The 72089-nt window shown below is 43.5% G+C and overlaps 3 protein-coding genes across 4 annotated transcripts; 1 reads left to right on the top strand and 2 right to left on the bottom strand.

Annotated features, from left to right (window-relative positions):
- Window positions 1-2434: 2434 nt before the first annotated feature.
- LOC135531930 (E3 ubiquitin-protein ligase RNF128-like) lies at window positions 2435-4478 on the bottom strand. The gene has a single exon (XM_064959623.1). The coding sequence runs from the start codon at window positions 4269-4271 to the stop codon at window positions 3117-3119; it is 1155 nt and encodes a 384-aa protein (XP_064815695.1). The 5' UTR covers window positions 4272-4478; the 3' UTR covers window positions 2435-3116.
- Window positions 4479-16632: 12154 nt separating this feature from the next.
- On the top strand, window positions 16633-34500 carry slc24a5 (solute carrier family 24 member 5). Of its 2 annotated transcripts, XM_064959625.1 has the most exons (9): window positions 16643-16918; window positions 17245-17424; window positions 17595-17678; window positions 17823-17926; window positions 21136-21236; window positions 22151-22422; window positions 23424-23630; window positions 32224-32325; window positions 33797-34500. In XM_064959625.1, exons 1-9 carry the CDS (start codon window positions 16759-16761, stop codon window positions 34117-34119), a joined length of 1533 nt encoding a protein of 510 aa, XP_064815697.1. In that variant the 5' UTR covers window positions 16643-16758; the 3' UTR covers window positions 34120-34500. The 2 variants fall into 2 exon arrangements, with proteins under 2 accessions (XP_064815698.1, XP_064815697.1); XM_064959626.1 differs by lacking the exons at window positions 32224-32325; window positions 33797-34500 and adding an exon at window positions 31868-32188 and having other exon boundaries at window positions 16633-16918.
- Window positions 34501-36075: 1575 nt separating this feature from the next.
- Window positions 36076-49648, bottom strand: myef2 (myelin expression factor 2). Its single transcript, XM_064959627.1, has 17 exons — window positions 49481-49648; window positions 47780-48180; window positions 46914-46966; window positions 45949-45956; window positions 42349-42442; window positions 41840-42037; window positions 41346-41499; window positions 40169-40218; window positions 39771-39831; window positions 39536-39637; window positions 38856-38900; window positions 38689-38748; window positions 37651-37755; window positions 37260-37319; window positions 36912-37060; window positions 36617-36668; window positions 36076-36457 (listed from the first exon to the last, which is right to left on the bottom strand). Exons 1-17 carry the CDS (start codon window positions 49564-49566, stop codon window positions 36294-36296), a joined length of 1842 nt encoding a protein of 613 aa, XP_064815699.1. The 5' UTR covers window positions 49567-49648; the 3' UTR covers window positions 36076-36293.
- Window positions 49649-72089: the final 22441 nt, after the last annotated feature.

Genomic DNA, 72089 nt, shown 5'->3' on the forward strand with positions numbered 1-72089 from the left:
AAAATTACAGGCCTCTTTCATTTTTTTAAGTGGAAGAACTTGCACAATTGGTGGCTGACTAAATACCTTTTTGCCCCACTGTATATAGAACAATCTAGAACAGGATGATCTATTTTGGATGCAATTTGAATGGAGTTGATGGATAGAGAGAAAGACAGAGTGCTCCTTCGTGATATTCGAGTGACAGGCTGTTTTAAAACTCTGTAGCTGCGATAAAATAAAATAAAACATCTTTACAATATAAAAAAAATAAGATGACCCAGATGGAGCCAGATGGAGATGGTAAATTACATGCACATTCATTCTTTATATTTATATTACTGTATCATAGACTATGCTGCAGAAAATGTAGGAATACCCTGCATTATGAACTGTGTTCCATACTGAGATGGGCTGTCTGTCCCCACCCTGAGATGGGCTGTCTGTCCCCACCCTGAGATGGGCTGTCTGGCCCAACCCTGAGATGGGCTGTCTGTCCCCACCCTGAGATGGGCTGTCTGTCCCCACCCTGAGATGGGCTGTCTGTCCCCACCCTGAGATGGGCTGTCTGTCCCCACCCTGAGATGGGCTGTCTGGCCCAACCCTGAGATGGGCTGTCTGTCCCCACCCTGAGATGGGCTGTCTGTCCCCACCCTGAGATGGGCTGTCTGGCCCAACCCTGAGATGGACTGTCTGGCCCCACCCTGAGATGGGCTGTCTGGCCCCACCCTGAGATGGGCTGTCTGGCCCCACCCTGAGATGGGTTCTCTGTCCCCACCCTGAGATGGGCTGTCTGTCCCCACCCTGAGATGGGCTCTCTGTCCCCACCCCTGTCTGTCCCCACCCTGAGATGGGCTGTCTGTCCCCACCCTGAGATGGGCTGTCTGTCCCCACCCTGAGATGGGCTGTCCCCAACCCTGACCCCCCACCCTGAGATGGGCTCTCTGTCCCCACCCTGAGATGGGCTGTCTGTCCCCACCCTGAAATGGGCTGTCTGTCCCCACCCTGAGATGGGCCCCCCCACCCTGAGATGGGCTGTCTGTCCCCACCCTGAGATGGGCTCTCTGTCCCCACCCTGAGATGGACTGTCTGTCCCCACCCTGAGATGGACTGTCTGTCCCCACCCTGAGATGGGCTGTCTGTCCCCACCCTGAGATGGGCTCTCTATCCCCACCCTGAGATGGGCTGTCTGTCCCCACCCTGAGATGGGCTCTCTGTCCCCACCCTGAGATGGGCTGTCTGTCCCCACCCTGAGATGGGCTGTCTGTCCCCACCCTGAGATGGGCTGTCTGTCCCCACCCTGAGATGGGCTGTCTGTCCCCACCCTGAGTGTTGATGTTTCATTATGCAGAGGCCGTAGAGAAGACAGATTTAGACATCACATATAATTTACCATTTCCATTCCACGCCTTGCTGTTCATATAAATAATTTATTATCATGTACTGGTTTCTCTCTGTTATTTATTCTGGGTAAAGGGAGTGGTTTGGCCAGTAAATCGCTGTAGTTCTCGGTAACCGGGTTCCCACCATTCAACCCCAGGCAGAAGAGGGCAGCAGTCATTCAGCTGGGTTTAATGACCAAGTCCTATTAGCCACATCCTGGGGAGCTTCTACACACACACACACACACACACACACACACACACACACACACACACACACACACACACACACACACACACACACACACACACACACACACACACACACACACACACACACACACACACACTACAGGCCTCTGAGTGGGAGGGAGGTGATTATGGCTGATCAGTAGGTGTGAGGTGAGTGGAGTCCTGCTGCTAGGAGGTAATTATAGACTTTCTCATCCTCTCTTATCCTCTGCTCCCCTCTCCTTCTCCTCCTCTCACCCTTCCCTCTTCTCTCCTCCTCCTCTCACCCTTCCCTCTTCTCCTCTCACCCTCCCCTCCCCTCTCCTCCTCCTCTCCTCCTTTCACCCTTCCCTCTTCTCTCCTCCTCCTCCTCCTCTCACCCTTCCATCTTCTCCTCTCATCCTCCCCTCCCCTCTCATCCTCTCCTCCTCACCCTTCCCTCTTCTCCACTCATTCTCCCCCCTCCTCCTCCCCCTCTTCTCCTCTCATCCTCCCCTCCCTCCTCTCCTCCTCTCACCCTTCCCTCTTCTCCTCTCATCCTCCCCTCCCCTCTCCTACTCTCCTCCTCTCACCCTTCCCTCTTCTCCACTCATTCTCCCCCCCTCCTCCTCCTCTTCTCCTCTCTCCCTTCCCTCTTCTCCACTCATTCTCCCCCCTCCTCCTCCTCTTCTCCTCTCTCCCTTCCCTCTTCTCCTCTCATCCTCCCCTCCCCTCTCCTGGTCTCAGACTGGCAGGGCTCTCATCATTAGGCCCAGGCGTCCCTTCTCACCACATGACCAGTCCAGGTTAAGAAAACTCAACATGGCTTCCATTGTCACTTCAGGATATTCATTGAAATTGCATTCAAAAGTGCCATTTGTTTTTAATGAAGATTTGATCAACTTATGAATTGAATTCACTTTCTGAATTGACTGATTTGAACTGGAATTGACACAAACCCTGCCACAGACACATGTACAGTACATCTCTAGCGATACTAAACCAGGTTAGTGCATAAGTTAGTACATATTCTGTTTTGTTGGTTAATCATTTCATTTCATATGTGAACCATTACAGTATACTGTAGTTCGATTCCTTCTTAAATACTGATTTTTGTTTTACTCTCAGAATATCTACATTTAAAAATACAGCAGAGATATCAATTTCATAGAAAAATATATTCAGCCTTATCATCATACAAGTGATCGTTTGTTCATTTAAGAAATGATAAAGAAGTAACTTTGATCTCAAAGAGAAGTTAAAAGAGAAGCGTGCACACCTGCAGCTTCCTGGACCAGGGTTTAGGCTCCAGCTCTCTATGCAGATAAGCAGAGGTAGAATCTACTGCCATGATAGTTATTTGATCATCAGTAAACCGTGTTTGAATCCAGGGAGATATTTTCCTAGCAGTACAGTAAATATGGTTTAGCTAACAGTGACAGTACAGTACATCACAAGCCACTGCTGTAGCTGTGTGAAGCTGTCTAGGGGTTGTTGTTCGTGCTCCAGGTAGAAATGACCATTATCCAGTGTTGTTGTTGTCGTCTATCCTCTGGTGGCCACGTTCCCCTGAGGGTGTGTCTCTCCCTCGAAGACTATATTGTCATAGTGATGTGGTTGCCAGGCCTCGGTGGGGGGTTGAGGAGTCAGGGTGGGGGTCGGAAGGTGTTTGTCATTGAGAGGGACCCCATACAGCAGCTCTCTACCTGATCCTCCAGACACTGTGACGATGGGGACATCTGGTGGTGGGACAGAGGAACTGCTGCTCTCCTCCTCCCCGGGCCCCTCCACTCCTAAGGCCTTCAGGATGTCAGCCTTACACATGGGGCAGGTCCTCTTGTCCAGCAGCCAGGGCTCGATACAGGCCTGGTGGAACAGATGACCACAGGTCAGGACGGTCACTACATCTCCTGGGCGGTATGACTCGATACACACGGCACAGGTGTGGCTGTCCGGCTTCGTCTCCTCGTCCCCGCGCTTCAGAGTACGCACCTCCAGCCGGCCAATCGCTTTCTTGGCCTCATTCCTCAGCCGCCTATCGGTGAGATGGATAACCCTGAGACTATGCAGTCGGTGGGCGGAGATGAATCCGAAGTAGACAATGGAGGCGCCCGTCACAATGAAGAAGGCGATAGACAGGAAGTAGAGCCAATAGGTGTCCATCCAGGGCCCATGGGCTTTGCCCACCTCGATCACCATGGAGACGGCCACACCACTCCGCACAATGTTGGCGATCTCAACCCCCTGGAGGTTACCGATCATGATGGCCACGGTGCCAGAGGTGTCACTGTGAGCCATGTAATCTGAGCTGTTACCAGTTCCATCCAAGTTATAGACCACTACGGCCGCCGCCCCCCTGGCCCACGCTGCCCTGATCTTCTCACTGAAGGTACAGTTTCCCCTCTTGACCAGAGCGATCCAGGACCCCTGGGTGGTGGTGTTGTCGTTGGAGGGGTAGGGGTCCAGGCTGCAGCCCTGGGGGTCTGAGGCAGGGAGGACCACCATCCCGGCAGCGCTCTCCAGAGGGGAGGAACGCCCGTACACCCCACACTCACAGAACCTGGTCTCTGTCTGGTTAGTGCTGCTGTCGTAGAAATGTACCCCCACGTACGCTGTCCAGAATATCATCGCTGTCGTAGACTGGACCAGCCCGGACAGACAGACGAAGAACAGGACAAACATGTCTGTCTGTTTAGACATGGTCGCTCACTAACACTACCACTAGGACCAGTCTCTCTTTGTTAGGACTTCTTCAGTCTTCTGTTTGTCTGCTGTTCTGTTCAGTTCCACAGTTGTTAGTTAGTTAGTTGTTGTTCTCACTGCGTTCAGCGTCTCTCTACCTGTCTGCCTCTCTCTCACTCTCTAGCTGTGTTTGTGACCTGTGTGTTGATAGTAATCAGATAGCAGCCTGCTGTAACCCTGCCTCGCTCTGCGTCAGCTCTTCAGACTTATTATCTAAATGGACATTGGACTGTTGGGTAGAGACCAGCTATACAGCCAGGCAGAAGGGCTTGTGGTCTACATAGTACAGGTCTAAGGCCACAGGTTCCAGGTACCGGCTACGGTAAGGAACAGCACAGCACACAGCCATAAGGACATAAGCAAACACAGAGATAACAACGCCATTAAGGAGCATTCCAAGGGAACTGTGACAAAGGGCGGTTGTGAAACTGTTAGTTTTAGATGTGTCATGCTGCTGAGAGGATACGCCCACAGTTATAACAGAGGTTTTAATAACTAACTGTGGCACTTTATCCTCTTACTTCTCAGAAGATATTATGTTGTTTCCATGAGTCACACAAACCAGGTGACAATACACTGAGTGTACAAATCATGCTCTAACATGACAGACTGACCAGGTGAATCCAAGTGAATTCTATGATCTCTTATTGATGTCACTTGTTAAATCCACTTCAATCAGTATAGATGAAGAGGAGGAGACGGGTTAAAGAAGGATTTTTAAGCCTTGAGACAATTCAGACATGGATTGTGTAAGTGTGCCATTGAGAGGGTGAATGGAAAAGATTTAAGTACCTTTGAACAGGGTATGGTAGTAGGTGCCAGGCGCACCGGTTTGTGTCAAAAACTGCAATGCTGCTGGGTTTTTCACACTCAACAGTTTCCCGTGTGTATCAAGAATGGTCCACCACCCAAAGGACATCCAGCCAACTGTGGGAAGCATCGGCGTCAACATGGGCCCGCATCCATGTGGAACGCTTACGACACCTTGCAGAGTCCATGCCCCGAAGAATTAAGTCTGTTCTGAGGGGAAAAGGGGGGGGTGCAACTCATTATTAGGAAGGTGTTCCTAATGTTTGGTAAACTCAGTGTATATGGTCAGGTTTGTTTCTGTTTTTATCTCCCACAGTGTCACACACACACACACACACACACACACACACACACACACACACACACACACGCACACACACACACACACACACACACACACACACACACACACACACACACACACACACACACACACACACACACACACACACACACACACACACACACACACACACACACACACCAGGGCTCAATGGAGGTTTACCCTATTACTTCTCAGAACCCAAGATTTGTTTACACACACAAGCACACACACAGACACACACACACACAGGCATGAAGACTGTTTTGAATGCAGTTTCCATGAGTCAAACAACAACGTAAGCGATAATAATAAATATGGTATGTTTTAAAACATGCTCATTGGGTGACATGTCTGGTGAGTATGCAGGCCATGGAAGAACTGGGACATTTTCAGCTTCCAGGAGTTGTGTACAGATCCTTGCGACATGGGGCCGTGCATTATCATGCTGAAACATGAGATGATGGTGGTGGATGAATGGCATGACAATTGGGCCTCAGGATCTCGTTACAGTATCTCTATGCATTCAAATTGCCATTGATAAAACGCAATTGTGTTTGTTGTCCATAGCTTATGTCTGCCCGTACCATAACCCCACCACCTCCATGGGGCACTCTGTTCAAAACGTTGATATCAGCAAACTGCTCGCCCACACGATGCCATCTGCCCAGTACAGATGAAACCGGGATTCATCGTGAAGAGCACACTTCTTCAGCTTGTCAGTGGCCATCGAAGGTGAGCACCGCCGAACTGCAGTCAGGTCAAGACCCTGGTGAGGATGACGAGCACGCAGATGAGCTTCCCTGAGACAGTTTGTGCAGAAATTCTTTGGTTGTGCAAACCCACAGTTTCATCAGCTGTCCAGGTGGCTGGTCTCAGACGATCCCGCAGGTGAAGAAGCCAGATATGGAGGTCCTGGGCTGATGTGGTTACATGTGGTCTGAGGTTGTGAGGCCGGTTGGAAAACTGCGAAATTCTAAAATAACATTGGAGGCGGCTTATGGTAGAGAAATTAACATTACATTCTCCGGGCACCAGCTCTGATGGACATTCCTGCAGTCAGCATGCCAACTGCACACTCCCTCAAAACTTGAGACATCTGTGGCATTGTGTTGTGTGACACAACTGCACATTTTAGAGTGGACTTTAATTGTCCCCAGCACAAGGTGCACCTGTGTAATGATCATACTGTTTAATCAGCTTCTTGATATGCCACACCTGTCAGGTGGATGAATTATCTTGGCAAAGGAGAAATAATATTTTTTGTGCGTATGGAACATTTCTGGGATGTTATATTTCTATCAGGACTCAGGATATGACCCAGACGCAGACCCAGGAGGCAGATGGTTCAGTACTCAGATCATTTATTATAACACGGGGAGCAGGCAAAGGGCAGGTCGAGGACAGGCAGAGGTTCGTAACCAGATCAGAGTTCGACAGGTACTGGACGGCAGACAGGCTCAGGGTCACGGGCAGGCAGAAAGGTCAGAACCAGAAAAGCTAGAAACAAAAAACTAGAGAGCAGGGAAAACCAGGGAAAACGCTGGGATGACCTGACAATACAAGACGAACTGGCAACAGACAAACAGAAAACGAAGGTATAAATACACAGGGGATAATGGGGAAAATGGGAGACACCTGGTGGGGGGTGGAGACAAGCACAAGAAGGGTGAAACAGATCAGGGCGTGACAATTTCAGCTCATGAAACATGGGAACAACACTTTTTTGTTCAGTTTAAAATATTTTTCTCCCAGAATTGGACACTATGAAACACACGCACAAACACACGCACACACAGAGGCATATAAGTGGAGTATCTGTCTGTAGTAGATGAAACCTTTAGAGCTAAAAAGGTCTGAGGAACTGCCTGCATTCACACAAGCACCCTCTGTCTCAGTCACTTTGCTTGTGTGTGTGTGTGTGTGTGTGTGTGTGTGTGTGTGTGTGTGTGTGTGTGTGTGTGTGTGTGTGTGTGTGTGTGTGTGTGTGTGTGTGTGTGTGTGTGTGTGTGTGTGTGTGTGTGTGTGTGTGTGTGTGTGTGTGTGTGTGTGTGTGTGTGTGTGTGTGTGTGTGTGTGTGTGTGCGTGCTTGGCTTTAAATCTACTGATCATCAAAAAAGGCTATAGGATTATACAGCTCCCTACATCCATTAAGAGGCTGGATCGTTAGACACATGACTTAGTAAAACCTCATTCCATCTAGAGGCCTGAGATAGATGACCAGCTCATAGAGATGTCCATAGTGTCAGAATAAAACACTGTTCTGCATCTATCTATCTATCTATCCCTCCCTCTCCCTCTCTCCCGCCCTCCATCCCTCCATCTATCCCTCATCTATCCCTCCCTCCATCTATCATTCCTCTATCCTTCTATCCATCCCTCCATCTATCCCTCCCCCTCCATCCCTCCATCCCTCTATCTATCTATCTATCTATCTATCCCTCCCTCCCTCCCTCCGTCCCTCCTTCTATCCATCCTTGATAGTCATACTGGCTCCTGTTGTCTCTAACTCTAATGAATAACATATTAGCTTAATTGCGGTGAGCTAAAAGGGCTGGAGAGAGTGGAGGGGAAGAGGGGCTGGAAAAGGGCAGAAAGGAAAAGGGCAGGGGCTAGAGGAGTGGAGGGGAAGAGAGAAAAGGGCAGGGAATGGAGAGAGTGGAGGGGAAGAGGGAAAAGGGGGGGGCTAGAGAGAGTGGAGGGGAAGAGAGGAAAGGGGCAAGAGAGGGAGGGGAAGAGAGGGGGGGCTAGAGAGAGTGGAGGGGAAGAGAGGAAAGGGGCTGGAGAGAGTGGAGGGGAGAGAGGAAAAGGGCAGGGGGCTGGAGAGAGAGTGGAGGGGAAGAAAGGAAAAGGGCAGGGGGCTAGAGGAGTGGAAGAGAGGAAAAGGGCAGGGGAATGGAGAGAGTGGAGGGGAAGAGAGAAAAGGGAAAAGGGGAAGGGGGCTGGAGAGAGTGGAGGGGAAGAGAGGAAAAGGGAAGGGGGCTAGAGAGAGGCAGGGGGCTGGAGGTGGAGGGGAAGAGAGGAAAGGGGCAGGGGGCTGGAGAGAGTGGAGGGGAGAGAGGAAAAGGGAAGGGGGCTAGAGAGAGTGGAGGGGAAGAGAGGAAAAGGGAAGGGGGCTAGAGAGAGTGGAGGGGAAGAGAGGAAAAGGGCAGGGGCTGGAGAGAGTGGAGGGGAAGAGAGGAAAAGGGCAGGGGGCTGGAGAGAGTGGAGGGGAAGAGAGGAAAAGGGAAGGGGCTAGGAGAGTGGAGGGGAAGAGGAAAAGGGAAGGGGCTAGAGAGTGGAGGGGAAGAGAGGAAAAGGGCAGGAGTGGAGGGGAAGAGAGGAAAAGGGAAGGGGGCTAGAGAGAGTGGAGGGGAAGAGAGGAAAGGGGCAGGGGGCTGGAGAGAGTGGAGGGGAAGAGAGGAAAGGGGCAGGGGGCTGGAGAGAGTGGAGGGGGAGAGAGGAAAAGGGAAGGGGGCTAGAGAGTGGAGGGGAAGAGAGGAAAAGGGAAGGGGGCTAGAGAGAGTGGAGGGAAGAGAGGAAAAGGGCAGGGGCTGGAGAGAGTGGAGGGGAAGGAAAAGGGCAGGGGGCTGAGAGAGAGGAGGGAAGAGAGGAAAGGGGCAGGGGGCTGGAGGAAGAGAGGAAAGGGCAGGGGGCTGGAGAGAGTGGAGGGGAAGAGAGGAAAAGGGCAGGGGGCTAGAGGAGTGGAGGGGAAGAGAGGAAAAGAGCAGGAGCTGGAGAGAGTGGAGGGGAAGAGAGGAAAGGGCAGGGGGCTAGAGGAGTGGAGGGGAAGAGAGGAAAAGGGCAGGGGGCTGGAGAGAGTGGAGGGGAAGAGAGGAAAGGGGCAGGGGGCTGGAGAGAGTGGAGGGGAAGAGAGGAAAGGGGCAGGGGGCTGGAGAGAGTGGAGGGGAAGAGAGGAAAGGGCAGGGGGCTGGAGAGCGTGGAGGGGAAGAGAGGAAAATGGCAGGGGGCTGGAGAGAGTGGAAGGGAAGAGGGAAAAGGGCAAGAGAGGGGAAGAGAAAAGGGAAGGGGGCTAGAGAGAGTGGAGGGGAGGGCAGGGGGCTGGAGAGAGTGGAGGGGAAGAGAGGAAAAGGGCAAGGGGCTGGAGAGAGTGGAGGGGAAGAGAGGAAAAGGGCAGGGGGCTAGAGGAGTGGAGGGAGAGAGGAGGGAAGGGGGCTGGAGAGAGTGGAGGGGAAGTGAGGAAAGGGGCAGGGGGCTGGAGAGAGTGGAGGGGAAGAGAGGAAAGGGGCAGGGGCTGGAGAGAGTGGAGGGGGAGAGAGGAAAAGGGCAGGGGGCTGGAGAGAGTGGAGGGGAAGAGAGGAAAAGGGCAGGGGGCTGGAGAGAGTGGAGGGGAAGAGAGGAAAAGGGCAGGGGGCTAGAGGAGTGGAGGGGAAGAGAGGAAAAGGGAAGGGGGCTGGAGAGAGTGGAGGGGAAGAGAGGAAAGGGCAGGGGGCTGGATGGAGTGGAGGGGGAGAGAGGAGGAAGCCAGGGGGATGGACAGACTGGAGGGGGAGAGAGGAGGAAGACAGGGGGCTGGAGAGAGTTAAGGAAGTTGGAGTGACTACATAAGTTGGTGTGAAGAGAGGTTATGGTTGGGATAAGGTATCAGAAATAGATGTAACTCTGGTATGTTTCTGTGATTATGTATGACCCTTCAGTAGGATCAGCTGATAAACTGAACCAATAAAATACAAGAATGTAATTCTCCTGGCCAACTCTACTGCATTCAGATACTACATTCTATATGAAGCAGATGTTTGCAGTGTCATTTCCATCCAAGGACCTTCCTCAAACTATACTTTGATGATCAACTTACATAGGCCTTTAATTATGTTGCTATCATATTGTGCAAAACTATACATTACAGAATAAACTAGTTCAACAGCTGTTTGAAATCATTCTCTTCTTAAAACGGTATGGTCTGAGTGTGAAATGAGGCACACTACAAGGGTGATTAGAACAGGTTTAACTAATAGATATTATTCCACATGAACCAAGTTTGTCCTGTAGTGGCCTTTGAGAGCTCCAGTCCGTTATGTTACTGTGACAGTGGAGGCCAAGAACAGAAAAGGGTTTCTTTCTGAAACCATCACATGGGGGCGCCGCAACCCAAGATGGTGATGACCTACCACAGCCGTAGAACCATTGTGTACAACTGTTAGTCACCTGCAACAGGTATGTCTGCCTGAAGTCATGTTCCACCTAATTCTAATGTCATAATGTAGGCCTACGGACCCAGAGCGGTCCCGCATTAAAGGGCGTGCAGCTTATAAACACGTCATAAAGCCTTAATAAATACTACATAAATGTGTTACAAATCATCTAGAACCGTATGTCATGCTTTATAAAGGGTTCATAAATGAGGCATGACTGTGTGACATCACCCACAATGTCAAATATGATATAAACATGTGCTTTGTAAAGGGTGGCATAAGCACTGCTTAATAAAGGCCTTATAAATCATATTAAATTGAGGCTTCACAATGCATTTATAACCCTGTCGTGCATCTTGGTAGAGCATTTAAACACTCATACGTAAAAATGCATTTTTGGATCTGACCTCAACTTCCCCACAATGCTGTGCTGGAGGATGACCCACACTCTAAAGTGCAGTCATGCACAGCAAAAAAACGTTGGTAGGGCATTTTAAAATCAGTTTCTGATATTTTATCTTCTGATATTTTCCCAAATTCCATTATCTTGGTTTTGTTATTGCAGGTTTCCCAATTTTTTCTGGTTTATCCCAGTTTTTTCACACTTTTTTATTAGAAAAGCAATCAAATTAAAATGAGATTTTCTGTGTTCACAACAATGTCTAAACCACATCAGGGGATGACTTTTGAGCTCTGGCAAAAATCTAAGAAACGTACATTTGTGTGTGTAGTTGTCCTTCAGTGGGCATGTCCTGCACTGTTGTTTAGTTAGCAGGTTATCTGTAGTGCAGTAATCACAAGTGATGTGACTCGGCCACCAATGGAGTGGGTGGAGTGAAGGGTCAGCAACCCTGTATTATTCAGAGCCCCATGAAATGACACCAGATATACATTGTACAGATCCTACTGAGTATTCCCATCAATACATTTACTGCACCACCAGAATACATCGTGCTCTAAACCACTATGTATTGGCTTAGAGCAAGTGATTCGCATTGGGGGCAATTATCTGACCTTGCAACATGTTTTAAAAGCCTATTTAATGCAAATGTCACTAAAATATGAACAAATATGAATCATTGTTAATGTTTAGACAATTATTTTGTTACATATAATGAATTATTATTTTTGATTATAATATTTATTGAAACTTATCTATTATTACTTGGGGACTTTTAGTTTGACATGGTTCGAAATTTAGTTTGTGGCCAAGAAAATAATATAAACATTGCAAAGGCCTGTTGTTCAACATGTGAACTTACAAGTTATCCACAGAAAATGTAGTTTTTAGACGTTTACAACTACAGAGGCCTATATAAATCATTTTAAGCCTGCGCTATTAGCCTGTAACAGAGGCCGATATAAAAGGTTTTTATAAATGGGTATGTTATTGTTCTGCCAACCACATGACTACTTTGATTTGAGTAGAGCTCCCGCTTTATTCACAGGTAGGCAAATCTGTCAATTACATCAACACTGAAATGAAACAAAATGCCATCTCCATCTTACCATTTTAACGCCACTTCTCTCTGGTGTGCGCGGCGTTCGTTCTTTCATCGAGCTCACAATGCTCACACAGGCTTTGCATCACATGGACCGAAAGCGCGCACAGATGATAAACATTACGGTCTCCAGAGAAAGTAGACATCACTTTTTGGAACATGCCCCAACATATCCCCAGACCCCCGCCCCCCTGTTGTCTGCTAGCTGGGCTGGTCTGTTCACATAGACTAGCCTACATGTCACTGTCCTGCAGTGCACGTACAGCTTCACCTCCAAATATGCACATAGTGGTATAAAGGTGCGATGAGAACATCACTCAATTCATTTGTTTGATCAAATCTGATCAGAGAGATGTTGAATGAAACCTATGGCTTAATGTAGCCTATGGATTAATGGACAATGTTCAATGTCATTTTTTGAATTATGTAGCCTATCAATCAACCAATGAAATGTATTTATTAAGCCCCTTTTACATCAGCAGATGTCACAAAGTGCTTATACAAAAACCCAGCCTTAAACCCCAAAGAGCAAGCAATGTAGGTGGTGGCTAGGAAAAACTCACTAGAAAGGCAGGAACCAAGAGAGGAACCAGGCTCTGAGAGGTGGCCAGTCTTCTTCTGGCTGTGCCAGTGAAGATTATAAGAGTACATGGCCATTAATTCCAGATTGTTCTTCAAGATGTCCAGCAGGGTCAAGTAATAATCACAGAGAGTGCAACATCAAGAAAGCAGATGCGGTAGAGAGAGAGAGAGAGGCATTATTTATTCCTAAAATAATGGCTTACTGTCTCATAGTCACATTCTCTATAGGTCTACTCGAGACTTTTTTCTCAACAATTTGGATTTAGGCTACTCTACACTTCATCTATGTAGTCCATATGGAAAAACAATATATTGACATAAATATTTTAACATATATTTACATGTATTTAAGCCTTATATATACATATATTTAAATAGGCTATATGTACAAAAATATATGGACATACAGTGCATTCGGAAAGAATTCAGACCCCTTGACTTTTTCCACATTTTGTTATGTTAAAACCTTATTCTAAAATGGATTAAATAAATAAAAATCCTCACCAATCTACACACAATACCCCATAATGACAAAGCAAAACAAGTTTTAGAAATGCTTGCAAAGGTATTACAAATAAAAACTTAAATACCTTATAAGTATTCAGACCCTTTGCTATGAGACTTGAAATTGAGCTCAGGTGCACCCTGTTTCCATTGATCATCCTTGAGATGTTTCTTGGAGTCCACCTGTGGAAAATTCAATTGATTGGACATGATTTTGGACAGGCACACACCTGTCTATATAAGATCCCAGAGTTGACAGTGCATGTCACAGCAAGAATCAAGCCATGGAGTTGAAGGAATTGTCCTTAGACCTCTGAGACAGGAGTGTGTCGAGGCACAGATCTGGGGAAGGGTACCAAAACATTTCTGCAGTATTGAAGGTCCCCAAGAACACAGCGGCCTCCATCATTCTTAAATGGTGAAGTTTGGAATCACTAAAACTCTTCCTAGAGCTGGCCACCTGGCCAAACTGATCAATCAGGGAGAAGGGCCATGGTCAGGGAGGTGACCAAGAACCCGATGGTCACTCTGCCAGAGCTCTAGAGTTCTTCTGTTGAGATGGGAGAATCTTCCAGAAGGACAACCATCTCTGCAGCACTCCACCAATCAGGCCTTTATGGTAGAGTGGCCAGACGGAAGCCACTCCGCCAAAAGGCACCTAAAGACTCTAAAGATTCTCTGGTCTGACAAAACCAAGATTGAGCTCTTTGGCCTGAATGCCAAGCGTCACATCTGGAGGAAACCTGGCACCATCTCTATGGTGAAGCACGGTGGTGGCAGCATCAAGCTGTGGGGATGTTTTTCAGCGGCAGGGACTGGGAGACTAGTCAGGATCGAGGCAAAGATGAACAGAGCAAAGTACAGAGAGATCCTTGATGAAAACCTGCTCCCGAATGCTCAGGACCTCAGACTGGGGCAAAGATTCACCTTCCAACAGGACAACGACCCTAAGCACACAGCCAAAACAATGCAGGAATGGCTTCGGGACAAGTCTCTGAATGTCCTTGAGTGGCCCAGCCAAAGCCCAGACTTGAACCCGATCGAACATCTCTGGAAAGACCTGAAAATAGCTGTGCAACATCACTCCCCACCCAACCTGACAGAGCTTGAGAGGATCTGCAGAGAAGAATGGGAGAAACTCCCCAAATACAGGTGTGCCAAGCTTGTAGCGCCATACGCCTAGAAGACCTGAGGCTGTAATCGCTGCCAAAGGTGCTTCAACAAAGTACTGAGTAAAGGGTCTGAATACTTACGTAAATATGATATTTAATTTTTATATTTTTTTATACATTTGTAAAAATTCTAAAAAACAGTTTTTGCTTTGTCATTATGGTGTATTGTGTGTAGTTTGATGAGGCAACAAAAACAGTTGAATCCATTTTAGAATAAGGCTGTAACGTAACAAATTGTGGAAAGTCAATGGGTCTGAATACTTTCCAAATGCACTGATTTACAAAATTGTCCGTTTTCATATATTTCTACATATATGTTTATATATTTAAATATATGGTGTGGAAATTCCTTTTAACAATATGCTGTGGTAGCTAGTAAAACATGTTCCAAAATATACTTGATAAATATATGTTACCATGTATTTTAATGAATGGTAAATGTTGCTTTTTACTTTAGATACTGTAGCTAGGCTACATTAAAATGCAATGCATAAAACTGCAAAGTTCAGCTCTAAATCACAATAGCATGCTTGTGGTATACTTTGACAAGTTTGAATGGATGACAACTAAGTGTTATCAATCATCTTTATTTTGTTCTCAAATAAATTGTGGCATCGGAGTCACTGGAAGGTCGCATCTGAAACACAAAATATAATGTATAAATTACATCTGTGACCTTAACATCTGTTTTTGAAAATCATGTCTTTGAACATCATATGTATACTGACAATGCAGATTCCTTCACCTCCAGTTCACAAGATAACCGTTATCATGTGGATAATGCAAAGACAGAGAGTTAGTGAAACAATTCCACACAAGATGATTAATAAATAAGGGGTAAATGTTCATGAAGACGTTTAAATTCAATTGGGAACTAGCTAGCTAAATGATACTAAAGACTACTTCCATTGGCTGGGGTCTGTCCATAGGCAGCTAAGACTCAAGACCAGAAGGATCCACTGCAGCAGGGAAATATATATATATATTTGCTAGAAAATACCTATTTATATCAGAGACACCCAACCCTCACTAAAGCTAGCTAAATTAGCTAGCCAACAAGCAACACTTAACTTAGCTAGCCAAGAACATTTAACAATAGCTTTGGAAATTAAATTATATCTAATACATACATGACATTAACTCTACTGAACTTAATTTTTCAAAATTCTTACCTTGGTCAGTCACACTACAGGTTGTTGGCAAGCTAAAGGAGCTAACATTAGCTAGCTAGCTGTGTTAGCAAGCTAGCTGTGTTAGCAAGCTTGATGAAAACCCTTGTTGTTGGCAAGCTAAAGAAGTTAACGTTAGCAAGCTCGATGAAAACCCTTGTTGTTGGCAAGCTAAAGAAGTTAACGTTAGCAAGCTCGATGAAAACCCTTGTTGTTGGCATGCTAAAGAAGCTAACGTTAGCAAGCTCGATGAAAACCCTTGCTTGCAGTTGAAGAAATTATCACCCACCAGGTTAAAAACGTATTTAATTCAATGTTGTGAATGTAGAAATAAAATAAAATGCCAACATCCACCAGAAAGCTCTATGGCGGTGACAGAAAACGTTTGACCTCTGTCATTGTCAACAAAGGGTATATAACAAAGTATTGAGATAAACTTTTGTTATTGACCAAATACTTATTTTCCACCATAATTTGCAAATCAATTAATTAAAAATCCTACAATGTGATTTTCTGGAAAAAAAATTCTCATTTTGTCTGTCATATTTGAAGTGTACCTATGATGAATATTACAGGCCTCTCTCGTCTTTTTAAGTGGGATAACTTGCACAATTGGTGGCTGACTAAATACTTCTTTGCCCCACTGTATATAAAAAATATATATTTACATATATTTTATTTATTTATATATTGGATGAATACATGATAAAAACATTCCCCCAATATATTTAAATTTGATTGAAAAACAATCCAATATATAATTGTTTCGTATGGGAGCCTAGGCCTATATGGGCACCATGAGTCCTTTCTAATAATATTAAATGAGTGTAAATGTTTATTTCCCGGAAATATCTTTCCTATTCTGAGACTTTTCTATGGTGGTCAAATTGAATGGGGGGAGGAGGGAGCGAGTTACAAGGGGCTGGGGTGCCTTCAGCTAGAATAACTTCATCCCGTGATCTCTCTCTCTCTCTCTCTCTCTCTCTCACTCTCTCTCTCTCTCTCTCTCTCTCTCTCTCTCTCTGTCTGTCTCTCTCTCTCTCTTTTTTCTCTCTGTCTCTGAACACAGGCCTTAAAATATGCTTTTCTCCCCCATGATCTCTCTTCAGCCCTAATAGAGCAGGGCAGTGGTAGTAGTGGTATTTGTGAGTTAGGTTAGTTAGTAAGAGGCTTGTTGTATGTTTACTGGCTTATGAGTGAACTCATGACGCACTGCAGCAGCAGTTAATGAAACAGTAGTTATTGTAAAACCATGTATAGAGACGGAGTGCTGCACAAGAAGAACAGAAAAGACTTTCTACCTTATTTTCTAGGACTAGTTTTAGTTTTCTATTGCACGGTTCATCTTGTGTCTTTCACTGCAGCAGCAGCTCAGGAGGACTCCCATTCCAACAGAGTGCGCCGGGCGCTGGGTGAGTGTTTCTATCTCCCCAACAAGCCTGATAATCAATTAGATCCAGACAATAAACGGTGACAATGTTTTTGCAGCTAATGGCGGTGACTAATTGAGAACGAATCCCCATAACGTTCCTCAGAAGAATAGACACAATGTTGCACTGTGGTCATTCAGTAATGTTACAGACATTTATTCAAAAAGCCTATAACTATGTTATTGTAGACTGTTACTTTCTTTTTTCACTTCAAATGTTTATTTTTATTGTTTAAGTTTCTTACATTTTACTGAGTTTGTAGACTGTTACTTTCTGTAACTTAGACAACTCTGTGTGTGTTGTTTCAGAGAATGAGACAGAGTGTATTACAACGCAGTCGTCTGAGTTTCCAGAGGGGTTCTTCACACTACAGGAGAGGAAGGATGGAGGACTCCTCATACACTTTATGATCATATTTTACATGCTGCTGGCCGTTGCTATAGTCTGTGACGACTACTTCCTACCTTCTCTAGAACTTATCAGTGACCGTAAGTCACTCTTTCTCACCGTGTGTGTGTGTGTGTGTGTGTGTGTGTGTGTGTGTGTGTGTGTGTGTGTGTGTGTGTGTGTGTGTGTGTGTGTGTGTGTGTGTGTGTGTGTGTGTGTGTGTGTGAGAGAGAGAGAGATAAATGGCAACATCTCTTGGTCTCCGTTCCAGGTCTGGGTCTATCTCAGGACGTAGCAGGGGCCACCTTTATGGCAGCAGGCAGCTCTGCCCCTGAAATGGTCACTGCCTTTCTGGGTACGCAAGGCATCTGAAACATATGCACAACATATAATTACTATGGTTTGCTGAGTATAACTGCACCTCACTAAAATCATCATCATCATCGTGTGTTAACAATTGTATGTGTGTGTGTGTGTGTGTGTGTGTGTGCCTACCCAGGTGTGTTTGTGACAAAGGGAGACATCGGTGTGAGCACCATCGTAGGATCAGCTGTCTACAACCTCCTGGGGATCTGTGCTGCTTGTGGACTCCTGACTAAAGTGGTATGTGTACACTACACACATTATGGGAAGCATTACCTGACCATAAAGAGCTCAGTGGTAGAATAATCACCCATTTCAGCCAGGGCAGCTTTAGTAGGTAAAGGAGGGGAGATGATTGTGTAAACTGTTATGGTGTGTGTGTGTGTGTGTGTGTGTGTGTGTGTGTGTGTGTGTGTGTGTGTGTGTGTGTGTGTGTGTGTGTGTGTGTGTGTGTGTGTGTGTGTGTGTGTGTGTGTGTGTGTGTGTGTGTGTGTGTGTGTGTGGCCGGTCCTGGCCGTTCTGAATGGAAGTTGAAAAGATGCAATTTCTAGACGTCTATGTTTGGGCCATATCAAGGCATATCACAACCTGCCATCACACCTCAAATCACTAACCACAGAGAGCTCAGAGCAGCAGGGTCGAGTGGGTTAATGGATCCTGGATGAGGCCCCCATTATGTTACGCCTCTGTGAAGAGGGAACGCGACACCCTGCTGCAACTCAACTCTCCCTGAAGTGAAAGAGGTATGGACTGTAGGTGCGAGTAAGGATGACAAAAGGCAGAATTTTTACCGTTTACTAAGAATTTATTCCTTCACACGGTAATATGGGGAAAAGGGGCTGGACGGAACCAAAGCAAAGAAAGTAAATCTCAAAGCCCCCCTCTCCTATCTTACCTGCCTACCCACTACTTACCTAATTTAGCACCACCTGGTGCCCTAACCAAAATACATTGGGTGGTCCGCCCAGGTCTTACCTAGTGTGCCTAGACAGTGAATATACTACGGGTATATGTATGCCCACGGGCCTCTTGCCTAAGCACTCCCTAGGTGCCTTCCCCTTCCCCCTGAGGAACAAATGAAACAAAATTTTAAACAATTTCAAACAAACAAACTAAGAAACAAAAGGACATAAAATAAGCTCTATCTGATAATGCAACAAACTAACAGAGTACATACCAACTGCCTGTATCACTCTCAGAAACAACAAACATAATATGAACCTCAGCCTCCTCTCTAAGCCATGATCTCTCTAAATCACAATCTTTCTGCAATCAATCTTTCTGCAATCAATCTTTCTGCAATCTATATCTCTGCAATCTATATCTCTGCAATCTATATCTCTGCAATGACCTCCCAAAATTGATCTCTCTTCTGAACAGAACACTGGCTTTTATATAGCTTCAGAAGGAATGGGTAAATGGAGACAGCTGCGTATTGACGAGGGGGCGGGGTCAGCTCTCCAATTGGCCATGGAGTCGACCAATCAGCTGCTTGGGGAGAATTCAGGAAGCCATCTCCTGAAACACACACTCAAATACACAAGCTATAACACTGAAACTGGGGAACGGAACACATACCGGACCAAATCTGAACCAAGCATAAACATCTAGGATTGGTTAAGATTTGGTCCCGGCCGGACGGTCCGGACTGTCACGCCTTGGTCTTAGTATTTTGTATTTTAGTTAATTAGTTGGTCAGGCCAGGGTGTGACATGGGTTTATTGTTTGTTGTATTCTTAGTGGGGTTCTTTAGTTATTGGGATTGTAGCTGATTAGGGGTGTGTGTTGCATAGGTTTGGCTGCCTGAGGTGGTTCTCAATCAGAGTCAGGTGATTCTCGTTGTCTCTGATTGGGAACCGTATTTAGGTAGCCTGGGTTTCGCGTTGTATTTCGTGGGTGATTGTTCCTGTCTCTGTGTAGTGTTCACCAGATAGGCTGTAATAGGTTTCACGTTCCGTTTTGTTGTTTTGTATTTATTAGTTATTTCATGTATAGTTCCGTTGTTTGTTTCACTAATAAACATGAGTAACCAACACGCTGCATTTCGGTCCGACTTTCTTGTGACAAACGAAGAACGACATTACACGGACAAATGTCCATGGTGGAAATCAAGGCCAAAAGGCGTTGGCGTCAGTCCGTGGTTACTGAGGCCTAGAGTGTCACCTGAAATAAACTGTTCTGAATGCCCATCCATGGTTTAGGCCCACCAATTGTAAAACATGCCGTTGCATTGGCTGTCCTAATTCCTGTGATTTGGCTATTTAAGATGAATATCAGCTACCCAACTTTATCAGGAGGAGTCATCTCTATTTGCAATGTGTTTATAAAGCTGGAAATGCACAAGTATTTTCTTCTTTGCTATGATCAGCTCATCAAAATGTCTGGATACAGACCTGAAACCACTGATGATGACAGTTTGGCCCACGGGATGAATCTCCTGGACAGCAGTTGTGGGCAGCCTGATTGTCCAGACCATATTGTCCCTTTTACTTTGATCTGTCTTGTTTTTAGGATGTGTTGTTTGTTAACATGTCAGCGCAATTTTTATTTGATTGGGCACCATTTAGGTTAAACTATTTGATTGGGCACCATTTAGGTTAAACTATTTGATTGGGCACCATTTAGGTTAAACTATTTGATTGGGCACCATTTAGGTTAAACTATTTGATTGGGCACCATTTAGGTTAAACTATTTGATTGGGCACCATTTAGGTTTAAACTATTTGATTGGGCACCATTTAGGTTAAACTATTTGATTGTGCACCATTTAGGTTAAACTATTTGATTGGGCACCATTTAGGTTAAACTATTTGATTGGAACAACCTGCATGATGTAAGAAGTTTCTGTCTATTTACATTGTCATACATTGTCACATTTTATCTCCAGCCTGTACGCTACAGGCAGGTAGCCAAGTAGTTAGAGCGTTGGGCCCTTTCCCCCTTTCCCTCACAGAAAATGCCACATAATCTTTCTACCATATCCTATATGTGCTGGATGATTTGTCGGACAGAATGTTAGTAGAGCACTCCAGAAATGCATCTCTCCATCAGCACCCTGCAAAGGCACGCTGGCAATGGACAAGATAAATATTCTGCGTCCCTGCCTTTTACAAAGTAGACACTGATTATCACAGGGGGGCATCAGCTCTGACCTAAAAAGGCCATATTCAACTTTTTGAGAGAAATTGACATTGTTTTTGGGCAGAATTATGTGAGGTTTAATTTGTTGCTGGAGGTGCATCTAGTCAATCTGCAGCCATAGGCGGTCGCCTAATGAGCTGGCGGGCCGTGTGTGTGTGTGTGTGTGTGTGTGTGTGTGTGTGTGTGTGTGTGTGTGTGTGTGTGTGTGTGTGTGTGTGTGTGTGTGTGTGTGTGTGTGTGTGTGTGTGTGTGTGTGTGTGTGTGTGTGTGTGTACTATAAGCTGTAAACAGTGTGTATTCTGTCCTAGGTGGGTCGTCTGACCTGTTGGCCTCTGTTCAGGGACTGTCTAGCTTACGCCATCTCTATCTCTGCTGTTATAGCCATCATTTCAGACAACAAAGTCTACTGGTAAGTGTGTGTGTGTGTGTGTGTGTGTGTGTGTGTGTGTGTGTGTGTGTGTGTGTGTGTGTGTGTGTGTGTGTGTGTGTGTGTGTGCGTGCGTGCGTGCGTGCGTGCGTGCGTGCGTGCGAGTGTGCGTGTGTGTTCGGAGCTTGGGTTAGTTTTAGGGTTAGGAGCTAGGATTAAGGTAGAGGTTAGGTGTTGAGGTTAAGGTTAAGGTTAGTGTGTGTGTGTGTGTGTGTGTGTGTGTGTGTGTGTGTGTGTGTGCGTGCGTGCGTGCGTGCGTGTGTGCGAGTGTGCGTGTGTGTTCGGAGCTTGGGTTAGTTTTAGGGTTAGGAGCTAGGATTAAGGTAGAGGTTAGGTGTTGAGGTCAAGGTTAAGGTTAGTGTGTGTGTGTGTGTGTGTGTGTGTGTGTGTGTGTGTGTGTGTGTGTGTGTGTGTGTGTGTGTGTGTGTGTGTGTGTGTGTGTGTGTGTGTGTGTGTGTGTGTGTGTGTGTGCGGTGTTGCTAGTGCCTTCTGTGTGTGTTTGCAACAGTATAACTTTTCCAGGACAGTGGAAGTTTTACATGTCATTGAGAATTTATTGTCAATAAAGTTAAAGTGCCCTGTGTGTACTGGTAAGTATCTGTGTTCAACTCCACTTCCTCAATCACAGCATGCAGTAACACTTTACAGCCCAGCGCTGTGATACTAATTATCAACAATCCTCCTGGGTACACAATCTTCCTATTTTATTACTGCCGGTTACACAGTCATAAACCAAACAGTTCTAATATACAGTACATGTACAAGTGATTGTATTCGTTTTAGCATTTAACTCTCCTCTTCCCTCCTCTCTTCTCTTTTCCTGAAATCCCTTCCCCTCCCCTCCTCTCCTCCCATCCCCTCCTCCCCTCCCGTCTCCTCTCCTCCCCTCTCCCCAGGTATGATGCAGCCTGTCTGTTGCTGGTCTATGGGGTGTACATCGTAGTGTTGTGTTTTGACCTGAGGATCAGTGAATGTGTTCTGAGGAGGTTCAGCCCCTGCTGTACTTGCCTGGGGAAAGGTTCCGGGGATCACAGCGAGACACAGCCATTGGTTGACACCACTCTGAGGGTCCACAGACGTTCTAGAAGCGACAGCGGAATCTTCCAGGATGATTCAGGATACTCACACATTTCCCTCAGTCTGCACGGCCTGAATGAGATACCAGAGGGTAGCTGACTCTATCTGTCACGTAAAACTTTTAAAGTATTTGGTTTGAAATATACTTAAGTAATCAAAAGTAAATGTAATTGCGAAAATATACTTTTAAAAATTACTTATATTAAGCAAACCAGACGGCATAATGTTCTTGTTTTTTAGATTTAGGGATAACCAGAGGCACGCTCCAACACTCAAACATAATTTACAAATGAAGCATGTGTTTAGTGAGTCCACCAGATCAGAGGCAGTAGGGATGACCAGGGATGTTCTCTTAATAAGTGTGTGAATTAGACCATTTCTTGTCTTGCTAATCATACAGAATGTAACGAGTACTTTAGGGTTTCAGGGAAAATGTATGGAGTAAAAAGTATATCATTTTAAATAAGTAAAAGCAAAAGTTCTCAAAAATAAAAATTGTAAAGTAAAGTACAGATACCCCAAAAAACTACTTAAGTAGTACTTTCAAGTATTGTTACTTATGTACTCTACACTACTGCACACACACACAACACACACACACACTTACACACACACACACCGCTCTGGTATATGACACATTGATGCCATTCAGACTGAGGAAGGTGTGTGTGTGTGTGTGTGTGTGTGTGTGTGTGTGTGTGTGTGTGTGTGTGTGTGTGTGTGTGTGTGTGTGTGTGTGTGTGTGTGTGTGTGTGTGTGTGTGTGTGTGTGTGTGTGTGTGTGTGTGTGTGTGTGTGTGTGTGCGTGCATGCGATTTACTCCAGTGGGGAGTTTGCGGGGACAGAGGAGAACAAATTGCAACATTTTTCCTGCCAAGCAACAACAACACAGCACGAGGTGCCACTAATCAAAACACAGATCTGAGAATCACACACACATATTTTCTCTTGAACGCTTTCTCTGGCTTCTACATAAAATTTCACAATTTTGTGTGAGAACTTATTCAAGTAAATCACACCTGTGTGTTTCATATGAGAACAGGGATTGACACCACTTGTGTTATCTCTCTCTCTGTGTGTATGTGTGTTCCAGACCACAAGAGTGTGTTCTCAATGCCAGAGAACGACCTGAAGCGAATCCTGTGGGTACTGTCCCTCCCGGCCATCGTGATTCTCTACCTGACGATTCCAGACTGCAGGAGACGGTTCTGGAAAAAATGGTTCATGTTCACCTTCTTTATGTCCGCTGTCTGGATCTCAGCCTTCACATACGTACTGGTCTGGATGGTCACTATCGTAGGTAAATATATATATATATATATACTGTATACTACCGTTCAAAAGTTTGGGGTCACTTAGAAATGTCCTTGTTTTTGAAAGAAAAGCTCATTTTCGGTCCATTGAAATAACATCAAATTGATCAGAAATACGGTGTAGACATTGTTAATGTTGTAAATGATTATTGTAGCTGGAAACGGCAGATTTTATATACATAGGTGTACAGAGGCCCATTATCAACAACCATCACTCCTGTGTTCCAATGGCACGTTGTGTTAGCTAATCTAATTTTAAAAGGCTAATTGATCATTAGAAACATCTTTTGCAATTATGTTAGCACAGCTGAAAACTGTTCTAATTAAAGAAGCAATACAACTGGCCTTCTTTAGACTAGTTGAGTATCAGGAGCATCAGTATTTGTGGGTTTGATTACAGCCTCAAAATGGCCAGAAACAAATAACTTTCTTCTGAAACTCGTCAGTCTATTCAGAAAGAAATTAAGGTTATTCCATGTGAAAAAATTGCCAAGAAACTGAAGATCTCGTACAACGCTGTGTACTACTCCCTTCACAGAACAGTGCAAACTGGCTCTAAGTTCCTCTGTCCAGTGTCTGTGTTCTTTTGCCCATCTTAATCTTTTATTTTTATTGGCCAGTCTGAGATATGGCTTTTTCTTTGCAACTCTGCCTAGAAGGCCAGCATCCATCAAGTCGCCTCTTTACTGTTAACATTGAGACTGATGTTTTGTGGGTACTATTAAACGAAGCTGCCATTTTGTTGTTACAGGCTTATTCTAAAATGTATAACATTTTTGTTTAATCCTCAGCAATCTACACACAATACCCCATAATGACAAATTTATAAAAAAATAAAAGCAGAAATACCTTATTTACATAAGGTATAAGACTCGAAATTGAGCTCAGGTGCATCCTGTTTCCATTGATCACAGTGGTAAATTCAATTGATTGGACATGATTTGGAAAGACAAACACCTGTCTATATAAGGTCCCACAGTTGACAGTGCATGTCAGAGCAAAAAACAAGCCATGAGGTCAAAGGAATTGTCCGTAGACCTCCGAGACAGGAGTGTGTCGAGGCACAGATCTGGGGAAGGGTACCAAAACATTTCTGCAGCATTGAAGGTCCTCAAGAACACAGTGGCCTCCATCATTTTTAAATGAAAGAAGTTTGGAACCATCAAGACTCTTCCTTGAGCTGGCTGCCCGGCCAAAATGAGCAATCGGGGAGAAGGGCCTTGGTCTGTGAGGTGACCAAGAACCAGAGCTCCAGAGTTCCTCTGTGGAATGGGAGAACCTTCCAGAAGGATAACCATCTCTGCAGCACTCCACCAATCAGGCCTTTATGCTAGAGTGGTCAGACGGAAGCCACTCCTCAGTAAAAGGCACATGACAGCCCACTTGGAGTTTGCCAAAAGGCACCTAAAGAATCTCAGACCATGAGAAACAAGATTCTGTGCTCTGATGAAATCAAGATTGAACTCTTTGGCCTGAATGCCAAGCATCACGTCTGGAGGAAACCTGGTACCATCCTTACGGTGAAGCATGGTGGTGGCAGCATCATGCTGTGGGGGTGTTTTTCAGTGGCAGAGACTGAGAGACTAGTCAGGAGTGTGGCAAAGATAAATGGAGCAAAGTACAGAGAGATCCTTGATGAAAACCTGCTCCAGAGCACTCAGGACCTCAGACTGGGGTGAAGATTCATCTTCCAACAGGACAACAACCCTAAGCACACAGCTAAGACAACACAGGAGTGACTTTGGGACAAGTCTCTAAATGTCCTTGAGTGGCCTTGCCAGAGCCCGGATTTGAACTTGATCGAACCATTCTTGGAGAGACTTGAAAATAGCTGTGCTACAACGCTCCCTGTCCAACCTGACACAGCTTGAGAGGATCTGCAGAGAAGAATGGGAGAAACTCCCCTAATACAGGTGTGTCAAGCTTGTAGCTTCATACCCAAGAAGACTCAAGACTATAATCGCTTCCAAAGGCGCTTCAACAACGTACTGAGTAAAGGATCTGAATACTTATGTAAATATGATATTTCAGTTTTTATTTTTTATAAATTAGCAAAATTTTCTAAAAACCTGTTTTTACTTTGTCATTACGGGCTATTGTGTGTAGATTGATAAGGGTGGGAAAATGATTCCATACATTTTTTAATAATGCTGTAACCTAACAAAATGTTGAAGGAGTTAAGGGGTCTGAATACTTTCCCAAGGCACTGTATATACTGTATATATACACTGCTCAAAAAAATGAAGGGAACACTTAAACAACACAATGTAACTCCAAGTCAATCACACTTCTGTGAAATCAAACTGTCCACTTAGGAAGCAACACTGATTGACAATACATTTCACATGCTGTTGTGCAAATGGAATAGACAACCGGTGGAAATTATAGGCATTTAGCAAGACACCCCCAATAAAGGAGTGGTTCTGCAGGTGGGGACCACAGACCACTTCTCAGTTCCTATGCTTCCTGGCTGATGTTTTGGTCACTTTTGAATGCTGGCGGTGCTTTGACTCTAGTGGTAGCATGAGACGGAGTCTACAACCCACACAAGTGGCTCAGGTAGTGCAGCTCATCCAGGATGGCGCATCAATGCGAGCTGTGACAAGAAGGTTTGCTGTGTCTGTCAGCGTAGTGTCCAGAGCATGGAGGCGCTACCAGGAGACAGGCCAGTACATCAGGAGACGTGGAGGAGGCCGTAGGAGGGCAACAACCCAGCAGCAGGACCGCTACCTCCGCCTTTGTGCAAGGAGGAGCAGGAGGAGCACTGCCAGAGCCCTGCAAAATGACCTCCAGCAGGCCACAAATGTGCATCTGTCTCTGTCTGCTCAAACGGTCAGAAACAGACTCCATGATGGTGATATGAGGGCCCGACGTCCACATGTGGGGGTTGTGCTTACAGCCCAACACCGAGCAGGACGTTTGGCATTTGCCAGAGAACACCAAGATTGGCAAATTCGCCACTGGTGCCCTGTGCTCTTCACATATGAAAGCAGGTTCACACTGAGCACATGTGACAGACGTGACAGTCTGGAGACGCCGTGGAGAACGTTCTGCTGCCTGCAACATCCTCCAGCATGACCGGTTTGGCGGTGCGTCAGTCATGGTGTGGGGTGGCATTTCTTTGGGGGGGCCGCACAGCCCTCCATGTGCTCGCCAGAGGTAGCCTGACTGCCATTAGGTACCGAGATGAGATCCTCAGACCCCTTGTGAGACCATATGCTGGTGCGGTTGGCCCTGGGTTTCTCCTAATGGAAGACAATGCTAGACCTCATGTGGCTGGAGTGTGTCAGCAGTTCCTGCAAGAGGAAGGCATTGATGCTATGGACTGACCCGCCTGAATCCAATTGAGCACATCTGGGACATCATGTCTTGCACCATCCACCAACACCACATTGCACCACAGACTGTCCAGGAGTTGGCGGATGCTTTAGTCCAGGTCTGGGAGGAGATCCCTCAGGAGACCATCCGCCACCTCATCAGGAGCATGCCCAGGCGTTGTAGGGAGGTCATACAGGCACGTGGAGGCCACACACACTACTGAGCCTCATTTTGACTTGTTTTAAGGACATTACATCAAAGTTGGATCAGCCTGTAGTGTGGTTTTCCACTTTAATTTTGAGTGTGACTCCAAATCCAGACCTCCATGGGTTGATAAATTTGATTTCCATTGATAATTTTTGTGTGATTTTGTTGTCAGCACATTCAACTATGTAAAGAAAAAAGTATTTAATAAGAATATTTCATTCATTCAGATCTAGGATGAGTTCTTTTAGTGTTACATTTATTTTTTTGAGCAGTGTATAAACACTGGTCTGGAGGGTCACTATCGTAAAAAAATATATACATATTGGTCACTAGGTAAGTCAGTCTCCTTTACATCAGTGTTACCATTGTCTGACGTCAGACTGAGTGACGATTCCCTCTGCATTGTCTGACGTCAGACTGAGTGACGATTCCCTCTGCATTGTCTGACGTCAGACTGAGTGACGATTCCCTCTGCATTGTCTGACGTCAGACTGAGTGACGATTCCCTCTGCATTGTCTGGTTAAGGGACGAGCTTTGCGTAGGAGTGACGCCACCTGTCGGATATCAATGTCGTTTTTATCAATGCCTTTCACAATATATCCTCAATACACAATATATCCTTCATCAATATATTGCCTTAGGCCCTGTGTACACTCAGGTTGTACAACTGATGTACAGTACATTTGACACAATGTTTGAGTTTGTCTGAACCGTTGTTGTGTCTCCACAACAAGTGTGTAATTATTTCTGTGCAAATGTGTTGTACCTTAGTGGTATAACTTGTGTGTGTATGAGGTCTAAGTGCCTGCTTCAAGACTGCAGGTGTTATTGAGCAAAACATTTGCAATTTTTACATGAAAAGAAGGAATCACATTAGTTTAAACCATTTTCATGTTACTCAATCAGAGAGTTATGGAAGTCCAAACGAGGACGTTTAGAATGTGTATGAGAACATGTCAGATGTTAGAGTCGAGTCACATGCTGATTCCTGGGATTCCAGAGCAGAGCTGGGTCCTACAGGCTTAGTGGCGCTCCAATAGCCCGGTGGCCAGACACTAGCCCAGCCAGCACCGGGATTACACACATACACGCACACACGCATGGATACACACGTGTGAACGCATGCACACATGCAGACGCATGCAAATTAAGGCACACAAATGCAGGCACACTTAAACACATTAAACACAAACGCAGGTTCACTTAAACACATTAAACACAGACGCAGTCATGGACAGATGCACGTACACACACAACATGCACACATCCAGAACACAGGAGTCAGATTACCGCCTGCTTCACCTCACACACTGCATGGCTGCCAGGAGACGTCATGTGAGCTTCGGGTGGGAGTAGCCTCTAGGCACAGATCTAGGATCAGCTATCCCCACGCTTTACCATTACAGAGAAAACACAAAGAACTGACCTTACATCAGTGTTGAGGACTGATGTTGTCATGTGACGTTAGTAGACATGAGGGTATAATGGGATTATTATGTTTTAACCTTCAGAACAGCTCACATGAGAGAGAGAGAGAGAGAGAGAGAGAGAGAGAGAGAGAGAGAGAGAGAGAGAGAGAGAGAGAGAGAGAGAGAGAGAGAGAGAGAGAGAGAGAGAGAGAGAGGGGGAGTGTGGAGTGTGGAGGGGAGAGAAAGGGAGATGGGGAGAGAAAAAGAAGAGAGGGATGGGGAGAGGGAGGCAGAGCAAAAGAGATGGCCTTATGGGGAAGAGAGAGAGAGGGTGTGATAAAGAGAAACCAAGAAAGAAAGGGGATAACAGAGAGAAAATAAAGAGTTCATCAATGGGGGCATTTGTGTGTATTTCCCTGTGGTGTTTCTCTGTCGCCTGAACTTTGTAATGTGACTAGTAAGGCTTGGGATTTGTGAGGAGGTATAGGGGGGAAAGATGGAAGAAGGGATGGAGGGAGGGATGAGAGAGTGATGGGCTCCCGAGTGGCGCAGCGGTCTGAGGAACTGCATCTCAGTGCTAGAGGCGTCACTACAGACCCTGGTTTGATTCCAAGCTGTATCACAACTGGCCGTGATTGGGAGTCCCATTACATTTACATTTAAGTCATTTAGCAGACGCTCTTATCCAGAGCGACTTACAAATTGGACCCATAGGGTGGTGCACAATTGGCCCAGCGTTGTCTGGATTACTGTTTGGCTGGGGTAGGCCATCAGTGTAAATAAGAATTTGTTCTTGACTGACTTGCCTAGTTAAATAAAGGTTAAATAAAATAAAATGGGGAAGGGAGGACTCCTTTAAAGTAGTGTTTCTAAACCGTTTTGCACTGTTGTCCACCTGAAGCCTTTCTTATTGAGTTTCCTGTGTGTTTTATCTACCTGTATCCTGTGTGTTTTATCTACCTGTATCCTGTGTGTTTTATCTACCTGCATCCTGTGTGTTATATCTACCTGCATCCTGTGTGTTTTATCTACCTGTATCCTGTGTGTTTTATCTACCTGTATCCTGTGTGTTTTATCTACCTGTATCCTGTGTGTTTTATCTACCTGTATCCTGTGTGTTTTATCTACCTGTATCCTGTGTGTTTTATCTACCTGTATCCTGTGTGTTTTTATCTACCTGTATCCTGTGTTTTTTATCTACCTGTATCCTGTGTGTTTTATATACCTGTATCCTGTGTGTTTTATCTACCTGTATCCTGTGTGTTTTATCTACCTGTATCCTGTGTGTTTTATCTACCTGTCCTGTGTGTTTTATCCTGTGTGTTTTATCTACCTGTATCCTGTGTGTTATCTATCTACCTGCATCCTGTGTGTTTTATCTACCTGTATCTACCTGTATCCTGTGTGTTTTATCTACCTGTATCCTGTGTGTTTTATCTACCTGTATCCTGTGTGTTTTATCTACCTGTGTGTTTTATCTATCCTGTGTGTTTTATCTCTACCTGTATCCTGTGTGTTTTATCCCTGTATCCTGTGTGTTATCTATCCTGTATCCTGTGTGTTTTATCTACCTGTATCCTGTGTGTTTTATCTACCTGTATCCTGTGTGTTCTATCTACCTGTATCCTGTGTGTTTTATCTACCTGTATCCTGTCCTGTGTGTTTATCTACCTGTATCCTGTGTGTTTTATCTACCTGTATCCTGTGTGTTTTATCTACCTGTATCTACCTGTATCCTGTGTGTTTTATCTACCTGTATCCTGTGTGTTTATCTACCTGTATCCTGTGTGTTTTATCTACCTGCATCCTGTGTGTTTTATCTACCTGTATCCTGTATCCTGTGTGTTTTATCTACCTGTATCCTGTGTGTTTTATCTACCTGTATCCTGTGTGTTATATCTACCTGTATCCTGTGTTGTGTTCTATCTACCTGTATCCTGTGTGTTTTATCTACCTGTATCCTGTGTGTTTTATCTACCTGTATCCTGTGTGTTTTATCTACCTGTATCCTGTGTGTTTTATCTACCTGTATCCTGTGTGTTTTATCTACCTGTATCCTGTGTGTTATCTATCTATCCTGTGTTTTATCTACCTGTATCCTGTGTGTTTTATCTACCTGTATCCTGTGTGTTTTATCTACCTGTATCCTGTGTTTTTATATCTACCTGTATCCTCTACCTGTATCCTGTGTTTTATCTCTACCTGTATCCTGTGTGTTTTATCTACCTGTATCCTGTGTGTTTTATCTACCTGTATCCTGTGTGTTTTATCTACCTGTATCCTGTGTGTTTTATCTACCTGCATCCTGTGTGTTTTATCTACCTGCATCCTGTGTGTTTTATCTACCTGTATCCTGTGTGTTTTATCTACCTGTATCCTGTGTGTTTTATCTACCTGTATCCTGTGTGTTATCTCTACCTGTATCCTGTGTGTTATATCTACCTGTATCCTGTGTGTTTTATCTACCTGTATCCTGTGTGTTTTATCTACCTGTATCCTGTGTGTTTTATCTACCTGTATCCTGTGTGTTTTATCTACCTGTATCCTGTGTGTTTTATCTACCTGTATCCTGTGTGTTTTATCTACCTGTCCTGTTGTGTTTTATCTACCTGTGTTTTATCTACCTGTATCTACCTGTGTGTTTTATCTACCTGTATCCTGTGTGTTTTATCTACCTGTATCCTGTGTGTTTTATCTACCTGTATCCTGTGTGTTTTATCTACCTGTATCCTGTGTGTTTTATCTACCTGTATCCTGTGTGTTTTATCTACTTGTATCCTGTGTTGTGTTCTATCTACCTGTATCCTGTGTGTTTTATCTACCTGTATCCTGTGTGTTTTATCTACCTGTATCCTGTGTTGTGTTCTATCTGACCCTTTGTTGTGTTCTATCTGACCCTGTGTTGTGTTCTATCTGACCCTGTGTTGTGTTCTATCTGACCCAGTGTTGTTTTGTATCTGACCCTGTGTTGTGTTCTATCTGACCCAGTGTTGTTTTGTATCTGACCCTGTGTTGTGTTCTATCTGACCCTGTGTTGTGTTCTATCTGACCCAGTGTTGTGTTCTATCTGACCCAGTGTTGTCTATCTGACCCTGTGGTATGTCTGAGATGTAACAGGAGAGACTCTGAGTATCCCAGACACAGTGATGGGCCTGACTTTATGTCCTGTGTATCTGACCTCTGTGTTGTGTGTATCTGGAGAGACTCTGGGTATCCCAGACACAGTGATGGGCCTGACTTCTGATGTCCTGTGTATCTGACTGTGTGTTCTCTGTGTTGTGTGTATCAGGAGAGACTCTGGGTATCCCAGACACAGTGATGGGCCTGACTTTATGTCCTGTGTATCTGACTGTGTGTTTTCTGTGTTGTGTGTATCAGGAGAGACTCTGGGTATCCCAGACACAGTGATGGGCCTGACTTTATGTCCTGTGTATCTGACTGTGTGTTTTCTGTGTTGTGTGTATCAGGAGAGACTCTGGGTATCCCAGACACAGTGATGGGCCTGACTTTATGTCCTGTGTATCTGACTGTGTGTTCTCTGTGTTGTGTGTATCAGGAGAGACTCTGGGTATCCCAGACACAGTGATGGGCCTGACTTTATGTCCTGTGTATCTGACTGTGTGTTCTCTGTGTTGTGTGTATCAGGAGAGACTCTGGGTATCCCAGACACAGTGATGGGCCTGACTCTGTTAGCTGCAGGGACCAGTATACCAGACACAGTGGCTAGTGTCATGGTTGCCAGAGAAGGTAATTACAACTGTGGCTTCATTTCTGATCCTTTCTGACCTTTAGTCCCCCTGAGATACATCTCTTTTCTAGGTCAGTAGATACATAGAGACATAATACTTCAGGGCGAAATGGAGCCCACAGCTGCTAATTATTCCACTAGATGTCCCCCTTATCATAATCGTTCAAGTCATACTTAAGTCCCATCTCTCTCTTACACTATATACACAAAAGTATGTGGACACCCCGTTGCTGACAGGTGTATAAAATCGAGCACACCGCCATGTAATCTCCATAGACAAACATTGGCAGTAAATGGCCCCTATTAAAGAGCTCAATGACTTTCAACATGGCACCGTCATAGGATGCCACCTTTCCAACAAGTCAGTTCGTCAAATTTCTGCCCTGTTAGAGCTGCCCTGGTCAACTGTAAGTGCTATTATTGTGAAGTGGAATGTCTATGAGCAACAACGTCTCAGCCACGATGTGGTGGGCCACATGAGCTCACAGAACTGGACCGCCGAGTGCTGAAGCACCTAGTAAAAATGGTCTGTCCTCGGTTGCAACACTCACTACCTAGTTCCAAACTGCCTCTGGAAGCAAAGTCAGCACAATAACTGTTCGTCGGGAGCTTCATGAAATGGGTTTCCATGGCCGAGCAGCTGCACACAAGCCTAAGATCACCATGCGTAATGCCAAGCGTCGGCTGGAGTGGTGTAAAGCTCGCCGCAATTGGACTCTGGAGCAGTGGAAACGAGTTCTCTGGAGTGATGAATCACGCTTCACCAGCTGGCAGTCCGACGGACAAATCTGGATTTGGCGGATGCCAGGAGAACGCTACCTGCCAGAATGCAAAGTGCCAACTGTAAAGTTTGGTGGAGGATAAATAATGGTCTGGGCTGTTTTTCATGGTTCGGGCCCCTTAGGTCCAGTGAAAGGAAATCGTAACGCTACAGCATACAATGACATTCTAGACGATTCTGTGCTTCCAACTTTGTGGCAACAGGTTGTGGAAGGCACTTTCCTGTTTCATCGTGACAATGGCCCATGCACAAAGAGAGGTCCATACAGAAATGGTTGGTCAAGATCAGTGTGGAAGAACCTGACTGGCCTGCACAGAGCCCTGACCTCAACCCAATAGAACACCTTTGGGATGAATTGGAATGCCGACTGCGAGCCAAGCCTAATTGCTCCACATCAGTGTCCAACCTCATAAATGCTTGTTGTTGAATGGAAGCAAGTCCCTGCAGCAATGTTCCAACATCGAGTGGAAAGCCTTCCCAGAAGAGTGGAGGCTGTTGTAGCAGCAAAGGTGGGACCAACTCCATATTAATGCCTGACGGGCAGGTGTCCACATACTTTTGGTCATGTAGTGAAGGTAAAACAGACGTGTACAACATAGTGTAATATGTCATCTCTCTCCTCCCCTCTCTTCTCTCCTCGCTCCTCCTCCTCTCCCCTCTCGCTCCTCCCCTCTCTCCTGCTGTTCCAGGTAAAGCCGATATGGCCATGTCCAACATCGTGGGTTCTAATGTTTTTGACATGCTGTGTCTGGGTCTTCCCTGGTTCATTAAGACAGTGTTTGTGGACACGGTCAACCCTGTGGAGGTCAACAGCACCGGTCTGGTTTTCATCTCCGCCACCCTCCTCCTCTCCATCGTCTTTCTCTTCGTGGCTGTCCATATAAACGGCTGGAAGCTGGACTGGAAGCTGGGGATCGTCTCTCTGTTCTGCTATGTTGTTTTTGCCACTCTGGCCATCCTCTACGAACTGGGCATCATAGGGAACAACCCTGTCAGACTGTGCGGAGACTGATACACTGATAAACACACAGAGACGTACAACTGAGTGGCAGCGATGGAGTCCACACTGCAGCCCTCCCCAGAACCAGACCACCCAGAACCAACCTCTTTGACACTCAGACCATTTATACAGAACCCAGATACAGGGCACAGATTCACAGAGTACTGATATAGGATCAGGTCCACGTCCTCTTTATTCATTATGATCTAAATCAGTGGAATTCGAAGTCGGGTCGCGACCCCACTAGCAGTTGGGTTTGTGGACAGATTAGGAGTGTTGGATCACCAAATTCAAATCATTTTTTTTTTTTACAAAAAAATAACAGTACACATTATTGTATGGGACACTATACAAACTTTTTTGAGAAAAATAAAATTGTATCAAGTAAATGTATTTATTGGTTGTTTTTTTTCGATAGATGAAAATACAATGAACGGAAGGTTATTTGCTGATGTATTGGTGGAGTCGCGAGAAATGGTGAAAAAAATGTGGTCCCCACTGAAAAAAATTGAATACCGCTGATCTAAACAACACTCCTACTGACACACTTTATGAATACTGGCCGAGGACTGGGTGCCAAGACCAGGATCCAAGATTAAGGCTACATCTCAAATGACACCTTTCCCCAACGTAGGTCTCTGGCCAAAAGAAGTGTAAATAAATGTAGGGTAGGGGTACTCAACTCTGACCCTATGAGGTCTGAAGCCTGCTGCTTTTCTGTTCTACCTGATGATTAGCTACAGCCATGCCGAAATCATTTCCTGATTAGATCAAATGCAGTGGAACTGGCTTCAATGTCCAGAGTTGAGTTTGACGGGTGTAGGGTGTGATTTGAGATGCAGCCCCACGCAGACTCCATACTACCTGTGAGAATGACCCAGCAACACTGCCTTTCACCTCTAACCTCTAACTCAGGGAAATAAAGCTGCTTTGTAGTATTCTACTGGACTCCTCTGACCTTATCTGATCATTATCAGAGAGGAAGAGGCAAAGCGAGAAGGATAACTGGGCCAAAAATCTGTCACCAGCAGGTGGCATTTACTTCATTTTTTTTCACACAAGCCAAGTTTCTGTATGGAAGTTTGTCATATTTGGTCAACAGAAACATGGAATGGCCTTCTTGCTACATGAGGTTAATTTGCTCAAATAGTAATTTCACAATGTTTAGGTTATGAGTATACCGATATAAGGACACATGACTTCTCAGCAACTTTATATAAGAGTTGTGCCTGTTCACAAGTGTTTCTGCCCTCTCAATGGCTAGAATGTTCCCACCTGAGCTTGCCTCCTCCCAACTGCATTCCATTTTTAAAGAGATATTTCATTGTTAAAGCAGTCACTAGTCTGGTCAATATAATGGATAACCGGTCATTACTCAATGCTGGTGAACGAGGAAGGGAAGGGGCTATTGTCCAGGCAGCACAGATAAGCGTTTACAAGCAGCCTGTGTTGCTCAACAGTAAGGACACGCTCGTAAAGAGAAGAAACCCAAAGGTTTCCACTGGTCTTGACTGTCAGGACAGAGACGGCGCCTGAAACCGTTTAAGATAAAGATGAAGGCAAAGTATCCATTCAGTTGTGCACTTGTCATGAACACCATTTCAGTTGGTGTCTAGTTCCAGCTAACAGAGCTGGTTTAAGACTCCCAGTGTATACTAACCAAAGATCCTATTACATTACAATACTATGATACGAGCAAACTAAACATTTATGGACACTAGTTTCACACATTTTGTCAACGTGTCATATCAGTTAACTTCACTACATGATTCTCCTACAGCATTGTGATCTGGTTCCCCCCGGCGTAGAAAAGGTCTTTAGTTAGTGATATTTTGGCTAGCTCCAGAGGACATTTTATTTATGGTGTTTTACCAGCAATTAACCTTTGTATTCAATTAAACACACCCACACAGGCCTTCTATGAACTAGCCAGTAGCCTTTGATCCCACAGTAACATTTACAACAAAGTTGAAAAATTAAAATGTTTATTCATTCAAATAAACGTATGACCCACAAAAAGAAAAGGGCTTACAAAAAAAAAACTATGGAAGATTAAAAGAAAAACAGACCTTATACACATCCAATAGTCATGGAAACGCGGATACGTGGAAAATGTGTTTTTAAAACAAAACAAAAGCAGTTGGAGATGGAACGCGCAGTTGTCGTAACCGTGTATGTGTGTGACTCTAGGCGTTGCGGTCGATGCGGACGTCAACCTCGCGACCGCTGATCTTGGTTCCGTTCATCATCCTGCATGCCTGGTTAGCGCTCTCTGGGGAGTCAAACCTGACCGTACCACAGCCCTTAGACTTTCCTCCCTCCATCTTAATCTCTGCAAACATCACCTGGCCTGGAGAGGGAGTAAGAAAGGGGTGATGAGAGAGAAGAAAGATCAGTAGACAGTGTTTAAGCACTGACACTGCTAAAGCCATTTCATTACTGCAGATCAAAGCTACATTCAATCCATCTGCAGGTTATTGAGTACAGTAGACTGATTGAAGAGGCTTACCACAGACACTGAACTTCTCCTTCAGTTTCTGCCAGGTCAGGTCATAGGACAGCTACAACACAACACAGGACATTAGAACACAGGGGCATAAAATTCTAACTACTTTAGGGGGCATTTTCACAGAGCTTCCAATTCACGCTACTTAATTTGTGTCCATGATGTAAATACCCAGCAGTACATATAGTGGATTTGATCAGCCTTATTAAACGTGTTCAGTGCTTTAATGTGCTTAAAAGGGGTGTGTGCACATCACGTCAAAATGCACATTTATACAGTATTTATTTATAAAACATACATTTCTGACAAAGATCTGACATCCTCCCTTGGCTCTGTCAGACATGGCTCCTCCTCCGTAGCCCCCGAACCCTCGGTTCATGGCCATGCCCCCCCCCATACGGTCATAGCCAGAGCCCATCCGCTCCATGGACCGGCTGCCCAAGCCACCTAGTAGAGGACACAGGGAATATGAGTGAGCACCACAGATCGGAATCCCTACCGTAATGGTATTCAGGGGTTGTGCAGGCTTTAGTTCCAGCCCAGCACTCCCACACATCAAATCAAGGTCAAGCACAGTGAAACATTGGCAGTTTGAAATGGGTGTGCTAACAGACAGTGAGAGATGTTAATGTAATGTTTGGTGTACCTAATCCTCCCCCAATGGGCCCCATGCCAAAACTGCTCATGTCTCCTCCATAACCTCCTCCTGATGGAGAGAACGCACGGCATCACACACACGTTACCACAACCTATCAGCACATCACAACACAAACAAGTTACAGCACACAAACATCTGTCAGTAACATGTTGGAGCTGAATGCTAACTTGACCAGTGTTGTGTTACCCATACAGGAGTTGTGATTAAGCTCTTAGTACAGTCTGCCTGCAGGTTCCAGTTCCAAGCTGCTACGTGCCCAGTATAATGCCCACCACGGACCATGCTGTTAGTGGATGGATATATGAGGACTATGGAATGGATTATACCTATGATGACTGACAGTGACAGGTGTGTGTGAGAGAAAGTGAAAACTACTCACCCATTCCTCCAAAGGAGTCTCCGAAGCCTCTGCTCATGGACATGTCACTGCGACCAAAGTCTCTGTCCATCCCTCCTCCCATCCCCCCTGAGCGGTAGGACATGTCTGGAGAGGGGGAAGTGAAGAGAAGGAGGACGATGGCACAGTCAGAAATATACTCAGTGGAAAGTTCACATTAAACTTCAGGAGCATTTAAACAGTTTGAGACAATTATTTTGTCCTTAGTGGTGATGGGGGGTCTATAGTTACATAGCAATATTATTTTGGATGATATATTGATACTTTGACTCAAAGTATAGTTTTTTGCTAGGTAGCGTTAGCTAGTGCTAGTCGGCTGTACCTGCACCAAACAGCGGTATTTTTTTATCCTATAGCTTGTTCTCATCTTTTTAAATGGTGAGTCAACATGTTTTCAGCACTTCTATATTTCCCTGATTGATCAAAACTCATTTTTCTCATGCTGTCTCATGTCTACAACAGTCATATCATGAGCAATATGTTTTGTAACATCAAATCCCAGTATGGAATCACAATGCATACAGTGGGGCAAAAAAGTATTCTCCCACTTAAAAAGATGAGGCCTGTCATTTTCATCATAGGTACACTTCAGCTGTAACTTCTTTAAGAAGTCCTCCACTTGTTACCGGTATTAATACAGGTAACAAGTGGAGAACTTCTTCTTAAAGAAGAAGTTACAGGTCTGTGAGAGCCAGAAATCTTGCTTGTTTGTAGGTGACCAAATACTTATTTTCCACCATAATTTGCAAATAAATTCATTAAAAATCCTACAATGTGATTTTCTGGATTTTTACTCATTTTGTCTGTCATAGTTGAAGTGTACCTATGATGAAAATTACAGGCCTCTCATCTTTTTAAGTGGGAGAACTTGCACAATTGGTGGCTGACTAAATACTTTTTTGCCCAACTGTATATAGAATTGTGATCTCTACATAAGATAGTATTGGCACCTATGTATCGGTATAATATCGCATCGTAAGGTCCCTGGCAATTCCCAGCCCGAGATGTGTGTCCCCTTACCTCCCATCCGTCCCATGTCTCTGGCTCCGAATCCCCCCATGCTGTCCATGCCACCGAACCCTCCAGGAAACACACAGTATTATATTAATGGATAGTCACAACAACCCATGTGTTGTCCAGTCATGTAACAGAGTGAATCAGTGGAGATTTATTATCTAGGACCTTACCTCCTAGTCTGCTCATCCCTCCATACCCAGGTCCTCCCTCCATACCTGACAGACAGAATCACACACTTCACATCTCACACGGATTTGTTTTGTACTAAAGCTTATTCTACATGACCCCTAGACAAATTTTCACCCAATTCAGCGGTCGAAAGGGGGGCGTCAGTGGTCGAAAGGGGGCGTCAGTGGTCGAAAGGGGGGCGTCAGTGGTCGAAAGGGGGGCGTCAGTGGTCGAAAGGGGGGGGTGGTTCAGTATGTGATGTAAGTGCTTGGAGAAGGTACAGGAACAGAGAGGGTTTAAAACATACAGCTACACTTCACAACCGATAACTATCGTATGTATGAACCGACTGGCTCCTCCACTGACCTGCAGTCTGTGTGTGTGGTTTAAATAGTAACAGTGTGTTTGCTGGAGTACTATGGTGAGGTTAGGGGTCAGTACTGACCTGCAGTCTGTGTGTGTGGTTTAAATAGTAACAGTGTGTTTGCTGGAGTACTATGGTGAGGTTAGGGGTCAGTACTGACCGGCAGTCTGTGTGTGTGGTTTAAATAGTAACAGTGTGTTTGCTGGAGTACTATGGTGAGGTTAGGGGTCAGTACTGACCTGCAGTCTGTGTGTGTGGTTTAAATAGTAACAGTGTGTTTGCTGGAGTACTACGGCGAGGTTAGGGGTCAGTACAAACCTGCAGGGCCCATGTTGCCCATTCCTCCTCCACCACTCAGCCGGTTGGCATTGATAGGTTGTCCTCCAGGTCCCAGGCCCATCCCAATCCCTCCCAGACCCCCTACACACAGAGGACACAGAGAGTTGGAGTTTGACCACACAAACATAACATCCCTTATGTAATGCCTTGGTTCACATTCTAACATGTAGGTGTGTTCCAGAGATAGTCAGAAAGGGACAGGATGTGTACTCACGTGGTAACTGAGGAGCTTTCTCCACCGGGTGGAAATCATCCCCTGGCATAGACTTGTCATCCTGAAACATACAGAAACAACATATCAAGGGGTGCTTCTCACACAACATATTTCCACACCAACATGTAACAGCCTCTATTTTATTTAGCCTTTATTTAACGAGGCAAGTCAGGTAAGAACTCATTATTTTCAACGACGGCCTACTTGGGAACAGTTTTGTTCAGGGTCAGAATGAGAGATTTTTACCGTGTCCGTTTGGGGATTCGATCTTGCAACCTTTCGGTTACAAGTCCAACGCTCTAACCACTAGGCTACCTGACCTCTATTGACCTTCCACACACATTAACTGTGTACAGTGTTTAGAAATCAAAAACATGCAAATAACAAAGCACACGTACCATCTTAACATGCATCTGTCTGTCAAACAGCATTTGGCCGTTGAACATGGCTAGAGAACAGAGTTAAGAATGCCAACAGTAAAAATAAAATTGTCACATGCTTCCTAAACAGTGAAACGTAGTATATAATATATAAAGATACAGATAGAATCTGCAGCCTGTTGGAAGGTGGGTGTGTTCTGTGGTAGTATATAATATATAAAGATACAGATAGAATCTGCAGCCTGTTGGAGGGTGGGTGTGTTCTGAGTATATAATATATAAAGATACAAGAATCTGCAGCCTGTTGGAAGGTGGGTGTGTTCTGTGGTAGTTATAATATATAAAGATACAGATAGAATCTGCAGCCTGTTGGAAGGTGGATAGAATCTGCAGCCTGTTGGAAGGTGGGTGTGTTCTGTGGTAGTGGTGAGTATGGTAGTATATAATATAAAGATACAGATAGAATCTGCAGCCTGTTGGAAGGTGGGTGTGTTCTGTGGTAGTATATAATATATAAAGATACAGATAGAATCTGCAGCCTGTTGGAAGGTGGGTGTGTTCTGTGGTAGTATATAATATATAAAGATACAGATAGAATCTGCAGCCTGTTGGAAGGTGGGTGTGTTCTGTGGTAGTATATAATATATAAAGATACAGATAGAATCTGCAGCCTGATGGAAGGTGGGTGTGTTCTGTGGTAGTATATAATATATAAAGATACAGATAGAATCTGCAGCCTGATGGAAGGTGGGTGTGTTCTAGAATCTGCAGCCTGGGAGGGTAGTATATAATATATAAAGATACAGATAGAATCTAGAATCTGCAGCCTGTTGGAGGGTGGGTGTGTTCTGTGGTAGTATATAATATATAAAGATAGAATCTGCAGCCTGTTGGAAGGTGGGTGTGTTCTGTGGTAGTATATAATATATAAAGATACAGATAGAATCTGCAGCCTGTTGGAGGGTGGGTGTGTTCTGTGGTAGTATATAATATATAAAGATACAGATAGAATCTGCAGCCTGTTGGAAGGTGGGTGTGTTCTGTGGTAGTATATAATATATAAAGATACAGATAGAATCTGCAGCCTGTTGGAAGGTGGGTGTGTTCTGTGGTAGTATATAATATATAAAGATAAAGATAGAATCTGCAGCCTGATGGAAGGTGGGTGTGTTCTGTGGTAGTATATAAAGGATACAGATAGCCTGTACAGCCTCCAGGGCCTGTTCGAAGGTAACAGTCCCCATCCCTCTGCTCTTCCCATCCTTATCCTCCTTCACATCAGCCCTCTTCACTGTTCCTGCCATACCAAACACCTCCTTCAGCTTCTTCCAGCCCACCTTGAAGTCCAGCTGGGAGGAGACCGCAGAGAGGAGGGACCGGGTTAACATAGAAACAACTTACCACACAACACATATAAACAGACAGGAGAAGACCGAGTTAGCAATAGCATAGAGAACAGTGAAATGAACATGGTCAACATGGAACTTCAATTTCTAGGAAGACGCAGTTGGACTTGAGATTTAGAGTGCACAGCTCAAGTTGTCTTCAATTGGTAAACCGGAATATTGGTAGGTTAACTTGGTACTTCAATACAGCAGATATAAATCTAGTGAGGGGAGATGGTCAGAGACAAAGGCAGAGAGAAGAGAGACAGACATCAGAGAGTATAGTGTGTATGCTTGTCCTCACGTTGGCTACGAACACAGTGGTCCCTAGGCGTCCGACCCGTAGAGAGCTGATGACTTCATGGGGGACGTTGGGGTTGTTAGCGATGGAAGGGGGTACACCTACACCACCCGGTCCCCCCTCCTGCCCCCTGCCTCCGCCTCCAGGGTACATCCCCCCTGTACGCTGCAGCACACGCCGAGCACGCTCACCATCAGGATCCTGAAAGAGGGAAACAGATAACCCCTAAACTTTGACCTATTACTTCAACTCTGAGCTTTAGCCTTCCACATCAGGGTTCTGGAGCAGGGAAACAAGGGGTTAAACACCTATGGCCCCATCCTTTCACCTCTGACCTATAATTACAACTCTAAACTTTGACTTTAACTAGGCCTAGTTCTCAGTGATTACAGTTACAAACCATGTTAATGTAACCACATTTCCAGCAGGCTGGATTAAAGTGCAGATTTAGCACACCACTAAATTTAATCTCTCATCACCGTGTGGTTCCTAGAGTGTGAACAGGTCCTTACCGCCATGATATTGAGGGGTCTTCCATTCAGATCATATTTGTTCATGACTTCTATGGCCTTCTTCACAAACTCCTCATCTTTGAACTCCACAACACTGCAGGACAGACAGTCAGTGGATGAAGACATGTATAACAATGCCTCATGAAATTAAGGTCTGTCTGAAATAGACCCTATTCCCCATGTACACTACTTTTGATCAGAACCCTATTAGCCGCCCCATGTGACTCTGGTCAAAAGTAGTGTACTGAATGGGGAATATAGGGCCCTACACGAGGACGGTACAACAGAATCCAGACAATAAAATTAAAAAATGTATTGAACCTTTTCAAATTTATTTAACCTTTATTTAACTAGGCAAGTCCGTTAACCTCTTACACTTATGGTGGCGCCATTTCATTTTTGGAAGAAAAACGTTCCCGTTTTAAACAAGATATTTTGTCACAAAAAGATGCTCGACTATGCATATAATTGCTACTGTTCGAAAGAAAACACTCTGACGTGTCCAGAAATACAAATATCTTCTCTGTGCGTGCCCTTTAGAGCTTCAGGCAAAACCAAGATGACTTGGCATCCAGGAAATGACAAGGATTTTTGAGGCTCTGTCTTTCATGATCTCCTTATATGGCTGTGAACGCAAGAGGAATGAGTCTGCCCTTTCTGTCGTTTCCCCAAGGTGTCTGCAGCATTGTGAATTTGTAGGCAGATCGTTGGAAGATTGACCATAAGAGACCACATTTACCACGTGTCCGCCCGGTGTCCTGCGCTCTAAATTGGTGCGCTTTAAGTCACCTGCCAGTATTTTTCCATGGGGCACAGAGAGAGAAGCAAGCGTCCACGAACTGCATGTCAATGAAGAGATTGTGAAAAAACACCTTGAATTGATTCCAAACAACGTTTGCCACGTTTCTAGTCGAATTATGTAGTTAATCCGGAAAAGTTTCACGTTGTAGGTGACTGCATTTTCGGATCGTTTTGTTAGCCAGGACGCAATGTAGAAAACGGAACGATTTCTCCTACACACAGACGCTTTCAGGAAACACTGCGCATTTGGTATGTGGCTGGGAGTCTCCTCATTGAAAACATCAGAAGCTCTTCAAAGGTAAATGATTTTATTTATTTGGTTATCTGGCTTTTGTGAAAATGTTGCGTGCTACATGCTACACAAAATGCTATGCTAGCTTTGCATACTCTTACACAAATTAGTCAATTTCTATGGTTCAAAAGCATATTTTGAAAATCTGAGATGACAGTGTTGTTAAGAAAAGGCTAAGCTTGAGAGCAAACGCATTATTTTAATTTTATTTGCGATTTTCAGAAATCGTTAACGTTGCGTTATGCTAATGAGCCTGAGGCTTAGTCACAATCCCGGATCCGGGATGGGGAGTTTCAAGAGAACTCTTATTTTCAATAAGAACAGTGGGTTAACTGCCTGTTCAGGTGCAGAACGACAGATTTGTACCTTGTCAGCTCAGGGGTTTGAACTTGCAACCTTCCAGTTACTAGTCCAATGTTCGAACCACCAGGCTACCCTGCCGCCCCAACTTAGTAGGGAATCAACTAAATGTCTAAAAAAAAGTATTAATTTGCCCAAGACATTAACAGAATGCGTCAATGATTCGTATTTCCTGCAACTTTCTGAAGAGGCAACAAGAATCCCCCCCACCTGTGCGTGCAGCTACCCCTTTATGTAGCCGTTTGCGACAATGCTAATAAACTCTTCTGGTAGATGGAAAGGCTTACCCAAAAACCTTCTACACTAAATGTTCACTAAAAAGTAGCCTATGCTTACCTGGCTGAATAATTATTTGCATAAAACCAGTGGGTATCTGTTTGGCAAACACTACCATCACACCATCACAAAAACAAAGCAAATTGCTAGGTGCTGTGTATACCAAAAAAAATTGACATTGAAGTGCTTTCCCCAGGCCTCAAAATTGGCCTCCTGAGGTGGTTTAAGCAGTGAGCGAAAACCGGAAAAAACTGAAACTTGGACAAACAAAAAGGGAGAAAACTGAATTTGGGGAGAAGCAAAACGGAGTCACGCAATATAATTCATACAGATTGTATAGGGCCCTAGGAATAGGGTGTCATTAGAGAAGCACCCCGTGTCCGCCTGGTCTCAGACTCGACTTAACATATTACAAGTCAATCCGGGACACTGAAATTAGTATGACTTGACACTTTTTACATAAAACAGAAGTTTACTGAAGGCAAAAAACTAAATGGTGGTTGATTGGGTTGGATATATAATGTCTAGCAACCCAAAGGTTGCATGTTCGAATCTCAAGGACAACTTTAGCAACTACTTACTACTTTTTAGCATCTTAGCATGTTAGCTAAACCTAACACGTTAACTTCTCTAGGATTGGGGGCAGCATTTGGAATTTTGTATGAAAAGCGTGCCCAAATTAAACTGTCTGCCACCCACACTCAGAAGCTAAGATACGCATATTATTAGTAGATTTGGATAGAAAACACTGAAGTTTCTAAAACTGTTAGAATCATGTCTGTGACTATAACAGAACTTATTTGGCAAGCGAACCCCGGGACAAATCATTCAGATTTTTTTTGTTTTTGAGGTCACTCTTTTCAAATGGGTTTTCATTGGGAATACAGATTTCTAAGGGACCTTCTTGCAGTTCCTATCGCTTCCACTGGATGTCAGTCTGTAGATATTGGTTGAGGTTTTTCCTTTGAGAAATGAAGAAGTAACACTGTTCAGAATGAGGGAAGTGTACTCTTTGTTAGAGGCGAGTGACCTGAAAGCTAGCTACACTTTGCTTTCCTCCGGTATTGAACACAGATCATCCCGTCTTCAATTTTATACATTGAAAAATACCTAAAGTTGTATTACAAAAGTACTTTGAAATGTTTGGACAAAGCTTACAGGTAACTTTTGTAGTCATGTTGAGCGAGTTGGAACCGGATCAAACGCGCCAAATAAATGGACATTTTGGATATATAGCGACGGAATTAATCGAACAAAAGGACCATTTGTGATGTTTTTGGGACATATTGGAGTGCCAACAGAAGAAGCTCGTCAAAGTTAAGGCATGAATTATATCATTATTTCTGTGTTTTGGTCGCACCTGGATGGTTGAAAAATGCTTGTCTGTCTTTGTTTACTGGGGTGCTATCCTCAGATAATAGTATCGTTTGCTTTCGCCGTAAAGTATTTTTTGAAATCTGACACGTTGGCTGGATTCAAGTGTAGCTTTAATTTGGTATATTGAATGTGTGATTTCATGGAAGTTTAATTTTTATAGTAATTTATTTGAATTTGGCACTGCATTTTCACTGGATTTTGGCCAGGTGGGAGGCTAGCGTCCTACATATCCCAGAGAGGTTTTAACCTAACCCTTAACCTAGCTAATGTTAATTAGTAACATATACACATTGCAAATTCGTAACATATTATACAAATCGCAATACGTAACATAATACAAACTGCAATTCATAACACATGAAAGTTGTAACTAACATTTCATATGAAATGTAAAACATCATATTAAAGGGAGTGTGTCAGATTAACGTACAGGATCATACGAAATGTACTGAGACCATGTTGCAAAGTTAGACAGGTAAAGTTTGGTTCCTTACCCACATCCCTGTACAGACAACACCAGGGGATCCAGAGACACAGATCCATAACAGAGGGAATGAACAAAGACAGTGATTAGACTGACAACAGTTAACATCATTATTACACATTTGACATCATGCTATCAGTGGATTACATAATCCATCTTGAAGGGCCAGCTAACAGGCCTTGATGTGGGGAGTGTGTTTTGCTTGTATCCAAGGTAAAAAGTTAAGTGAATTTAAAAGACATCGACATGGTTTGCTATAGACTTGTTGTTTTTGTTCCCAGTAGAGACATTGTACCCTTACCGTCTTCAGTGGAATAAAAGAACTCAGGATATACTTACAAATATGTCCGTTCTGTGTCTACGTTTGTTTAGGAGTATATACTAAACAGTCCGTTTCTCATACTACATATTACATTAAATGGCTGAATTGAATACATTCACAACCTAGTTTGCAAATTCCTGGCTGCATCATAATATTACAGATTAATAAACAATGGTGAGATTTTACTGTGAGCCGCTGGAGAAAGAAGAAAGTTACTTTATACAAAATCTACAATATTTTAGAAATAATTAGTTTGTTCATGAAGAGATAATTGTGCCATTGATCCAAATAAAAAGGTAACAATTTGAAGACCGAAAAGTAAAATATCAATAAGACATCAAAATCCCCTTGAGAAATGGTCAACTGCCAAACTTTGACACCAATTGAGAAGACTACAACAACTTAAAAACAAAGGTGTACTAAGTTTCAGATGAATTCAAGTTAGTGTTCCAGAATCAACAAGAAGACATCCTCCATCACTCTACAGCCAACTAGGCTATAACAGGCTCTAGCTAACAGCCACCAACATATCATCCCATAGACATACATGGATAACCCCTTGGATCAGTGCCTTACAGAACACTTGGTAAATAAAGATACTGCAGTGGAGGGCATTTAAAACCTCGTGCAGTGAGTTGGTCCACATCACTTACCCTTGACTTTCCTTCAGCATCCTTAAAGAGCTCCACGTATGTAACCTCACCAACTTCATGAGACATACAAAGGAAAAATACCAAGAGAACAAAAGGCATTTAAAATCACCAGTCGACTGTTGAACCACCACTCTCGCTCCAGGGCAGGCCGTTGCCTTGGTTATGCCGTTACGATGCTTCCCCATGATTGGTCAACAGTGAGCCCAGACCAATAGTCACCACACAACCCCTTCCAATGCCTTCCTGGGCTCGACTGAGACAGACACACAGTCAGTCAACTACTGTCAACCTGGGAATTCAGATCACACTTCAGTATAGAAGAACAGTTTGGTCAACACGGTTCCTGTCAACATAGCAAGAAGTCACTACAGTTTAAAAAGTGTCCTTTTCACCTTGAAAAAATACTTTGTGAAGAGCTAAAGACCCAATAGTTCAGTGCACAGAAAGACAATGGTTTCATTCATACAAAACAATCATTTGTCACCTTAACACAGGTTCAACTGAATCAAGTAGTCAATACTACTAATTGTCTGAGGTTACATTTTGGAGCTGTAAGTCAATATCATAAAACCAATAGTAGCTAACTACATAACAACTTTAACAAGCACAGACATTTCAATTCAATCCAAGCTAAATTGGTGTCCACCAAGGAGTAAAAGATGAAAAATCCAGAAATGTCTATTCTACTGACTTAATAATATCGGCAATACAATAACATGTTGCCTCAAAAGAAGGAACTAGGAGAAGATATGGCTAGGTCTATGTTCTGGTCACAAAGAGGACTGAGAAAGCTCCTGTTGAGCTGGAAAGAATAGGGCTCATCTCTATAGGGAGAAGCAGCATGGCCCTGTGTGTGGATGGATTACCTTTCTCTCTCATCAGATCTTTAATAGCCTGCCACTTCGTGTCATAGGGGATATTGCTAATGAACACACGGTTCCTGTGACCCCCTCCTCCGCCCTTCTTGTCCCCAGTGACCTGCTTCTCTTTGTAGGGGTGGAAGCGGTTCCCTTTGCGGCCTCCTCCGGACATCTTTTCTTTGAGCTCAGACTTAGTATTTTGGGTTGGGGCGGTTGCAGGGGCATCAGTAGGGTCATCTGCAAGGGTTTCGGCATCATTGATAGGGCCGTCATCGATAGGGTCACCATCGAGAGGGGTATCATCATCACCAAGGACCTCATCTCCAAGGACCTCGTCATCACCCAGGCCTAGGTCCTCTTCTTCTGCAGGGACATCTTCACCAAGAACCTCATCTTCTTCCGGCTCTCTGAAGAAAACAGAAGAGGACAGTATTAATGGATGCAGCTAGCTTGTCTGTTATAGGTCATGTTACCTAAACCTACATGGCATGGTCATTTCACCCATGTGCCAAATAACAAAGATGTGCACATAGGTTTATGCAACTTCAATCTCCCTTAACTAACATGGGTTTATAGACACAAACGGCTTGTTAGCTACAAAGTCAACTTTTCACAGAGAGGAGAGGAAAGTTAGTGGGCAACTCTTGATTCAACTACAAATTGACTCCATTCAAACTGTCGGCTCTACACGGGCAATACATTACTACCTGTCTGTTGGCTATCTAACTGTTCGCTAGCTAAATCTACATTAAGGGACTGTGCACCTAAACCATATAAATCCTATTAAATTACTGAGGGGCCATGTTATACACCTTCTAAGTCCCACAATGGGATGGAAATTGCAGCCATATTGGTCAGGGAGAAATCCATACCAGTCTAATAGGAATGGATGGCAGTCGAGGTATAACCCAGATTTTACTTTATGTAGTAAAAGAAAAGGCATGTGACATATCAGAAATGCTGTAATATATTTGTCAAACTAAAATATTGCCATATATTATACAGTTCATATTAGTTTTATACAATTATTCTGTATAAATAATTAAAATGACTAATTAAAATGTTATATAATATACACACAAAAAAAAACAGACCTTAATGTCTAAATGTTTGTTTTCTTGGAGAGCAATATTAGTAACGTTACTTGTTGCATTGATAACTTGTCTAAATCACATCATCAACTGAATTCAGCCGGCTGTGGATTGACTGCATTGTCTGAATGGAATGTTGGCATTCCAAAACAATATGGAATCATTCCTCTAAAGCTGACTAACATACAGTAAGGATACATTTCTCAAATTCATTATTTACAGCCTTTTCACAGTACTGGCAAACAATGGTTGACCAACTCCCTGCCCAAAATGGCTGACCTTTATCCGCCAAACGGTTCATGTACGTTCTAGTATGATCATTCTGAGTTAAACGCACTAACGTTAGCTAGCTACACATGGTTGGATGGATAAAACTAATGTAGTTATCTGCATAACTACCTAGTAAAATAACGATATATTACACACATCTAAAACAAATTTGACGATCAACGAAGACGATAACCAACAAGTTAGCTAGCAAGCAAGCAAAGTAGCAACTAGATACGAAGCCATAGCTAGTTTGATGCTAGCTTTAATGCTAGGCTAACGTTAGCTAGCCTCCATCTTGCCTGTGAGTGCAGCACAGATTGTCAGAAAAATACGATATTTTAGTTACATTTTCAGGCCATTCGTGCCATCCTGAGATGTTCCCTCTGTCTCAGCTTCAATGGGTTCAATAATTTCCTGGACAATATCTGCCATATTCGTCGGTTTGCAGAGAAAGCTAATTCAATCGAGAGATGCGCCTCCGCTAACACTGCGCAATTTAAAATTAGTGACGCCCCAGGCCTCCGCCAACGCGAGAAAATGCGAGAATTTGGCCTGATTGTCTTTCATAGCCTAAAACCGAAACACCCGAAAGATTTTCCACAAACAATTGATATATTTCTACAGTTTCGATCGAAACATATATACAGTACCAGTAAAAGTTCGGACAATAATTTCAAAAAAATATTTAACTAGGCAAGTCAAAGAACAACCAGGGAACAGCCTTGTTCAGGGACAAAAGTACAGATTTGTACTTTGTCAGCTCAGAGATTCGATTCAGCAACCTTTCAATTATTGGCCCATCACTCTAACCACTAGGCTGACACGGGGTTACTACATGATTCCATATGTGTTATTTCATTGTTGATGTTTTCACTATTATTCTACAATGTAGAAAATAGTAAAAAAATAAATAAGAAATACACACACACACATAGGCCCACCACTTGGGAGCCAGGCACAGCTTATCAGAATGAGCTTTTCCCAACAAAAGGGCTTTATAACAGAAACAAACTCCTCAGTTTCATCAGCTGCCTGGGTGGCTGGTCTCAGACGATCCTGCAGGTGAAGAAAAATAGATGTGGAGGTCTTGGGCTGGCGTGGTTACACGTGGTCTGCTGTTGTGAGGCCAGTTGGACACACTGCCAAATTCTCTAAAGCAATGTTGGAGGTGGCTTATGGTAGAGAAATTAGATTATTTGGCAACAGCTCTGGTGGGCATTCCTGTAGTCAGCATGCCAATTGCACGCTCCCTCAAAACTTGAGACATCTGTGGCATTGTGTTGTATGACAAAATTTCACATTTTAGTGACCTTTTATTGTCCCAAGCTCAAGGTGCACCTGTGTAATGATCATGCTGTTTAATCAGCTTCTAGATATGCTACACCTGTCAGATTGATGGATTATCATGGCGAAATATTCACTAACAGGGATGTAAACACATTTGTGCAGAAAATTTGATATATTAAATAAGCTTTGTGTGCATATGGAACATTTCTGGGATCTTTAATTTCAGCTCATGAAACATGGGACCAACACTTCACATGTTGCATTTCTATTTTGTTCAGCGGCATTATGTTTGACACCCCTTCTTTAGTCTCTCTGCATCTCTCTCACACTCTCTCTCGCTTTCTCTCTGAAGGCCCTTTAACTTTGTACATTCATAACAGTCCAGAAAAATCTCTTTCTTCTATGAATTGATAACATATTTCCAATCAATATAAACATAGAAATATGATTCATTAACTGAACATCAATAATGTAATAATGATTTTTTTTTAAATAGATTAAACATCCAACCAGGTCCAAAGTGTCATGTTGAACAGCCAGAAGCCCAAATATATATCTGACCATGTGCTTGTTGCGTCAAGTTGATATCTTTGGGTTCTGAGAGGGAGCCAGAGATGTTTGGCAAATGGATGTTGTTATCAGGTCCACAACCAAACGGGTACGCAGGGAATGTGCCCTGGGGGCCCAAACCTCCAGGGGCCCCCAACCCTTGTAGAATTGCAGGAAATTAGCTTTAAAACCGCATACTTTTCTCTCAGCCTAATGGCAAAATATGAAGAATAGTATGAGATATTATTTCTCTCTGTCTCATGGCAAAATGTGTAGAATTGCAGAAACTGTGCTTTAAAACTGCAAAATGATCTCTCTGCCCCATGGTAAAATGTGTTGAAATGCAGGAAGTTAGCGGTTATCCCCCCCAAAATATGTTTTACTAAAAAAATAGAGGTAGGTGCCCCGGGGCCCCAAATGTGGTAGTCCGGCCCTGATCAGGTACATTCAGTGACACTGACACTTCTCACTATTTGAGGTCTGCATGTGACTTGTGTAATGTACCTTGTACATACACTAATAACAGTGAAGTGATGCCACTGAAGGCCCACTGTAGAATAATGTGAATGTAAGTGGTCAGGTGATACCACTGATGGCCCACTGTAGAACAATGTGAATGTAAGTGGTCAGGTGATACCACTGATGGCCCACTGTAGAATAATGTGAATGTAAGTGGTCAGGTGATACCACTGATGGCCCACTGTAGAATAATGTGAATGTAAGTGGTCAGGTGATACCACTGATGGCCCACTGTAGAATAATGTGAATGTAAGTGGTCAGGTGATACCACTGATGGCCCATTGTAGAATAATGTGAATGTAAGTGGTCAGAGAGGAGCATGAGGGGTGTGGCAGTATTTTGCAGATATAAAACCAGTAAGCCTAATAAAGATGTCTCAGCAACTGGGCTCTGATTGGAGAGAGTGCAGACTGTGTCTCTGTTCTTAATGTCTCTGCAAGTCAATAACCAAATAACCATTACCACAGGACTCTCTGTAATGACCCAACGGGACACAGGCCAGAGAATGATGTGATTACATTCATCATGAAAAACATCAGCCTGTCTCAAAGGAGAGAGAGAGAGAGAGAGAGAGAGAGAGAGAGAAAGAGAGTGAAAGAGAGAAGAGAAAGAGATAAAGAGAGAAGAGAGAGCAAATAGAGCAGAGAGAGAGAGTGAAAGAGAGAGCTCAAATAGAGCAGAGAGAGAGAAAGAGAGAGATCAAATAGAGCAGAGAGAGAGAAAGGGAGAGAAAGGGAGAGAAAGAGATATCAAATAGAGCAGAGAGAGAAAGAGAGAGATCAAATAGAGCAGAGAGAGAAAGAGAGATCAAATATAGCAGAGAGATCAAAGAGCAGAGAGAGAAAGAGAGAGATCAAATAGAGCAGAGAAAGAGAGAAAGAGAGAGATCAAATAGAGCAGAGAGAGAGAAAGATCAAATAGAGCAGAGAGAGGGAGAGAGAAAGAGAGATCAAATAGAGCAGAGAGAGAGAGAAAAGATCAAATAGAGCAGAGAGAGAGAAAGATCAAATAGAGCAGAGAGAAAAGAGAGATCAAATAGAGCAGAGAGAGAGAGAAAGAGAGATCAAATAGAGCAGAGAGAGAGAAAAGAGAGATCAAATAAAGCAGAGAGAGAGAAAGAGAGATCAAATAGAGCAGAGAGAGAGAGAAAGAGAGATCAAATAGAGCAGAGAGAGAGAGAGAAAGAGAGATATCAAATAGAGCAGAGAGAGAGAGATGTACCAGGTCTAAAGGTTACATTAGCACTGAGCCAAAGATCAAAGCGCACTAATGAGTCTAGTAATGTGGGGCGGGAGGTAGCCTTGTGGTTCGAGTGTTGGGCCAGTAAACGAAAGGTGACAAGGTAAAAATCTGTCGTTCTACCCCTGAGCAAAGAAGTTAACCCACTGTTCCCTGGTGCCGAATATGTCGATTAAGGCAGCCCCCCGCACCTGTCTGATTCAGAGGGGTTGGGTTAAATGCGGAAGACACATTTCAGTTGAAGGCATTCAGTTGTACAACTGACTAGGTATCAGATGATGGGTGATTAGGCCTGGCTCGCAGTCTGTGTTTCAATTCATCCCAAAGGTTTTCGATTGGGTTGAGGTCAATGCTCTGTGCAGACCAGTCAAGTTGTTCCACACCGATCTCAACAAACCATTTCTGAATGGACCTTGCTTGTGCACAGGTGCATTGTCATTCTGAAACAGGAAAGGGCCTTCCACAAACTGTTGCCACAAAGTTGGAAGCACAGAATCATCTAGAACAGGGGTTCTTTTCAGCCTGGGACCCAAATGAGAAATTCTGTGTTTTCCTGGCTACCAAGCTGAGGAATATATGCAACTATAGGTAAACATCGGAACATTTCATTGCCCTTATGCCTAAAAAGAATGCAATTCATACAAAGACAAATAACAATGAAATACAAAGAAATATAGTAATGTTTTTTCCCCCATTAAAAACACTCTTACATACCTGTCTAGGTTGGAATTGTTGCTGTTAAAATACAAATCATTTCATTCTGAACTGGAATAAACTGATTGATCCCCTAACACCTTCAACATGCATGTCTATTCTGGGCTCAGTTTTTGACTACAACACTGAGGTCATGCTCAGCATTGAGTCTGTTCCTGTACTTGAGAACCCTGACTCGCATAGGTTTGTGGTGCCAAACTGGACCAGAACATCTACTGCTTTCTCAGTCAGGCAGTAGACTGCTTCCTGCTGTAGATGAGCAACCCAGAACTATGTGAGTGTTTGTCTCAAAAAGCATCTTGCTTCAATCAGTTTATTCCAGTTAAGAATCAAATGTATTACTTGTGACAGCAACAGTTCCAACCTAAACTTGTTTTCAGCAATCATTTCTACAGTAAAATGTACAGTAGGCCTGATAATTTTTCACCTGTAGTTTCTTAGGGTTGCACTATCAGTAGCAAGCTCGCTTGCTTTGGCTAATGTTAGCTAGCTATTAGCTGAGTACAAGAGGATTGTTTGAAATAAACTCACATCTACTACTATGAGATAGCACTCCCGTATTTCTGCTTATCATCATCACCTGTTATAAAATGACAATGCCGTGCTAATTGACTTACTTTTCCACTGTCGAAGCACTGTTTCCTGACGCATTCTGCCCTGTTCTGAAATAACTCCCTGTTTAACGTTAACGTCATGTTGTGCCAGGATGTTTGGTCAGGGCATGTCATTTTATTAATTTGGTCGTGTGGAGAGACTCATTACTAAGCACTTCCCCACACAAAACGGATTGTGGGCGCTCCTCGATATTTCTCAAAGTGTGTATGAAAGAGACAAAAAGTACTGTATTTGCTCAGTCCATTTCATGATAGCGGTGAGTGGGAATAACAATCAGTGGCTTGAACAACAGCGCTGCAGCGTGTGGGTCGAGGAGTGATCTTCAAGAAAACTGCAGAAAAAAGATCCGGTAAACAGCGAAGCACATGGGCATCTCCCTCTACAACCTCTCCCCAAACTGAGACCGCTGATAAGCAGAGAGCGCACTGAACGGATAGTGCGGTCGCACTTGGCCAAATTAATTCAATTAATTAAATAATTATACATTGACGTCGCGACCAACCATTAACAGGTCCGCGACCCACTTTGGGTCTCGACCCATACTATAAGAAACGCTGGTCTAGAATGTCATTGTATGCTGTAGAGTTAAGATTTCGCTTCACTGGTCACATTGGCAGTAAACCTACCCGAACCAGAAACAGTGGATAGATGGCTGCCAATGTTTGTCTATGGAGATTGCATGGTTGTGTGTTCGATATTCTTTACCTGTCAGCAACTGGTGTAACTGAAATAGTCAAATCCACTCATTTGAATGGGTGTCCACATACTTCTGTATATATAATGTATCTTCTACTTATTTTGAGATTAATCTCATCATTGATAACCCAATATTTCCACTGGTGATAATATGCTATGTGTGCATACAATATCTGCTCATTCTGCAAAGGCATATGGCACGATCAAATCTCAATCTACTAATGGTCTATTGTAATTACTTAGGACTTTAATTACATTTCTATAGGGGGTAGATCAGCTTTAATATTGCAGACAGATTGTAGCTTCCATCAATGTAATTGTCATATTTTCCAATCCCCCATCTTTTTGGGGGGTATATACACACACATACCCACATATATATATATATATACACACATATATATATATACACACACACATATATATATATATATATACACACACACACATATATATATAAATAAATACACACACCGATATATAGATATATATATACACACACATATATATACATTAAATATACACACATATATATATATATATATATAAATACACACCGATATATAGATATATATACATATATATATACATTAAATATACACACATATATACATTATATATACACATATATACATATATATATACACATACAGTGGGGCAAAAAAGTATTTCGTCAGCCACCAATTGTGCAAGTTCTCCCACTTAAAAATATGAGAGAGGCCTGTAATTTTCATCATAGGTACACTTCAACTATGACAGACAAAATGAGGAAAAAAATCCAGAAAATCACATTGTAGGATTTTTAATGAATTTATTTGCAAATCATGGTGGAAATTAAGTTTTTGGTCAATAACAAAAGTTTATCTCAATACTTTGTTATATACCCTTGGTTGGCAATGACAGAGGTCAAACGTTTTCTGTAAGTCTTCACAAGGTTTTCACACACTGTTGCTGGTATTTTGGCCCATTCCTCCATGCAGATCTCCTCTAGAGCAGTGATGTTTTGGGGCTGTTGCTGGGCAACACGGACTTTCAACTCCCTCCAAAGATTTTCTATGGGGTTGAGATCTGTAGACTGGCTAGGCCACTCCAGGACCTTGAAGTGCTTCTTACGAAGCCACTCCTTCGTTGCCCGGGCGGTGTGTTTGGGATCATTGTCATGCTGAAAGACCCAGCCATGTTTCCTCTTCAATACCCTTGCTGATGGAAGGAGATTTTCACTCAAAATCTCACGATACATGGCCCCATTCATTCTTTCCTTTACACGGATCAGTCGTCCTGGTCCCTTTACAGAAAAACAGCCACAAAGCATGATGTTTCCACCCCCATGCTTCACAGTAGGTATGGTGTTCTTTGGATGCAACTCAGCATTCTTTGTCCTCCAAACACGACGAGTTGAGTTTTTACCAAAAAGTTTTATTTTTGTTTCATCAGACCATATGACATTCTCCCAATCTTCTTCTGGATCATCCAAATGCTCTCTTGCAAACTTCAGACGGGCCTGGACATGTACTAGCTTAAGAAGGGGGACACGTCTGGCACTGCAGGATTTGAGTCCCTGGCGGCGTAGTGTGTTCCTGATGGTAGGCTTTGTTACTTTGGTCCCAGCTCTCTGCAGGTCATTCCCGTGTGGTTCTGGGATTTTTGCTCACCGTTCTTGTGATCATTTTGACCCCACGGGGTGAGATCTTGTGTGGAGCCCCAGATCGAGGGAGATCATCAGTAGTCTTGTATGTCTTCCATTTCCTAATAATTGCTCCCACAGTTGATTTCTTCAAACCAAGCTGCTTACCTATTGCAGATTCCGTCTTCCCAGCCTGGTGCAGGTCTACAATTTTGTTTCTGGTGTCCTTTGACAGCTCTTTGGTCTTGGCCATTGTGGAGTTTGGCGTGTGACTGTTTGAGGTTCTGGACAGGTGTCTTTTATACTGATAACAAGTTCAAACAGGTGCCATTAATACAGGTAACGAGTGGAGGATAGAGGAGCCTCTTAAAGAAGAAGTTACTGGTCTGTGAGAGCCAGTAATCTTGCTTGTTTGTAGGTGACCAAATACTTATTTTCCACCATATTTTGCTAATAAATTCATTAAAAATCCTACAATGTGATTTTCTGGATTTGTTTTTCTCATTTTGTCTGTCATAGTTGAAGTGTACCTATGATGAAAATTACAGGCCTCTCTCATCTTTTTAAGTGGGAGAACTTGCACAATTGGTGGCTGACTAAATACTTTTTTGCCCCACTGTATATATATATATAGATATATATATATATATATGTGTGTATGTATATATATATGTGTATGTATATATACACATATATACATATATTTATATACACACACACATATATATATGTATATATACACATATACATATATATATATACACATATATATAAACATACATACACATATTTAAAAAAAATATATACATTTTCCTTTATTTCCTGCAAACCCTACCATCCCTCCCCTAGTTGGAGTAAACTAATAAACAATAACACTTAGGCTTCTACTTCCAGCTTATACATACTATGTACATTTTACAGACACAATCTATTTTACAATAGTTATATTTTGTTTGTTTTTAGTCCTGGACTTCATCTATTTCTGATGTCCACACAATTAGATTTCTATTTGCCATATTTTTAACTGTGCTAGTTCACAACAGTTCTGAACCTATATACATTTGACAGACACTGTATATTTTATAATGACTTTGGACTTTCCTGGAGTAGGCTACAATATGCAGTGTTATCAAAAAAGGACATCTTAAAACGGGCACGGCAGTAAAGGTTTGGTCACGCAGGTTGAGGATGTGAATACAGTTGCCTCCTCAAGCCCCAAAGGTAATTTACTAGGCAAAAGTTGAGTGGAAGCACATTCTCTCTTGTACAATAAATAGCCTAATGACCTGGAGAAGAAAGGCAGAGCATGATAATATGCATACAGTGGCTAGTGAAAGTATTCACCCCGTTGGCATTTTGCCTATTTTGTTGTCTTACAACCTGGAATTAAAATAGTTTTTTGGGGGGGTTGTATCATTTAATTTACACAACATGCCTACCACTGTGAAACAAATAAGATATAAGACAAAAAAAACTGAAAACTTGAATGTGCGTAACTATTCACCCCCCCCCCCCCCAAAAGTCAATACTTTGTAGAGCCACCTTTTGCAGCAATTACAGCTGCAAGTCTCTGAGGGTATGTCTCTATAAGCTTGGCACATCGAGCCACTGGAATCTTTGCCTATTCTTCAAGGCAAAACTGCTCCAGCTCCTTCAAGTTGGATGGGTTCCGCTGGTGTACAGCAAGCTTTAAGTCATACCACCAATTCTCAATTGGATTGAGGTCTGGGCTTTGACTAGGCCATTCCAAGACATTTAAATGTCTCCCCTTAAACCACTCGATTGTCGCTTTAGCAGTATGCATAGGGTCATTGTCCTGCTGGAAGGTGAACCTCCGTCCCAGTCTAAAATCTCTGGAAGACTGAAACAGGTTTCCCTCAAGAATTTCCCTGTATTTAGCGCCATCCATCATTCCTTCAATTCTGACCAGTTTCCTTGTCCCTGCCGATGAAAAATGGGATGGTGTTCTCTGGGTAATGAGAGGTGTTGGGTTTGCACCAGACATAGCGTTTTCCTTGATGGCCAAAAAGCTAAATCTTTGTCTCATCTGACCATAGTACCCTCATCCACATGTTTGGGGAGTCTCCCACATGCCTTTTGACAAACACCAAATGTGTTTGTTTATTCTTTAAGCAATGGCTTTCTTCTAGCCACCCTTCAGTAAAGCCCAGCTCTGTGGAGTGCATGGCTTAAAGTGGTCCTATGGACAGATACTCCCATCTCTGCTGTGGAGCTTTGCAGCTCCTTCGGGGTTTTCTTTGATCACTTTGTTGCCTCTCTGCTCCATGTGTTTTGGTGGGCGGCCCTCTCTTGACAGGTTTGTTGTGGTGCCATATTTTTTCAATTTTTTAATAATGGATTTTATGGTGCTCTGTGGGATGTTCACAGTTTCTGATATTTTTTTATAACCCAACCTTGATCTGTAATTCTCCACAACTTTGTCCCTGACCTGTTTGGAGAGCTCCTAGGTCTTCATAGTGCTGCTTGCTTGGGGGTGCCCCTTGCTTAGTGGTGTTGCAGACTCTGGGGCCTTTCAGAACAGGTTCCGCTGGTGTACAGCGATCATGTGACACTTAGATTACACACAGGTGGACTTTATTGAACTAATTATGTGACTTCTGAAGGTAATTGGTTGCACCAGATCTTATTTCGGGGCTTCATAGTAAAGGGGGTGAATACATATGCACTCACCACTTTAACTTTTTTTTTATAGTTATTTTTTTTTCATTTCACTTCACCAATTTGGACTATTTTGTGTATGTCCATTACATGAAATCCAAATAAAAATCTATTTAAATTACAGGTTGTAATGCAACAAAATAGGAAAAATGCCAAGGGGGTGAATACATTTGCAAGGCACTGTAGTATAGTAAGATGCAGCAGGTGATGTTGCAGTGATTGTTTTACAGTTGATTATGTCAGTGACCCGCTGTCCAACTCTCTCTGATAAAGACACTCAATTTCAATTTAAATTCAAGGGGCTTTATTGGCATGGGAAACTTATGTTTACATTGTCAAAGCAAGTGAAATAGATACTAAACAAAAGTTACATAAACAATATCAAATGTACAGTAAACATTACACTCACAAAAGTTCCAAAATAATAAAAAAAATTCACATGTCATATTATGTCATATACAGTGTTGTAATCATGTGCAAATAGTTAAAGTACAAAAGGAAAATAAATAAACAAATCTAGGTTGTATTTACAATGGTGTTTGTTCTTCACTGGTTGCCCTTTTCTTGTGGCAACAGGTTACAAATATTACTGCTGTGATGGCACAATGTGGAATTTCACCCAATAGATATGGGAGTTTATCAAAATTGGATTTGTTTTCAAAATATTTGTGGGTCTGTGTAATCTGAGGGAAATATGTGTCTCTAATACATTTGGCAGGAGGTTAGGATGTGCATCTCAGCTTCCACCTCATTTTGTGGGCAGTGAGCACATAGCCTGTCTTCTCTTAAGAGCCAGGTCTGCTTTCAGCAGCCTTTCTCAATAGCAAGGCTCACTGAGTCTGTACATAGTCAAAGATTTCCTTCATTTTGATCAGTCACAGTTGTCAGGTTTTCTGCCACTGTGTTTAGGGCCAAATAGCATTCTAGTTTTTTGTAAATTCTTTCAATGTGTCAAGTAATTATCTTTTTGTTTTCTCATGATTTGGTTGGGTCTAATTGTGTTGCTGTTGAGGCTCTGTGGGGTCTGTTTGTGAACAGAGCCCCAGGACCGGCTTGCTTAGGGGACTCTTCTCCAGGTTAATTTCTCTGTAGGCGATGGCTTTATTATGGAAGGTTTGGGAATCACTTCCTTTTAGGTGGTTGTAGAATTTACCTTCTCTTTTCTGGCTGGTATCGGCCTAATTCTGCTCTGCAAGCATTATTTGGTGTTTTACATTGTACACAGAAGATATTTCTATTGTCAAAGATTCACTCCAGATTACAAATCTGATAACAGGGATTCTATTGTGACTTAACAAGCCACAGGGTTCTTTAAAAGCCCATCCCGCTATCCCTACATCCCCTGTTCCTCCACCTTGCAATCCCATCATCAATTCATCCCTCCATCCACGTCCCTCCATTCCTACATCCCACCATCCCTCTGTCATCAGGCAGTGTCTGGTAATGAGTGTTTAATTAGATGGGCTGTTTCAATTATCAGCCAGCCAACAGTAGCACCAATTACACTACATATTATACAACCCATTGGGGTGGAGACTGGCTTATGTAGCAGTATACCTACAGGGTAAATATGACCTCATAGTGTAGCAGTATACCTACAGGGTGAATATGACCTCATGTAGCAGTGTAGCAGTATACCTACAGGGTGAATATGACCTCATAGTGTAGCAGTATACCTACAGGGTGAATATGACCTCATGTAGCAGTATACTACAGGGTGAATATGACCTGTGTAGCAGTATACCTACAGGGTGAATATGACCTCATAGTGTAGCAGTATACCTACAGGGTGAATATGACCTCATAGTGTAGCAGTATACCTACAGGGTGAATATGACCTCATAGTGTAGCAGTATACCTACAGGGTGAATATGACCTCATAGTGTAGCAGTATACCTACAGGGTGAATATGACCTCATAGTGTAGCAGTATACCTACAGGGTGAATATGACCTCATAGTGTAGCAGTATACCTACAGGGTGAATATGACCTCATAGTGTAGCAGTATACCTACAGGGTGAATATGACCTCATAGTGTAGCAGTATACCTACAGGGTGAATATGACCTCATAGTGTAGCAGTATACCTACAGGGTGAATATGACCTCATAGTGTAGCAGTATACCTACAGGGTGAATATGACCTCATAGTGTAGCAGTATACCTACAGGGTGAATATGACAGTATACCTCAGGGTGAATATGTGTGTAGCAGTATACCTACAGGGTGAATATGACCTCAGTATACCTACAGGGTGAATATGCAGTATACCTACAGGGTGAATATGACCTCATAGTGTAGCAGTATACCTACAGGGTGAATATGATAGTGTAGCAGTATACCTACAGGGTCATAGTGTAGCAGTATACCTACAGGGTGAATATGTCCTCATAGTGTAGCAGTATACCTACAGGGTGAATATGTCCTCATAGTGTAGCAGTATACCTACAGGGTGAATATGTCCTCATAGTGTAGCAGTATACCTACAGGGTGAATATGACCTCATAGTGTAGCAGTATACCTACAGGGTGAATATGGCTTCATAGTGTAGCAGTATACCTACAGGGTGAATATGGCCTCATAGTGTAGCAGTATACCTACAGGGTGAATATGGCCTCATAGTGTAGCAGTATACCTACAGGGTGAATATGTCCTCATAGTGTAGCAGTATACCTACAGGGTGAATATGTCCTCATAGTGTAACAGTATACCTACAGGGTGAATATGACCTCATAGTGTAGCAGTATACCTACAGGGTGAATATGGCTTCATAGTGTAGCAGTATACCTGCAGGGTGAATATGGCTTCATAATGTAGCAGTATACCTGCAGGGTGAATATGGCCTAATGTAGCAGTATACCTACAGGGTGAATATGACCTCATAGTGTAGCAGTATACCTACAGGGTGAATATGGCTTCATAGTGTAGCAGTATACCTGCAGGGTGAATATGGCTTCATAATGTAGCATATACCTACAGGGTGAATATGGCCTCATAGCAGTATACCTACAGGGTGAATATGACCTCATAGTGTAGCAGTATACCTACAGGGTGAATATGACCTCATAGTGTAGCAGTATACCTACAGGGTGAATATGACCTCATAGTGTAGCAGTATACCTGCAGGGTGAATATGGCTTCATAATGTAGCAGTATACCTACAGGGTGAATATGGCCTCATAGTGTAGCAGTATACCTACAGGGTGAATATGACCTCATAGTGTAGCAGTATACCTACAGGGTGAATATGACCTCATAGTGTACCAGTATACCTACAGGGTGAATATGACCTCATAGTGTAGCAGTATACCTACAGGGTGAATATGACCTCATAGTGTAGCAGTATACCTACAGGGTGAATATGACCTCATAGTGTAGCAGTATACCTACAGGGTGAATATGACCTCATAGTGTAGCAGTATACCTACAGGGTGAATATGACCTCATAGTGTAGCAGTATACCTAATGTAGCAGTATACCAGGGTGAATATGGCCTCATAATGTAGCAGTATACCTACAGGGTGAATATGGCCTCATAGTGTAGCAGTATACCTACAGGGTGAATATGTCCTCATAGTGTAGCAGTATACCTACAGGGTGAATATGACCTCATAGTGTAGCAGTATACCTACAGGGTGAATATGACCTCATAGTGTAGCAGTATACCTGCAGGGTGAATATGGCTTCATAATGTAGCAGTATATCCTGCAGCATTAACAGAGCAGTACCTATAGAGATCAGTGGCTGGAGGGGCCTGCAGCCAAAACCATCACATTCCTCATATTCGGATGGATCTAGAAAATAAAAATAAAGAAGAGGAGAAGGAGTGGGAAAAGGAGGAGGGGAAGAAGCACTGGTGGAGGGAGAGGAGGGCTGTTGCTGCAGCCCCAGTACTAGTGCAGCAGAGGGAGAGTGTGTGTCTGTATGTCTGTGTGTGAGAGAGAAAGAGAGAGAGAGAGAAACAGCAGACTGACTGGCTGTGTGAGACTAACAAATGGTTGCCATGCAGCAGGAGGGGGGGACGTGCTTTTGGAGGGAGAGACAGAATGACAATGAAGAGGAGGAGGAGGAGGCAGCAAACCTGATGCTGAGCCATCTGACCAGCAGATGGGGGTTAGTCTTGTGTATCTAATGAGAGGACTATGGATGGAGAGATATATTTACGGAGGGAGGGCTGTGTGTGTGTGCGTAGCATGCTCTAGGAAACAGCAGTTCTCCAGTAGAAACAGAATCAGCAGCAACAGGTTGGAAAGAATGTCACGACAGTGAGCTGCCTGCCTTCCTGCTGCCTACCTCTTCTCTACCCAACCACATCACATCTTCTGTCAACAGCACATCGTCTATGTCTCTCTCTCTCTCCTTTTCTCCCTCCCTCTCTCTTTCTCGCTCTCTCTCCTGTTCTCCCTCCTCTCTCTCTCGCTCTCTCTCCTTTTCTCTCTCCCTCTCTCTCTCTCGTTCTCTCTCCTTTTCTCCCTCCCTCTCTCTCTCTCGCTCTCTCCTTTTCTCCCTCCCTCTCTCTCCTGCTCTCTCTCTCTTTCCCTCTCTCTCCTGCACTCGCTCTCTCTCCTTTTCTCCCTCCCTCTCTCTCCTGCTCTCTCTCTCTTTCCCTCTCTCTCCTGCTCTCTCCCTCCCTCTCTCTCTCTCTTCTTTTCTCCCTCCCTCTCTCTTTCTCTATAACTCATTCCCTTACACTCTTTCTCCCACTATCTTCTCCCTCTCTCTCTCTCTGATCCATCTTTCTCATTTTCTCCTCTATCCCTCTCTCCCACTATTTTCTCTCTCTCCTCTCTCTCTTTTGCCACCTGCTGCTCAGTCATACCCCAGGCAGAAAGAGGCTAGTGTTGGTATCGTATCGTATGAGAGGTCTGTGAGGAATGAGGACTGCTCTGTCTTTTCTCCTTTCTGTTATCATGTGTTGTCAGTCTCCATCACCTCCTTTTGTGATGAGATTACACCATCTGGCCAGCTGCTACTCACAACAAGCAACAGGTACAGAGGCTTTCTCCTTATTATACTATGCATCACAATGCATGTGTGATGTCAGGTTTTTGTTTGATATCCTATCGCTTCTATGGTTTATGCCATGATGCATTTTCATTTAGTTATGGCATCAATGGAGAATAAGTCGAATTGAATTCGACATAGGCTTTGAACCGCATGTTATTGTTGTGCGGACTGTGTGTTTTTGATGTTATGACTGAACGTTAGATTGTCGTGTCTCTGTCTGTCTTCCTCTGTCTCTCTGGTGTGTGTGTCCATGTTAGCGGTCTGCCGACTTCAGTTAACTGTACGATGAACAGAGGAGCTGGAGCATGTGGATGTTTTAACGTTGTTTTTGATTAGATAGTTACAGAGGAGCTTTTTATAGATGACTATTTATTAATGTTTCATTTCATTTAATTCAATCATATTGGGTGGTTTCATTGGGTGGTTTCGATACGTACAGTTGCCAAAGTAAATTATTTATATTAAATTGTATGTTATAGTAAATTCTAAACAGTACAGGAATTTAGTCTCCGTATGAGATCCTTTTATGACAAAACATGCAGATATACAGTGAACAATCTAAGGTAAACGACTCCAACACAGCACCAACCCCCTCTCTTCCTCTGCTCTCTCTCTGTCTCTGTCTTTCTCGCTCTCTCTCTCTCTCTCTCTCTCTCCACTCTGCCTCTCTCTCTTTCTCGCACTCTCTCTCTCTCTCTCTCTCTCCACTCTGCCTCTCTCTCTTTCTCGCTCTCTCTCTCTCTCTCTCTGTCTCTCTCCAGGTTGCATGCAGGCTTCTCCCCGTCTGGGCGTGTGTTCACCATGTGAAGCTAGCTTCCTGCTATGAGCGTGTGTTCACCAGGGTCATATTCATTACTGTACACTGTAGCAAAATGGAAAACAAAAACAGGCGTTTCTCATTGGACAAGTCCAGGTAGTCCCCCTGTCCGTTTTCTTCAGTTTGGTGCTAGTGAACACCACCCATGTGTAGCCTCCACTATAACCACTCCCCGACTGCTATGAGTGACAGTGAAATGCTCCTCAACTCCTTGATCCTGTCGGAGCAGAAGGCAGCATTTGCCTTCATAGGGATGTTGCTGCTGGTCCTGGGCCTGCTCATAGTCCGGTGTTTCAGGATCCTTCTGGACCCCTACAGTAGCATGCCCTCCTCCAACTGGTCTGACGGGATAGAGGGCCTGGAGAAAGGGACATTTGAATACGCACTGACCTAACCCAGAAGGATACACACATCACATACATTGATTGCAGAGGCACGTATGCATGTACACAAGCAGTCACACAGGAACGAGTATGCATTCATGCACACGCACGCAGAAAACACACACACCACAGACACATTAGATCCCAGCCAGCCCCTGAAAACTGGAATGAATTAACTGAAGATGACGCTGTTTCTGTGAGCTTTTACTGAAACTCTGTCCAGCTCATTGTCTTAGGTAGGCTTTGCTTTCGTCGTCCGAGCGACTACAGCGTCACGTAGGACTGACGCCACCTGTGGAAAGACAATGCGTTCCACATGGGTAACATGTGAGTTGGTATTGAGCCTGGTTAGAGAGAACAGAGAACCATGCCTGTGGCAAGATGGAGGTCTCAGGGAAAAACACATCTAGTGATTCATTTGGAGAAAGGTGAGAACAGACTCATTCTGATCCTGATTCAGACAGGAGTAACATGGAGGAGAGGATCCCATCTTTCACATGGCTCTGCTCTACACAACACAGCAATGTACGGATGGAAACAGGGTGATACAAGAATACCATACCAGAGCTAATCAACCATCAAAGTGCTGTTTGCCTGTCATCCGAATGGATTGTTGTGTAGTTAATTTAGGACGGTCCTATAGAACAAGATTGTTATATTACAGTAAGACTGATATTGACTGACCAACATTGTTCTCAGTTTCAAACGGATGATGTTAATAATGTTGATGATGGCGAAGATGAGGAGGAGAAGAAGGATGATGATAATAATGATGATATTTTTTTTATTTAACCTTTATTTTAACTAGGCCAGTCAGTTAAGAACAAATCCTTATTTACAATGACGGCCTACTTGGGCCAAACCCGGACGACGCTGGGCCAATTGTGGGCCAATTATGCACCGCGCTATGGGACTCCCAATCACGGCCGGATGTGATACAGCCTGGATGATGATGATGGGGATGATAACTTTGATGATGATGATGGGGATGATAACATTGATGATGGTGGTGATGATAATAATGATGATGATAACATCGATGATGATAATGATGATGACTAGTGCATTACATGTGTGTCATGTTCTTTTGTAAACCTACTGATCTGGCAGAGAGATACTATGTCTGAACTATGATTTATCTGGACATGGTGTACGGAACTGTTTCTAATCAATGCAACAATGGTCTTCAGAGTGAGTACTGTATGTATGTACTGTTGATGAGAGAAGAGAAGAGGCTGTCATCTCGGAGACAAAGGTTTTTAACGTTGGGAGAGTCTGTCACTGGCTGTCTCCTGAGGGAAAGGTTACTGGGATAATGATGGTGGAGGAGTGTTTATCCACACTGCACACGCCTCACCCTTCTTCACACCTCCTACCCTGCACTGTCACATCCCCTCCTCACCCATCCTCCCCTGCACATGAATCCCTCTCTCAACCCTCCTCACCCATCCTCCCCTGCACATGAATCCCTCTCTCACCCCTCCTCACACCTCCTCCCTGGCACAAGACTACCTCTCTCACCCCTCCTCACGCTTCTTACCCCCTCCTTCCTCTCCTTTATCTACTCACCCTTCCTCCTCCTCACCCATACTCACTCCTCCACACCATCCTCCTCACTCTTCCTCACTCCTCCTAACCCTAGGAATGGAGGAGAGAGCCCTCACCCAGACAGAAACAGAATGTTCATCTCAGTGCTGTGAATCTGCCTTACTGTGACCTATGGGTTTACGTGCCTTTGTTTAGAAATATTTGCCCGTGTGTGTGTGTGCACATGCTTGTGTGTGTATCCGTGTGTGCACACACGTGTGTGTGTGATCATGCTTGTATGTGTGCGTGCATATGTCATGATGACTGATGACGGTGTATCTACTCAACTGTTACTCAGAGACAGAGGAAGAGACAACTCTGCTGTTGGAATAAATCATGTCAAATAAAAACTACTTTATTTAGACAAATTAATTATTAATGCTTCCTGTGTCTACAAAATATTATAAAACAATTCACACATCTATTCAATCACTTATAGTCTTGAATACTAACATTGAAGTGATTGATGTATTACTGATATATGGACTAAAACGGATACCACAATGGCCCTCAAAGAACTTCACTGGACTTTATGCAAACTGGAAACCACATATCCTGAGGCTGCATTTATTGTAGCTCCCGAAATTCTATCAACATATTGATTGTTGTACTCGCGCTGCTAAAACCCTTGACCGTTTCGATACTACTTTCCAGGAAGCATATAAGGCCCGCCCCCGCCCTCCATTCGGCAAATCGGACCACAATTCCATCTTGCTCCTCCCCTCCTATAGGCAGATACTCAAACAGGATACACACGTAGTGAGGACTAGAGGTCGACCGATTATGATTTTTCAACGCCTATACCAATTATTGGAGGGCCAAAAAAAGCTGATACCGATTAATCGGCCATTTTTTAAAAATGTATTTGTAATAATGACAATTACAACAATACTGAATGAACACTTATTTTAACTTAATATAATGCATCAATAAAAATCTATTTAGCCTCAAGTAAATAATGAAACATGTTCTATTTGGTTTAAATAATGCAAAAACAAAGTGTTGGAGAAGTAAAAGTGCAATATAGTGCATCATAGCACTGAGACGGCACTTGTGAAGGTGGTAAATGACATCTTAATGGCATCGGACCGAGGCTCTGCATCTGTCCTCGTGCTCCTAGACCTTAGTGCTGCTTTTGATACCATCGATCACCACATTCTTTTGGAGAGATTGGAAACCCAAATTGGTCTACACGGACAAGTTCTGGCCTGGTTTAGATCTTATCTGTCGGAAAGATATCAGTTTGTCTCTGTGAATGGTTTGTCCTCTGACAAATCAACTGTAAATTTTGGTGTTCCTCATGGTTCCGTTTTAGGACCACTATTGTTTTCACTATATATTTTACCTCTTGGGGATGTTATTCGAAAACATAATGTTAACTTTCACTGCTATGCGGATGACACACAGCTGTACATTTCAATGAAACATGGTGAAGCCCCAAAATTGCCCTTGCTAGAAGCATGTGTTTCAGACATAAGGAAGTGGATGGCTGCAAACTTTCTACTTTTAAACTCGGACAAAACCGAGATGCTTGTTCTAGGTCCATAGAAACAAAGAGATCATCTGTTGAATCTGACAATTAATCTTAATGGTTGAACAGTCGTCTCAAATAAAACTGTGAAGGACCTCGGTGTTACTCTAGACCCTGATCTCTCTTTTGAAGAACATATCAAGACCATTTCAAGGACTGCTTTTTTTCCATCTACGTAACATTGCAAAAATCAGAAACTTTCTGTCCAAAAATGATGCAGAAAAATTAATCCATGCTTTTTTTCACTTCTAGGTTACACTACTGCAATGCTCTACTTTCCGGCTACCCGGATAAAGCACTAAATAAACTTCAGTTAGTGCTAAATATGGCTGCTAGAATCCTGACTAGAACCAAAAAATTTGATCATATTACTCCAGTGCTAGCCTCTCTACACTGGCTTCCTGTCAAAGCAAGGGCTGATTTCAAGGTTTTACTGCTAACCTACAAAGCATTACATGGGCTTGCTCCTACCTATCTCTCTGATTTGGTCCTGCCGTACATACCTACACGTACGCTACGGTCACAAGACGCAGGCCTCCTAATTGTCCTTAGAATCTTACCTGGGCTCGAACCAGGAACACATCGACAACAGCCACACTCGAAGCAGCGTTACCCTTCGCTCCACAAAAGCCTTGCAGAGCAAGGGGAATAACTACTCCAAGTCTCAGAGCGAGTGATGTTTGAAATGCTATTAGCGCGCACCCCGCTAACTAGCCAGCCATTTCACATCTGTTACACCAGCCATTAGGCTGATAGGCTTGAAGTCATAAACAGCGCTGTGCTTGCAAAGAGCTGCTGGCAAAACGCATGACAGTGCTGTTTGAATGAATGCTTACGAGCCTGCTGCTGCCTACCATCGCTCAGTCAGACTGCTCTATCAAATCATAGACTTAATTATAACTTAACACACAGAAATACGAGACTTTGGTCATTAATATGGTCGAATCCGGAAACTATCATTTTGAAAACAAGTGAAATACGGAACCGTTCGGCATTTTATCTAACGGGTGTCATCCCTAAGTCTAAATATTCTTGTTACATTGCAGAACCATCAATGTTATGTCATAATTACGTAACATTCTGGCAAATTAGTTCGCAATGAGCCAGGCTACCCAAACTGTTGCATATACCCTGACTCTGCGTGCAATGTACGCAAGAGAAGTGACAATTTCACCTGGTTAATATTGCCTGCTAACCTGGATTTCTTTTAGCTAAATATGCAGGTTTAAAAATATATACTTCTGTGTATTGATTTTAAGAAAGGCATTGGTGTTTATGGTTAGGTTCAGTCGTCCAACGATTGTCCTTTTTTTCCCCGCAAATGCGCTTTTGTTAAATCATCCCCCAGCGTTGCATTGATTATATGCTAGATAAGGACACGCTAGATCAACTAGTAATAACATCAACCATGTGTAGTTATAACTAGTGATTGTTTTTTATTAGATAAGTTTAATGCTAGCTAGCAATTTACCTTGGCTTCTACTGCATTCGCGTAACAGGCAGGCTCCTCGTGGAGTGCAAAGAGAGGCAGGTGGTTAGAGCGTTGGACTAGTTAACTGTAAGGAAAATCTGTCGTTCTGCCCCTGAACAAGGCCGTTAACCCACCGTTCCTAGGCCGTCATTGAAAATAAGAATGTGTTCTTAACTGACTTGCCTAGCTAAATAAAGGTATAAAAAAATAGGCAAAATTGGCGCCCAAAAATACCGATTTCCGATTGCTATGAAAACTTGAAATCGGCCCTAATTAATCAGCCATTCCGACCTCTAGTGAGGACTATTCAACGCTGGTCTGACCAATTCGAATCCACGCTTCAAGATCGTTTTGATCATGTGAACTGTGATATTTTCGGAGTAGCTTCAGAAAATAACATTGACACATATACTGATACGGTGAATGAGTTTATGTATTACTGATATATAGCTCTCGCCAGTTTGTACAACACTATTGTTTCTAAGATGGCGTAGCAGTCAGACGTCTTTGTCTTGTCTCGTCCTATGTATGTATATATATATATACAGTGCCTTGCGAAAGTATTCGGCCCCCTTGAACTTTGCGACCTTTTGCCACATTTCAGGCTTCAAACATAAAGATATAAAACTGTATTTTTTTGTGAAGAATCAACAACAAATGGGACACAATCATGAAGTGGAACGACATTTATTGGATATTTCAAACTTTTTTAACAAATCAAAAACTGAAAAATTGGGCGTGCAAAATTATTCAGCCCCCTTAAGTTAATACTTTGTAGCGCCACCTTTTGCTGCGATTACAGCTGTAAGTCGCTTGGGGTATGTCTCTATCAGTTTCGCACATCGAGAGGCTTCTCCTTCACCCAAATCCAGATAGCTGATGTTCTGAAAGAGCTGCAATATCTGGACCCCTACAAATCAGCCAGTCTAGACAATCTGGACCCTCTCTTTCTAAAATTATCTGCCGAAATTGTTGCAACCCCTATTACGAGCCTGTTCAACCTCTCTTTTGTATCATCTGATATTCCCATAGATTGGAAAGCTGCAGCGGTCCTCCCCCTCTTCAAGGGGGGAGACACTCTAGACCCCGACTGCTACAGACCTATATCTATTCTACCCTGCCTTTCTAAGGTCTTTGAAAGCCAAGTTAACAAACAGATTACGGACCATTTCGAATTTCACCGTACCTTCTCCGCTATGCAATCTGGTTTCAGAGCTGGTCATGGGTGCACCTCAGCCACGCTCAAGGTCCTAAACGATATCATAACCGCCATTGATAAGAGACATTACTGTGCAGCCCTATTCATCGAACTGGCTAAGGCTTTCGACTCTGTCAATCACAACATTCTTATTGGCAGACTCAACAGCCTTGGTTTCTCAAATGATTGCCTCGCTTGGTTCACCAACTACTTCTCCGATAGAGTTCAGTATGTCAAATTGGAGGGTCTGTTGTCCGGACCTCTGGCAGTCTATGGGGGTGCCACAGGATTCAAGTCTCGGACCGACTCTTCTCAGTATACATCAATGATGTCGCTCTCGCTGCTGTTGATTCTTTGATTCACCTCTACGCAGACAACACCATTCTGAAAACCTCTGGCCCTTCGTTGAACACTGTGTTAACTAACCTCCAGATGAGCTTCAATGCCATACAACTCTCCTTCCGTGGCCTCCAACCGCTCTTAAATGCAAGTAAAACTAAATGCATGCTCTTCAACCGATCACTGCCCACACCTGCCTGCCCGTCCAGCATCACTACAATGGACGGTTCTGACTAAGAATATGTGGACAACTACAAATACCTAGGTGTCTGGTTAGACTAAACTCTCCTTCCAGACTCACATTAAACATCTCCTCTCCTTAAACATGGCCTCCTCTCCTTCATGTTCTCTGCTGCCAATGACTGGAACGAACTGCAAAAATCCCTGAAGCTGGAGACTCTTACCTCCCTCACTAACTTTAAGCACCAGCTGTCAGAGCAGCTCACAGATCACTGCACCTGTACATAGCTCATCCCCATACTGTATTTATTTATTTTGCAAATGAGAACTTGTTCTCAACTAGCCTACATGGTTAAATAAAAGGAGAAATAAATAAACAAATAAAAAAATATCAGGAAGTGCATAGGAGATGTTGTACCCACAATGACTATTAAAACCTACCCTAACCAGAAACCATGGATAGATAGGAGCATTTGGGCAAAACCGAAAGCCCGAACCTTTGCATTTAACCAGGGCTAGAAG

This window comes from Oncorhynchus masou, unplaced genomic scaffold (genome assembly GCF_036934945.1).
Source record: "Oncorhynchus masou masou isolate Uvic2021 unplaced genomic scaffold, UVic_Omas_1.1 unplaced_scaffold_1671, whole genome shotgun sequence".
NCBI classification, from domain to species: Eukaryota; Metazoa; Chordata; class Actinopteri; order Salmoniformes; family Salmonidae; genus Oncorhynchus; species Oncorhynchus masou.

Excerpts from the sequence above, each read along its gene's own strand:
- LOC135531930 (XM_064959623.1), bottom strand. The coding sequence starts at position 4,271 with ATGTCTAAACAGACAGACATGTTTGTCCTGTTCTTCGTCTGTCTGTCC.
- slc24a5 (XM_064959625.1), top strand. The coding sequence starts at position 16,759 with ATGTATAGAGACGGAGTGCTGCACAAGAAGAACAGAAAAGACTTTCTA. Across the intron at positions 17,679-17,822 it reads AATGGTCACTGCCTTTCTGG|GTGTGTTTGTGACAAAGGGA; the intron begins GTACGCAAGGCA and ends GTGCCTACCCAG. Across the intron at positions 21,237-22,150 it reads TCAGACAACAAAGTCTACTG|GTATGATGCAGCCTGTCTGT; the intron begins GTAAGTGTGTGT and ends CCCTCTCCCCAG.
- myef2 (XM_064959627.1), bottom strand. The coding sequence starts at position 49,566 with ATGGCAGATATTGTCCAGGAAATTATTGAACCCATTGAAGCTGAGACA. Across the intron at positions 41,500-41,839 it reads CCACTGTGTTCGTAGCCAAC|CTGGACTTCAAGGTGGGCTG; the intron begins GTGAGGACAAGC and ends GTCTCCTCCCAG. Across the intron at positions 37,061-37,259 it reads GCCCATTGGGGGAGGATTAG|GTGGCTTGGGCAGCCGGTCC; the intron begins GTACACCAAACA and ends GTCCTCTACTAG.